The sequence below is a fragment of the Eutrema salsugineum genome, unplaced genomic scaffold (assembly GCF_000478725.1).
Source record: "Eutrema salsugineum unplaced genomic scaffold, Eutsalg1_0 scaffold_6, whole genome shotgun sequence".
NCBI lineage: Eukaryota > Viridiplantae > Streptophyta > Magnoliopsida > Brassicales > Brassicaceae > Eutrema > Eutrema salsugineum.
Window position 1 is genome coordinate 312,087 of NW_006256547.1, and position 58,127 is coordinate 370,213.

Consider the following 58,127-nt stretch of genomic DNA (forward strand, 5'->3'; position numbering starts at 1 on the left):
GAACAATGAAAATGTTCAAGGGTTTAAAGATGATTTCAAGCCTACGACACCAGGTCATAGTCCCGGCGTTGGACATGCTGCCAATAACAATGAGACTAAGGCTTAAAAAAGGTTTCAATAGTTTAGGGCACTTCTTCGTTGCATATACTAAATTAATATGTATTTAAAAGTATCGCATAAGTGTAATTTAAATTTAGTGTATGTAGGTTATGATATGTCATTTGTAACTTGGTCGTTTAAGAGTAAATCTAAATCATTAATAAATCTAGATACGAGATGTGTTTTAATTCATTTAAAACTTTAATTTCTTGCAAGTTTTTTTAGTCGGCACATGATTTTGCATGTAAATATATATAGAGTAGATACTTCAATTCGCAGTGAGCTTCTTACTACTTGCGACCATGTGCAAAAGGTAGAACTGCAAAGCACATGAAGAGAGACTTTGGAGATTTTAATATATCTTTTTTTTTTTTTTAAACTTTCTCTTTATTCACCTTCAACCTCTTCCCCACAGAGGCATGTTTTGAAATTACATTCAAATAAGAACAGGTGAAAAAAAACTAGCTAAACCAGGAAGGAAGGAAAGCAATACTAAATTACTTATAGAGCTAATACGCAAGACAGATAAAAAGCAGCTGCAGCAGAAACATTTTTATATATCTTGGTATATCTTGGTAATACTAAATTACTTAATATATCTTGGTACTGTCTACACTTTTAACATTTTTATATAATTAAGAAGTTTGGTGATATACAAATGGAGGTTTAAAGATTTCCAGATTAGGGAGAAGGAAAATGACTTAAATGAGTTCTGTCAGCTACTACAATTTTAATATAGCGCATCTTATTACATTAGCTTTTCAGTTATAATAAAATATTACTTTTTTGTTTCTTCACACTCCTTTAGTTGAAGTTGAAAAGGTACAATAAAAATATCGTAAATGATTGAATCAAATAATTGATTGATTTTAAAGTAATTCTAATTTTAAATTAGTTAGAAGGATGCATTTTGTTGAATGATATACCTTACATTTAACGTTGTTATATTGTTTATTTAGAAAATACTAAAATTTTAAGATTATTCAAGATATTTGGTTAAAATAGTGAAATTTAGTGAGAGTGAAAAAGGGCAACGAGAGTACAACCAATCACTATCAGTATATAATTTTTAAAACAAAATATTTAAGAGCGATATATGCCCCAAAGGCGGGGAGAACAACTAAAGCTTTGCACCAGCCGGGAATCGAACCCGGGTCTGTACCGTGGCAGGGTACTATTCTACCACTAGACCACTGGTGCTTCACATTATCATGCCTTGTTTAGGTTGGAATTTATATGATAAAGTCGTATGTACGGCGTTCATTTTAGTAAAAATAAACAAGTTCATGGGGCATGAATGAATTCCCGAAGCAATTTTTTACCAGGCATAAATTTCCTTATAGTAAAATATATTATTTGCTAAATCTGTGCATTACTGTGAGATTTTACACCGCATACTCAAGTCTCAGCAAAATGATATAATACTTGAGGTACTAACAGTCCACTACTTTATTTGTACAGAAATTAAACTATAATCTACACATTATGAGCACACTATGTCAAAACTTCATGAAGTTTTACAATATAACTATAAATAAATCCCCCCAAAAAAAAACGTATGCATAGTAGATAGCTTATGCATATATAGCATAGACATAGCCGCATAGCACCGGAACAGGAAGATTTAAAAACGATATGTGCAGTCAAAAACACTAATTTAGTGTGCCAATTGTCAAATGAATCACGAGATGTCGTGAGAATCTCAAAAAATGATGAACGATACAAAAATATATAGTTAAAAAGACGTACCTCCTCCTTGGAATCATGACAGTCGTCTAAACGTGCACCCATTTTTCTTACACTTTTTAACGAATGACCACATTCACCTCAGTTTGGTTTGAGCTAGTATTGAGCCCGAGGAATATGCTTATATTATTCGGTGCAAATATTAACCAAAACATCATATACCTTTTCTTTATCTAAATTGATTTAAAGGGGAAACTTACAAAATTCTACAAGTTTACACATGAATACAATCGGTGGTAAGTTATAACATACCAGGTGATGATTTTTTTCTTTTTCTTTTTGTTAAATGGCTTTTTAATTTTCCTATATATCAATACTTTTGGTCACTTCTCCGACACAGATTAAATAGCTAGACGGATGGTTAATTTGTGGGCATGCATGTATAAGACTAATTTATTGTAGCAACTAGCAACGCAATTTCTTGTTCATGTAAATATGTCTACATATGAGTTCCTTTACGGAATCTGCCCCAGAAGCTCGGAATTTATAATTAAACTAGTGGTTTTTTTTATTTTTTTTCAAATACAGATTTTGACCTCATTTTATTATAATAAATGTTGGCTGTGTTTGTTGGAGGTTCACATGCATGGTCCAGCTAGTCATTTTTCTTCTCAATAAATAGCCATCTAGAGGTGAAGCCATCGATTCATACATTCAACGCTTATTCGAATAATCTTCATACATACATAAATATTTCCTAGACTTTATAATTTGTGTTCGTTTCGTTCAATTTAGAAGATATAACTCTCTGATAACTGCTATGTCTAAATGCACATTGACAAGCTTGGTTTTACTACTAATAGTGCTGATTCTCATCCAGGGATCTCACGTCGCTGAAGGCCGGCCTTTGAATTCTTCGGGGATCTCTAGTATCCCAAAGAAACTCAGTGGTAGCAGTTTGAATATTTCAAGCAAGTTAGAGACAGAAGATCATTCCTTGGATGCATTTAGGCCTACCAAACCCGGAAACAGTCCCGGAATCGGTCACTAGCTATATATATTTTGTTGCGACAAAGTAAGATGCTAGGGTTATTTTCAAAAACATTTACTTGTGACCAAGTAAAATGTTATTGTGAGTGCGTCGTGTATTAGCTGGGGTTTCTACATATTGTTCGTTGTGTTTCCGTGATTGTACTCGATCGATCGCTATTGAACTTTTATTGAATTGGTTTGTCTCATGTTACTTTTATTTCTCTCCTAGTCTCCTTTTATCTATATATATAATGCCATATATTGCAACGTATATGATTGTCTTTATACATGAATTTTAATTCTTTCGGCCTCCAATTTCCATGTAGAAGTGTAACGGAGTATTGTTATGAGTTATTGTTAAAGGGTAATTAGAATTCTAAGGTTCTTTAATTTCCTTCCATTCTCGTTACACATAATGGTTCAACAATTCCGTAGTTCTACAGATTACTGTTAAGAAATATTGTAATTGATAGATTAGGAAAGAAACTTAAATATTAATTACCTAACTGATACGAACTTTAATCACTCACGCACGCACACATCCATCAACACATTCATAGTTATATTTTTTTTTACTAGTACATCTCCCAAATTGAACGAAGTATTTTGGACATGCGAAAATCAGAATCTTTCCACCAACCACGAACTTTATATCGAACAAAATGTATATTAAATCAATCATATATATCACATTTGAAAAAGACGTCCAAGGAAAGGGTAAAGCGGCAACTCTATGTGGGTCCATTAGGGTTTGTCTATAATACATAAACAAGGAGTTATACTTATACCCCTTGTTTTTGCTAGTTCTCTAGTTTATTTGTATTATTGGTTACTGTAGTTATCTATATTTCTTCTTGGTGTTAAGTCTCCGACATAAGAGGAAATTGGAGGATATGAAATTAAGGGAATGTAAAAAGTCTCCTGTTACTCGTAAGAATTGAAGAATTTGTTTTCTATTTTATGTAAGATGAACATCAGCTTGTTGTAGAGGAATCTATTAGAAAACCAATTTTGAACTCGTTAGGTATTATTGTAGTTTTTTAAAATTGGTTTTAAAACCAAATTTTACACACAATTGGTTTATATTTGCTGTTGCCGTGTCACTGTTTAAAAAAAAAATATATCAAAGAAAAATGAAAAATAAAGATCGGGAATAATAATTTGTCCTAATCATGGTGGTGGGACTGACCAAAGATTATGCTGGTCTCTAGATCTTTAAATTGACGGTTGTGGCTGATTTGAAAGCTAAGAGCCAACTAACCCTATTTTCCATATTTGGTTTATTCCTTAATTAATATGATTAGTGGTCACAAGCTATAGTGGTCTTAGGGCATATGGTGTAGTGGCAAAGGACACTCTGTCTATCTTATTAGTAATGAAAGCTTTTTTTTCGTGGTAATATGTTTGTTAATTATAAAAGGTGTAGCTCTTGAGAAGTTTGAAGGGCGGCTTGGAGCTAGATTAAGTAAATAACTTCTTAAAGTAATGTTATGAACTTATGATTTAATAAGCACCCAATGGTCTTGGAGTACATAAAGCCTGCTCTAGCTGTCGATCAGTATGTACTTGGCCTTTTTACATATAGAATAGGTCTCATAGGTACGGTTCATTCTATATGTCAAGTGTGTGATTATATTACTACCGTACTATTACGAGATTTCTTTTATTGGCTTTCTTTAGATTAACAATATAATGGTTTGTTATTTTAATTGATCCAATTTTTGATTTTTTTTTTTGTTAACGATCACAATCAAAATAACTACACCACTTGTTTTACGTTACAGTTTAATATCTTATATAATCCGAATAATATGGAAAACCGGATTCAAAGTTAAAAAAAAAAAAAATTGCGTACAATACTAGTATAGGGTAAATGAGATGAAAGTGATATAATTTAAAGGGAAACAAATTGATCTCTTAAAAGATATTCAATTTTTATTGTTAAAAATTCACATTTTCCTTCATTTCATGACCAGATTGACTTTCGTATTGGTAAATATCACAACTCGCGTAATAGAAAATCAATATAAAATTAATTACAGTTCAGTTTATTTGATACTCGACATGCAACTACATATATTTTTCCAATTTAATTCAACCATTTTGAAATCGTCACGCCACGCTCGCAAAATAACAAGACATCAAACTCAAGTTAAATATCACATCAAAGGAAATGGTAGAAGTTACATTTTAACATATGTTTTACCGGAAGAAAATGTAATTTTTTCTTTCATTAATACGTTTTATTTATCTATTTTCGTGAAATAGTTAACTCATAATAATACTTTTCTATTGTGTCTATGTACACTAATGGTTAGGAAACAAATTAAAGGGAATATAGACAACTAGGCACACATGTGTATGTGAACCTTTTAGCTCAACTGAGAAGTTGGGAGCTAGCTTCATTCCCAATTCACAACAACCATTTATTGATAAAATTATTTATATTAGTTTTTAATCTGGACACTATACTTTGGTTTAAACAATTTGTTTGGAAGGAAAAGAATATTAAAAAATATTGTGCTAAACCCATAAGCCTAACCAGGGTTTGCATGTTACTTTGGGAGCCTATATATATAGACACCCTTAAACTCAAGATTCCTTAAACTCTTTAAGATTTAAGACTCTTCACATGACATCTCTTGACTACTATTTTTTAATTCTTATACAAACTTAAAGACACTTAATTTTCTCCCTTAAAACATACAGAAACAGAGAGCGACCTCTCATTCTTTTTTACTTACTTACATTCTTCATTATCAGAAACTCAACAATCATCAATGGCAAAAGCTGTGTCCTTGAATTTTTGCATATTTCTTCTTATCATTACCATAATTGTATGCCATGAAATCATACCGACCGAGGCAAGACACATGAGGGCTCATAGAAAGTCAGTCAAAAACTGCAGAAAAACTACTCTCATGGTACACGGTGGCTCCGGTGGCTTGAGCACAGCCGCCGGATCAACGAAAGAGAGTGGCATTAGCAAAGAAGAACACGGCGTTAATCAGTTCCGGCCAACAACTCCCGGAAACAGCCCCGGCATTGGCCACTCCATTAAAACCTAATTAATTGAAAGATCTACACACTTGCACAGTGTCCATAAGCTGATAAGCATAATTAATTTGTTTCTATTTCTTTCTTCTATTTTCTTTTCTAATATTTTTCCTGTAATTATTGGTTGAATATTGTAACTCGTACATATAATCAAATTATTATTCATAGCAACATACGTGGATATTTACGTTATTTATATAAGTGAGGGTTATTAGTTATTACGTCTTCATTTTATGTTGTTATCTCGTCCTGCATACGTCGTTATTACATCTTCAATAGAGAAATAAAGATCAAATATATTTCAGTCCTGACAATGGATGGATTTGGAAATCCACCTGGATACGGGGTAAGATAGTAGAAGAATTCAAGTGCAGATCGAGTTGAGAATTTTAGTGTGTATTTCAGTATTTGTATATCATCAAAATCTTTCAAAGGCTCAGCTATTTACAATCCCATATTTATACTAAAGGCCCGTTATGGTTTCGTCCATGTAAGTGTTTAGCTAAGCCCATTTAGTATCAACATCCTCCATTTTATTTCCCATACCGTCACTATTATTTACAGTTCAGTCATCAGTGTATTAAGTGTGTATTTTTTTTTAACAGCCAGTATTATATATCGTCAAAATAATTCTTTTTTTTCGTCAAAATAATTCAAAGTTCCAGCTATTTGTCAATATATATATATATATAGAGTGGTGGAACCAGAATTTTTTTTCATTGAAAACAAATAAAAATATACATAACTTTATAAGTGGGGGCATTAACATTGAGTTTTATTAAATTACACTAATTTTTTAAATTTCGTTGGGGGCAAATGACCCATCTCATTACATGTGGCTCTACCACTGTATATATATATAATATATATACAGGACCGACCCAATAGATTTTGGCGTCTAAAGCCCAAAATTTTTTTTAAACCTATTATTAATAAAAATTTACAAAATAGCAGACATTTGAATTTGAACCAGTTATCAATGCCTCATTATCTCACCTTCTAGCTATTGCACTACACTCAACTTTTGAAAATTTGCTATCCTTAATTTTACATATATTTTTTGTGCCTAAAGCATGGACTTTACCAGCTTCACCTCAGGGTCGGCCCTGTATATACATCTCCATAGTTCACTCTCGTTGTTTTATAAACACATAAAATAATATTTTAAGAACATTGTTTTCTAAAAGATTATGGATTTCGTAGCTTCATATTTTGCTATAATTGATTTAAATAAGAATTGTTTTCTATTTTCTAATTAAAACCAAACTTTTTTTTTCTCTAGCCAAAAAAATAAAAATAAACCTCTTCAACAATGTTTGTATGATATCTATCTAATACTTACAAAAACAAAGCTTAAATTGTGAAGAGTGGCTTAATTGTAGATGACGAGACTTGTAATTGTGGGGTCGAGAATATTGGTCGCTGTCTAATACATGGCTTCATGGTTCGGTAGGTGGTGCTTGCATGTAGTTGATTAATGACATATTGACATGAATATTTGGTTATTTAGTTAGTCAATAATTTCCGTAAGTTAATAAATTATTGATGTGTGATTAAATTCGTTAACAAAAAAAGTGTAATACGTCAATTATATGTGTGTTTAATTGTCTTCATTAATTTAGAAACGTCACTTAATCTCAGCCGTTCGATCATCCCATACGACCTTTCCGTGGGGCCCAGACCCGCGAATCGTAGCAATGTGGGCAACACGTCGAGAGGAATCTCAAAGAGATGATGTTAAACGCCGTTAGGCATCGAGATTCCCCGTTACTAACACCGTAAATGAAAGGAAATCATATTACGAAATGACCAACCTTAAAGAGGTTAACAGTTAGGTCACTAGAAGAGGACATTTTGGTAATTTTAAGAGGATGAGTATGTCATCTTCTTCCTCTCCTTTAATTTCCCAGTCTATTGGTCCTCAGCCTCCCTTTGCTTCAGGTGGCGTTGCTCTATCGTCCCCAAGAAAATCGCTCTTTTTTACTCCTTTTTCGACTAAATTTTACGAGATTAAAAAAAAAAAAATCACCTAAATTTCGGACAATAAGTTCTAGATGATTCGATGTTTTTCAGACATGGAGCGAAAAACCCTAGCGATTACGCCTCCGCTTCTACTTACGTCTTTCTTATTCCATCTTCGGTAAAACCATTTATTCTTTCTTTCTCACTAATTTTCTTTTTGAAAAAGTTTCATGTTTGCCAATCCCTTATTTATTTGTATTTTCTTCTGTTTTCGATGATGGGTCACTGTTGTTTCTTACAGAAGCTCAGCGATTTTAACAGAAGTTTTGATTTTTTTTTTACCTAAAGTTGGAATCTCTTTTCTACTACGCTGCTTCTTCTATCACTAACTCTAATTGTTCTGGATTTTAAGTTCAATATTCATTGAAAAGTCTACTCTCGTCTGCGCTTTAATTCGGGTTTTGTTTCACTATCAATAGGAATGGTCAATCTTCTTTGTCCCTTTTCTGTTTATAGAAGTATTTCTTGCTTCTGATTTCTTCAAATGACGTTCTCTCTTTTTGGGTACTATTTGAAGATTTCACTTTCTTTTTCTCCGCTTCATTTTTGGGTGATTTTGTTTTTTTGGGTGTGTTTATTAGTATGTTTTCAACTTTTAAAGTAGTTGGTGAATCCCCAAATTACATATATTTCGTTGTTGTTTTTTTGATGTCTCAGGTTTTCTTATGTGTTTGTGTTTGCAGAGGAGCAGCATTTGGTTCATCAAAGGCGTTTCATTGTCTTCTGCTTCTCTCATGTCTATTGCTTTCCTCGGTCAATACATTGCATAACTTGGCTGAATATGACTCTCGTGGTTCCAGTGGCTACAACACTGCTGCTTCTAAAGGGTTTCAGAGCTTTAATGGTGGAGATCCCGAGAATGTAGCAATCCAGAATGTTAATCCCAGCTCACACTTGTTCTCTTTCCTTTCAGCTAAAAGATCAGAGAATCAGTTTGATGCCATTGTCCCCTTCTCTTGCCCCAGAAAAGCATGGAGTAACAACAATCTATCTGGTGTTGTGTGGCTATCTCTAAAGCCTGTCCACATTATAGAATTTCAGCCTTTTACTGGATTCTTTCGCATAGGAGACACCACTTGTTACAAACCTTTTTCTAAAGAGCTCTATGCTAAGAGAGAGTCAAGTGTTTCGGTTTCGAGAAATGCTTTTATGGAGCAGAAACAGTGTGAAGGGTTTTGGTTAGAACCTGGGGGTTCCATCAAGTTTCTGTTTTTCTACCAGACCGAACTCTCTTGGGGATCTGGAGTTGCTGTTTTCGCAGTCCCGATGAAGGCGACAGCGCCTGTGTTGATGCTCAATCTTTGCAAAAAACCAGTCTTTTGGGTGCGGACGAAGAAATTCTCGGTTGCGCTTCTTATTGCTGCTGCTTTACTCATTCTGATGTTTTGCTTCAACGATCACTTGGTCTACGAGAACAGTGAGCGAAACAACTGCAGCCACATTGCGGTTAGAAAAGTTGAGAAGCCATCTACGATCACAATCTCCCCAGAAATGGATTCTCTCCTAAGATCCATTAGCAAAGAGACGACCTTGCAAGGGGGCTCCAATGAGCTTTCCGAGAACGATATGAAGCCAACTGCTTCTCTTTCTTCTTCTTCTTCTTCTTCTTCTTCTTGCCAAGCAGAAACGTCAGAAGCTGTGAATCTCACTGTAAAGACAGCGAAGAGACGGCGTAACAAGAAGAAGAAGAAAGGAGCAATCAGCGGATTAACATCCGAGCGCAACGATGTCTCAAGCAGTCACAGCGGAAACTCAACTCCGAGCTCTCCAATGTCACCAGAACCACCGATTACTCGAGCCACAGCGAAGCAAGGAAAGCCTCCTAAACCGGTCCTATCACACTCAGCAACGTTTCCTGTTTCAGGGGTCAAGTCAGTGATCATACAACGAAGCTATCTGGCTCCAAATGTGAGAGCTCCTGGGTCGAAATCAAGAACCGAACTGAAAGAAGAGAAGGCCAAAGAGTACAGGTACGATATCTGGGGAGATCACTTGACAGGGCTTCATTTGATGGATAGGTTTAAGGAAGTGAGAGAAGGTAAATGCAGCTCAGGCTTTGGTGAAAATGAGTCTCAGAGTTTTTTTGTTAAGGGTCCTCAGAAGTTGTTAGCAGATTCTCATGCCATCTTTGCAAGTTTCTGCGACCAATGGGGCTCATAAAAAAATAAAATAATAAAAAAATAAAAATTATATAATAATTGGAACCCCAGTGGGCTTCTAGATCAGGGTTTTGCAATGGTTAGATTTTGTATGGGCCGGACATAAAAGTAAAAACGTAAGGGTAAAAAGGTAAAATAATAGACGAGGAAAGAAAATTACCGTTAGATTATTTTCTCCACAAAAAGTGAAATGAGAAATTTCATGAACAGGGCAAGCAATACATTTGCTTTTCATGGAATTCCGAAGACTAAATCAACAGAGTCAAATCAAAGAAACAAAAACATGAAGGATTCATAATAACTTTAACCGAAATTCAATAACACATGAATTTAAAAGAATTCATGATATACATCTTTGAATAACACTAGAATTTTATGGAAAGTCTAATTTCTTCTAATTCAATTAAAGAATTTAATTGAATACCTCCCCCAAAGTGTCCCTACTCTGCCTGTGTGTGTTTCCTTTTCTTCCGTGGCTTCTCATGTCTAAGTCCCTTGCTCCATGGTTGTAGCCATTATTGGAGTCGGAATAGTCGGTGGTATGATGGTTCTTGAATGGTCTGCGAGCGTCCTCACTCTGCCTGTATCTGTCTCCTTCTCTTCTGCGGCTTATCATCATATCTGAGAAGTGATCCAGGTCCCTGACTCCGTAGTTGTAGCCACTGTTCGAGCTGGTATGGTGGGTATGATTGTTATCGTTTGGCCTCCTCTGATGTGTAACTGGCACAGCGTGTGTATTGGCATGTGGGTTGAAATACGCTTGTCCCCGCAGAGCATTAGAAGTAGGTCTTCCACTGTAGAAAGCTGGTGGTGGCCTTTGGATTGATTGGTTTTGTTGTGTTGAATAAGCATATGAGCGTGAAGGAGGAATGTTTGGCCGAGGAAGATGTGAATGGGGAACATTGAAAGGAGCGTATGGACGAGGCGCATATGTATAATGGGAATTGTAGGAATCAAAAGTGGGATTCTTATTTCTCGACTGGGTTGGATTCTTACGGACCTGTGAAGGATTTTGGTTTGGAAAAGCAACAAGTGAGTGATTAGCCGGGATGTCTTGTCTAAACCTCTGGGTTTGATTCTCATCTTTCTCGTTTTTTCTTGTCTTTACTGCACAAGGCTTCTTCACACGACCAGGCTTTTGAAGTCTTCCATCTGGTTACAAACACAAGATGATCACTAAAAGAAACCTCTAATCTATATAATAACTGGTGTATAAAACAAGGAAGAATAAAGCATCTCACCTATTAGTACATAGCCTGACTTTATTTTCCTTTCTCTCATAACTCTTCTTGCTGCGGCACCACGGCTATGCTTTTCAGAAAGAACTTTTACTCTGTCTTCTTCATCAGCCCATCGCTAGAATAAGCAATGGAGCAACTAACTCATAAGCATATGCAACCAGCAAGACTCAGGACTCAATATTTAAAACTAAAAAAATAGCACATTTTCTAAGACACCTCACCTGCCTCAAGGTCATTAACCTATAAAGATTTCGTCCTTTCACTAGTAAAGGGTATAACGGAGGCAATTTCTGTATCCCCTCACACCAAAGCACTTCAATCTTTGGTAAAGGCACATTCAAGATGGTAAGTTTATCAGACTGAGAACCAGAGTAAAGCAACACTACAGAAAAGATCAAACAAATCACATAATGATGATCAACATGTGAGTTAGGTCTGACTTACAGTGAAAGTGTGTTGCTGTTTAGCAGTACCATAGCTTTCTTTAACAACCTGGCCAGCGACAGTTCTTCTCCCCATAATCTTTCCACTCCCTTTCACCTTTTCATACCTATTCAACCCCCAGGTCGTTGATTTACATCAATATGAGGATATGGAACAAAAGTGAAAAAAAAAAAAAACAAAGTAAACCAGGAACCATGAGTTTTAAAGATGTTATTACTTCTGATGAACCTTCTGTGTAAACAAAACAGTGTCTCCTTTGCAGACATCACCTGTACCAATTGCTGGGACTGTCAAACTCCGCGAAAAATAGAAAAATACTAGCAGAGATCCAGACCAGTATTACCTTTACAATTGATAGCAAAAGATGATATTGGATAAAGTACTTTTCCGCTCCCATCTTTTATCCTGAGAATCAAAAAAGGATCATGAGAATATAAAGCACTATTTGCATTTGCACAAGACATAGAGAGGCAAGCCAAAACTACATACCTCCAATGCTCAACAATTCTCTCAATAAAAACTGCTTTTGTGCCAGATAATCTTAGACCATGCTTTCTCAGGTATGCTTTGCATTCTTTTACATTTAGAGCTTTCAAATCGCCTCCGGCTACAACAACACATAAAAATATTTAAATCATAATGTTTCTTTAGCATCCAAACAGAGATTTCAGGTACATTGGTTGAAAAAAAAAATGCGGAATTTCTAATAATATATTTGGAAGATTATTTTCCAGAGCCATCAAAGATGCAAAAACAATCATATAAAGACTCACTCCAGACACGATGTTATTGATCAAATGTTTGCATCTAACAAAGTTAGGTCAATAAGAAACTGATGCAAAATAGTGTGTTTTTTAGAGAAACGCAGTGCAGACTACACAGGTGGGAAAAGAAAGGATCAATATAAACCGTAAATGAGAAAACCTGTGAGCAGTCGAGTGATTTTGTCATCATCATCGTCATTTTCCTCGGTGGTCCCGTCATCTTCCTCCACATCTGACTCCGCAGCATCATCGTGACTCCAATCCTCACTAACCAGACGACAAGCACAATCGATACATTTAGGAAGAATAGAAAAAAAACCCAAAAAATAGATTAGAGAAGCAACCGTTGGCAAATACCTTGAAGTCGTATCTTCTTCTTCCTCCGTTTCATCAAACTCTTCCTCACAGTTATTCTCATCACCGAACCCGTCTTCTTCCTCCTCCTCGTCCGAGCTACAGAGATCGATGATTACTTTCTCCTTCGACATATGAAATCTTTTCAGAGCAAGGAAGAAATTTGAAAATGCAAACGGCTTCTGGGGAATTTTGTCGGGATTTAGTATTTTACCTTTTATAAATCCCGAAATTGGTATTGGCCTGGGAGAGTGTGATGGAGGTACTTTTTAGATATTTACGTAATTTACCTAATAATTTATATATTTACACGATTTCACCTATGACGAAAAGTTCTTTTTAAGAAAAAAAAAAATGGAATTTAAGGACTCTTTTCAAGGCTTGTTTTCCCATTTTTACCAAAAAATGTCCTGAAACCGTGCGACAAAATTTGAATTTTTTGTTTTTGTTCGTAGTTTTGTGTTTTGTTTCATCATATACAACTACAAACTCGACGTCAAAGGAGTAACCATATCAAGTACATTACTAACCTCAGCTACTATCAAGAGAAATACGAGTGCGACTTTAAACAGAGAGATTAATTTTTTTTTTAAATGGATCTAAATCTAAAAATGATACAGATCCGAAACCAAATGTACACAAGACAAGACGTCGTTTATACACAGCTCTCATAAGCCAAAAAAGGGGGCAGTGGAAAAAAATGGACTCTTCTATCGATTAGACATTGGATTAAATGTTACACATTTCTTCAACCCACAAAATTTCATTCATCCCCACAACTCCAAACTCTAATGTTATCGTTGGGTTGGTGCAAATCAAAGGTGATCTGAAGAGACGCAGATTCTTCTCCGGTCAGTGCTTGGCTTAGGCCGCTGGGAAGGAGACGGGCTAGGAATAGCCTCGAGAGTGGAACGAGGGGAGAGACGGGACACTGTTCCGGTTAGATCGGGAAACCGGTATTGTTGTTGCTGCTGCTGCCAACTTTCACTGGAGAAAAAGAAGTACGCGTGAAGAAGCTGGAGAAAGCCAAACCCCATACAAAAACAAACAACATGGACAACCAAACAAAAAAAAAAAAACAAACACAGGTTTCACACATTGCTTCGGGTTTGAAACGGGAAAGGTTATATCCAAATGAAACTGTGAGGAGAATGGATTACCTCTCTGAGGATGTCACGTTTCTAGCACGCGGAACCTTTTCTAGATTGAAATTTGGTTTCTCCCTTCTAATGTTTTGTTCCTGTCAATCCAGCAGAGAGAGAGAGAGAGAGATCCTATAATTAATGACATTAGGTCCATCCATGAAAGAGATGCACGCTTGGATTGAGGGGTCTTGCTTACCGTTATGTTCATCCCGTTAAATAACTGGGAACAATTCGAGACATCGCTGTTGCGGGGTGAGGTTGGTTGCGGAGAGTTCTTTAGGAACCGATGTTCTAGCAACATAGATGCAGTTGGTCGCTCAGCTGGATTTCTCTGGAAGCATAATCTTAGAAAATCTTTGCCCTCCGGTGACATCGATTCAGGTACCGGCGGGCTATCTCTCATGACTTTGAACATAGCTGCAGCCTATGATAACGGCGAAGTTGATACAAACAGTTTTCATAGATAATCTATCTTTAGACGTATTAAGACTATAAGGCATATGTGTATGCTTACCCCTTCAAACTCACTCCATGGAGGCTTCCCAGTGAACATTTCGATGATTGTACATCCTAAACTCCATATATCAACAGCAAAAGCGTGATCTGGGTTGCTATCTTTTTGCAGCACGGCTTGCATGAGCTGTTTGATTGAAATATCATTGTTAGTATATATATACGAAGTTGAGTGAAATTCAAAGATCATAGAACAAAAAACTACCTCTGGTGCCATCCAATACGGACTTCCCTTTAACGAGAGATCAGCTCTTTGCCCTGTAAGCTGAAGAAGAAAATTGTAACTTTATTAGTATCAAACTGAAACGAAAGGAAGAGTATTGCTCCCTTGGTTAGCAACAGTAAAACACTAGACAGAATATAGAACTCACATGCTTAGCCATGCCGAAGTCAGCAAGCTTGACAACCCCAGAAGCATCAACAAGAAGATTAGCACCTTTGATATCCCTGATGAACATTTTTTTTTTTTAAAAAACCATTATACTTATTAGCTTTAACATCTGGAAAAAATACTCACCAAGATTGATTACACTAATAATGTAAATTTACCTATGTACTGTCTTTTTGTTGTGCAAATAAGCCAACCCAGACAGAATGTGACGAGTGAAATTACGAACAACAGATTCTGTCATGGTACCACAATGGTCACGGATATATTTGTTAATTGAACCCGGGTGAACATATTCCAGGTATATAAAAAAACGATCTTCTACCTGTACATACAATGTTTAAAAGACAATTACTCAAATGAATTTTCCAGCCACACTGCATTAAAATAGGTAGGTAAACAGATATACTCACTGTCTCACTACCAAAATACTGCACAATGTTAGGGTGTTGAAGGTTACTGAGAAGTTTGATCTCCTGAAACAGAAACAAAGTTATATGAGATAGGCGGTTTGAGAGCAAACGAACAACCAAACACAGACGCACATCCTGTAAGCTTACTGAGGGCATTTTCTCTCATTGGGCTTACCTGCTCTAATTGTTTTATACACTCTGCAGATTTCGGGTCATCAGGAAATAACTCGACTTCTTTCATCGCACACAATGCTCCAGTTTCGCTGCACTCAACATAAAAACAACTTAGAATGCACTAAAAGAAAAGAGCATTAAGCACTCAACAACTTTAAGGAAAGAGTGAGAATATAAAGAGAGAAAATAATACCTGTTGCTGGCGACGTAAACGCTTCCAAAAGTGCCACGGCCTATAAGCTTCCCTTTCTTCCACTGAGAATTCATCGGGAAAGAATCCAGTTTGAGAGGAGCCTGCGGGCAAGCAGCTCCAGGAGGGAGGGGCAAAGGATGAACATTGGAGTTTTCACGGCGTCCATTTGAAACATCAGTGGAAAGCCTGAGATGCAAAGGTGAGGAAACACTATCACGAGGTGCAGGAGAGTGCTCATGAGAAAGCATCGAGTGCAATGGTGAAGATGGTCTGCTCGGCTGTGGGCTTCTGATCTGTCTGCGAGGACTTCGAGGTTGTGGACTATGGATTGGAGAGTTGTCTGTACTAAAGGCAGTGATGTCGTAAAATGCAGGAGGAGGAAGTCCAGAGGTATCAAGAGGCATATCAGGTGCAGACCATGCTTGATTGCTCTTGGGAGGCAAATAAAAAAAAGGCAGATCTTGGCCAGTGCTCGTCCTGTGTGGACTAAGCACAGGGCTCATGTACGGACTCGTTGGAGCACTCATGGTTGGAATGTTCAACCAGTAACCATTCCTGCCTCTCGGACTATTTGTACAGCTAAAATCTTGATATGAAGAATTCTCCAAGGCTCTTGTCGAGTCACGGGCAACGCCATTGACGCTGATTACAAGGATAGAGATATACACAAGCTGAGATTTCTCAATAAAAGCGACATTGCAGATTAGGATCAGATCGGATTAAAAAATGAAAGAAAATCACCTGGTGAGAGGAGGACCAGACGAGGTACGATCAGCAATAAACCTATCGGGATCACGATCTCTCTCCTCCAATCCTCTACCGTTTCCGGCATTATTACGATTCCTCGAATCTGAAGCGACCTCTGGTAACGGCAGAGGCAATGGTAACGGAAGAGCTGAAGGGGAGCGAGGAACTGCCGTGTGAGCGCTGGGAGAGCGAGTTAGACCGAAGTCGACGGTGGAAGAAGACGATGATGCACGACAATCTCCCAACACATCGTCATCCGTCAAGTGACGGAGCTTTTTCTGACGCGTGAGCTCACGCCTCCCACGGAAACGAAACAAGCGGCGATGGAATCGATCCCGATCCAGATTCCAATCGGGATCTGGAGAATCAGAGTAAGAAGCCAGCGGTTTGAGAGAAGAAGATGGAGAAGATGACGGAGACGAGAACGAGATTTGCGGTAGCCAACGCATAGCGAGAAATCATGGCATGCTCATAGACAAATCCTTTCTCTCTCTGTCTCTCTCTTGTTACCGTGAATGAGACACGATTAGAAATCGACCAGAAAGACGGAGATGGAGGCGATGGTGATGGAAAGAACCCAACGGATTCAACAGAAACAAAAAAAACAAACCCCAAAAAAAAAAAAAAACACCAGAAAACAATAACAAAGAAGAATGAAGACTATAAGGGACCAATTATTATTTTGGCAACACCTTGGTGGTTACTGGAGGCCTTTGGCTTCGCCGGAGCCGACCTCTGCTTGGAGCTCGTTTGCCGTGGGGCTCGCCAAGTCCGCTCGTTCGACCTCCGCGAGTCCTCTCCTCTCCTGGTTTAGTTTGTGTTTTCGTCAACCAACTTTCTATTTATTTTCATTTCATTTCATTTCTGTTGCATTTTTTTTTTTTTGGAGTAAGTATTTCTGTTATATCTCATCCTATTTTCTTCGGAAAAATAAGACAAGATGCGTCCGTGGAAATGTCTTTTCCAAATCTAAGTCAAGATTTACAAGGCAGTACCATTAAATGCACTAGCATATTACATTTTTTTAATAGTTGGGAAGAATTATTCTTCTTAAAAAAAAAAAAGTCATGTAGCAAGATCAGTCAAAGCTGCAAGAATCAGCTGGAATAATTCTTCAAACTGGCAAAACTTGGGTTGTGGATCTAACCGTGTAAAACCGAATACCCCCGATGATACTTATGAGAAAGAAATCAAGTTTCGAAAGCGACGGGAAGATTCCCAGCTGCTTCTCGGTCAACTGCATTTTTCACAAACAAGTCAACGGTCAAAGCAAACCAAATAATACGTGTCTAGATCTTCTTGTCTTAATAAACGACAAGTGTCACTCCTAGTCCGCACTGTAATGGACCAAGTCGTTGGCTCTTATTTCAGTGTTAACGGCCCATTCAAACACGAGACGGTTTTAATCTTCATTATTATCAACTAATCTAAACTCGTCTAAATTGCAAACAGATCTATTTCAAATTGGTCGGACACTTGCCGCGACGAATACGATATTTGATCATCAATTCCAACTGATTCTGCTTCGTTTAAACACAAAAAAGCAACTAGAGGCTTTAATGCTTTTTCACTTAAGGGTTTAAGGGGAAAAAAAAAAAAAAATAGTTACTCTAAAAATTGCTTCTTTCCTTCTAAAGTTCCATAAATTGGGAAAGAAACAAACTTGAGAGAGACATTGCAAGCTTTTCAAGGACTTATTATTATGCTTGAACATCTTCTGGCTCTTTCACAGGGCTTGTGGCGACAATCTTACACACAGTTTCATTCATGCTCAATCGCTTCAACGATGGATGAAACTCAACTTCTTGCATTAACACTTTGTCCTCGATGTCGAGTTTGCTCACATCAACTTCGATTTTAGATGGAATGTTTTCCGCTGGGCCTACAAGTTTCACACTGCTTCGGATTGACAGTAGATTTCCCCCTGTTCACAGCAACAGACACTCGGATTGAAATATCAATAAGCTTATTTATACTTACATATCAGGCAATGGTAAACGTTTAAACTAAAAAGGAATTACAAAGGAACATTCCTGAAAGTAGTCTATTCCCAATATAAATTAGCTGAAAAGTGCTAGAAAACCACGATTTATATGGAATATCTTGTTTCTTAGTTCCTTTGCCATTGGAACACAAACATTACAGCCAGATAAAAGTGAAAGATCTCTCTTTACATGATTAAGCTAACTGATCGATAATGGTGCAACAGAGGGAATGAGAGCATTATCGAGCAAACCAAAAATGAAAGGTAAAACAAAGTTCTCATCAGTCGGAGAAACAGAATCCAAATTAATTAAAGTTGAAGAAATCTTCAAGCATCAAGACCAATACACAATACTCCTGTATCAGTTTCTTATAATTCCTCAGAGAGTGCAAGATGTGAAATTTGATGGAAAGAAAAAAGCAAGAAATGAGAAGAAAAGACAAGAAGAGATTGTACCTTTCTTGAGACCGGGACAATTCTCTAACCCTTTGAAAACAACAGGAACATCAACCTTCAACTGCTCCCCATCATCAGCCCATACGAAGACTAAATTAAGTATCTTTCCAGTTTCCTCGTCTCTATGAATCTGGTAGAAACAACCAAATACTCAAATATTAATCTCCTCCGCAAATTCACTCATAATATTCGCAATCGAAATCCATCAACAATCACGTTTTCGCATTTTATTTCTTCTTTCCCAATTTGATGATATGATCGCGATTGAAATTGAAATAGGTAAAAGAAAATTCGGATTACCTTGAGTGGAAGTACTCGACCCGATTCAATAAGCGTGGAAGAACCCTGCCCAGCTCGGATCTGGAGCTTGAAAGTGGTCGAACAGAAGAAAGGGAGACCTACAGAGTCGAGAATGGACTTAATCTGCTTCCTATCAGCCGTCAAAAGCTGCTTCCTCGAAACTCCTCGCTTCGAAGCATCGGTGCCAAGAAGGGACTGAGGAAAAACCACGGCGGGAATCCGGCCAATCGTCCGATCCCGAGCCGATACTCTTCGGCCCGTAGCCTCGCGAGGTATCGCCTGTATCGTCTCATACTGATGTAAGCACCGAATCGATCGACCGAATGAAGACGCCGGCAGATCAGCCACCTCCGCCGCGGATCTCAGGCCGCGCCACCATTTCGCCATCTCTGTTGGTTAAGTTGGAGTGACGTTAGGGTTTTTTCCCATCAAATTCAGGCGACGGTTTTGGAGGGGTTTAAGGCTTTTTGGGCTTTTTAATTCTATGGTATAAACGCATTTTACTTTTGGGCTCTTTCTATTGTAAACAACGATAGCTTCGATTTGTATGTTGTTTTCATCCTACCTATTTTCTTATGGATTTAGTTTAGTTGGAGCCCAATCTATTTAATTTATTTACCAAGGTGGTATTATAAATCTATTTACTTGTCAAAACTCGATTGTTATATCAAAATATTCTAAATCAGGTTAAAGCCTAAGCCACTTTAACGAATCGGACTTAGCCTATCTGAAATTCTCAGAAACGGGATGCGAGCTCTCGACGATAAGAAGTAAGATATGACGAGCTGAACAAGACAATGTATATTTTCAATTTATATAAGCAATCTCGAAATCAGATTAATCAAGTTGAATATATGTGCCCGAAATACACGGAACCTTTGAGCTCAAAACATCATAAAAGAAAGACATAGACATCAGTTTAACTTAATCATTTGTACGCTCTTCGAACTCATTATTCGTTTCATAAACACCAAGATACCCAAAACCTTATATAGAAGAATTTCGTCTTTGTTATATATATATATATCTGTTAAAATTAGTTGGACTAAAATCAAGTTTTTTTTTTGTCATTTTGATTCACCATACTATTATTGTGATGTTTGTTATGTAGATAGAATACTAAAACACACAAGTCACATTTAAATGTTTTATTAACATATCACGAACAATGTGGTCGTGCTTTTTGACTTTTTCGTAATTACAACATTCCTTTGTCTTGTTCTGAATTTTCCAAACTGTATCAGTATGCAGTTGCTCACACGCTAAGCCTATTCACCCCCTAAAGGCCAAAACACAAATGCCTTTTCCTCTTATAATTATTTAATTTTAGTTATTTTCTTACCAACCAATATTGTTTTTATACGTATCTCCACATTACTCTGATTCTATTTCTTGTCCTCGATTTACTCGTGATAATTGTGTTTTTTATCAAACAATATAAAAAAATGATATGGTTGTAGAGAAAATTGGTGTTGTTCATACATTGAAAAGTATGTGCCTTTATTTTATCTCACGATCTATTAAACGTGCAAAGGTATATAGATATATGTCCTTAACTGTTTTTTTTTTTGTCTTTTAACTAGCTCAAATTTGTCACTGATATTATTTGAAATCTACGTTAGACTAGTTAATATCTTCGATTGCAAAATAATTTGTTTCACACGAGAGTTATATGATAAATAATTTTTGGTGATTGAACCATGTTTTGCACATCTTATTATATTTTACGAAAAGAATGATTTTTTAGAGAAAATTGCGTAAAGCATGAATATATATATGCAAAGTGAGCATTATGTATAATGCTATCAGAATGCATATTATATCATTCTTTTTATGAACTGACTCGGATCGCATGTCAACCATCCAAAATAATAGAGTTCAATTGTGATTCGGAGCTAGCACACCAAATTTAGAATGAACTAAATTTTACATGGATAAATTTTGCCAATTCAGTTCTATTAGGATACCCGGAGTCTGAAAAAAAAATATTTAAATTTGAAAAAAAATATATTTAAATTTGTTTATTAACATATATGCAAATGCAATGTTTTAATTTATTTATGATCATCATCATACTTTTGTTATGCCTGTATTGTACCATATCGTCAATTCCGTATTAACTATATTTTGATATAATTGCTGTGTCTGATCAGACTAATCTAATTGTTTTGTATCGCCTAATCTTGTATCACCATTCTGACCTTTAAAAAATGTTGTTTTTTGTATAATGCAACGAGCGGGGAGGGGAGACAATCAGAATATACAATAAGATGATATATATATATATAATATCTGGCAAATGAGAGACGGTCCGGTGCACGTGATAGTGTCTAATCAGAGTAAATGTCAAAGTCAATAGGCTGACAATAATATAACAAACCCGACGAGCATTGACTTAGGATTATACAAGCTTTACAATCGTTGCATCAATTTTATAATGTTTTCTTTGTCTAAATTTTTACGATGGCACGTTGCATGAATCAACTCTTAAAAAAAATTTTAAAAGTCATTCGGCTAAATGAAATCTGAAATTAAAATCAATGTATAATTCTCCAGCAGTATAATTAAGGTGCAGAAAACTGGTATACAAAAGCTTTGAAGTTAACCGTTCTAAAAAAAAAAAAGAAAAAAAAGCTCTGAAGTTTGAATGATAATATATATATAAAAAAAAAGATAATATATCTAATCAGCAAATCTAAAAGGCGAGATAATAGATGTCTGTTAGACAACACACACCAGCAAAAAGAGAAAGAAAAAAAGGATTTCATTTTTTCTTCTTAGTTTTGTTTGTCTGCTCTTATATGGGCCCTACCGCCAAGCTTTCTACTACGGCTGACGTCTCCAGTGGGACCCTTTTTCTTCTCTAGTTATTACATTAATGCCATTGGATTTGCACGAACGAAACCAAGTTTTGTAGTACAGAGAGGTCTACATCTTAAAAGATCGGATCTCAACTCCTAGATTTTCTTTGTTTCATATATTACTTGTTTTATGGTGAAGGAGGGGAAGAGAATTGCGAATATTCATTAAATTTTGTTGTTTTTCGATTTTACTTTTGACGAATAATTCTAGCTGTTACAAACGTATAATTTTACAAAATTTGAAATTCAACAGATAATTTTTGAAACTCAGTATATTTTGAAAATATAATATTAGATATATAACTCTTGAAAGTCAATAAAAATTTATAAAATGTGCGTCATGCAGAAAAGTGAGTTGTACTTGTACACTAAATTCTATTGCTACTTTCATTCTTCATTATATTTTGGTATGCAACTTTTCTACATTTCTACGTTTCCGCCTAAATTTTGCAAAACTCTACGAAACATCGGGTATATTTTAACAATTCTCTGACCTAACTCCTAGGCGTTTTCTAACCATATCTAGTTTACCATTTATTCTTTTTTCTTTTGTTCGTTTCAAACGTAATTCTTTTTTTTTCTGCTGTCGCAATTACTTTTTTTTTTTCTTTTCATCAATCTTTTTTCATTTGTTCTTTTAACTAGTAGTTTCTTATCTGTAACTCTAATATAAAATACCAATAATATTCTTTTTGTAAACCAAATCTCAATAATTGAGCTTTTTGGTGTATCGTATTTGTCGCTAGCTAAATCTAAAATACTTAAAAAAAAATTATTCGTTTTCATGAAGGAAACATTTAGTGAGAACGATATGTTTGTTTGAACGTGTTTAGTGTGGAATCATACACAATAGTGAGATGAAAACAATTGTTAAAAAAAGAGAGATGAAAACAATTATTCAATAAAAAACAGAGATGAAAACAAATTGGTTAATTATTACTAGCATTTGATTTTGAGCACAAATGAGAAAGTCCATGCGGTAAAGTTTTGACCTAACGTAAGCTGTTTTGATTATCTTGGTTCTGGCGCACGTGCGCCAACTCGTAGTGGGCTTGCAATGTAATTTATAACACCTCTGCTAATGGTCAAAATTTATTAGTAGTATTATATTTGGGCTACTTTTAGGAGCAACGAGAACATTAGTCTGTTTCTACTTTAAATTATGTTCAACTTTTAATCGCTTTGTTTTTTTTTTTTTTTTTTTTTTCGCTTTGTTTGTTTTCTAGGAGTATTTATGATTCAATAATCCAATGCAAAATTGGTTTTCAATAAAAAAAGTACTCCGATGAAGTTCAAATTTCTCAGCAATGAATGCTTAACTTAAATTTATTTTACGATTTTTTTCCTAGAAAAGTGCATTCAATGAAATAAGATTCAACACTGGCTAACATAAAGAAGAAAATTTTAAATTATCAGTGATGAAACACACAACCATGTGCAACATTAGACTTGTGTTGAACATAACGGAGCACTTTAATTCCATCTCCAGTTGGCATGTGACCTTAATCAACTACCAAAAATATTTGTAATTATAATCTCGATGCTTAAATACATATTTGATTATAGTTAAATGATTCAATAATTGGACGTTGGACTGAATTGTAATACCGATTTTGTAATGGGAAAAAATTAAGAAATTGTTGTATTCGTGGGGATGACTAATTTCAGTAACTGTTTAAGATTTCGTATCAGCTTGAGATTAGAGAGGGAAATGACTTATCTGGAGACGATGACAGCAGTTAGAGGGTAATTTAATCAAAATCAAATGAAATAATACAGGGACAACACTGTAATTTATCATGCGGTTGCTTTGAATTAAAACCCCAAATAATAATTAAATGGAGATCGGACGGCTGTAAAGCTCCTCTCAATCAATCTCAACGGCGATTGGTTATGGCGTTTATGGCTAGTATAAAACATGGTCTCCGTCATTAGAAAAACCTCCTTTTTTTTCTCCATTTTCTTGTTCTTTGTTTGCTTTCTCTTCGCTTGATAAATCTTCGTTCGTAGGGCAGAATAAATCGGAGATCGGATCAATAATCGGGATTTTCTGGGTTTTTCCTCCGAAACCCTAGAACCCGATTAGTAACTTCTTACTCACTCAACCTATCTCTCGATTGATCATGGAATCAGGCGATGAAGAGAGTGAGATACGACGCTAGCTGAAAAAGATCAGAGAGAAAAGATTTTGGGAAAGAATAAAGATTCGTATTTTACTATTTTAATTGAGGTACGACTGATTTTTCCTTTTTCCTGATCGATGATTTGATTCAGTTGGTTTGATTGACATGGATTGATACTGATAGATTTCTTTTTTTTCTTCTTTTTAATCATTTATAATGATTTTTTTTTATTTTTTTGTTTTAATTTGGAATCTGTTGATCTTCTTCTTTCTTATACTACCCATAAACCCTTTTCTTTTTCTAAACAGGAACATGAAAATTTATCTCCTCCCAAACAGATCTGTGATCGAAAAAAACTTTTGAAAGTCGTACGGTTGCCATCATCTGGATTCTGGTTTGTAACCCATTCCTTGGTTTCTCTTCAAACTAATCAAAGAGATTTTATTCATAATTTACCATTCTTAGTTTTTTCTTGTTTAAAACTTCTGATCTTATTTTTGTTTCACTATTCTATTACTTGTACGGAACATTTTTGTATGCACGAATCACGGTAGTTTTTTTTTCTCAATGTTATCCTCTATAATGACTGTGACACGAAGCTTCCTCGATGCATTTACTTTCACGATCCCTATTTTCTTATTTTCAGGAAAACATTTTATTTAATCCAAGAAATTGAATCTTTATCTTTTCTTCGTCCAGGCGTTTCCAAAGACAGAGAGACAGAAAAAATGGCGTCTTCAAGCTCTCCCTGCGCAGCTTGCAAATTCCTAAGAAGAAAATGCACACAAGAATGTGTATTTGCTCCATATTTCCCGCCAGACCAGCCTCAGAAATTCGCATACGTTCACAAAGTCTTCGGAGCAAGTAACGTCGCTAAGCTTCTCAACGAACTCGCCGCTAACCACCGAGAAGACGCGGTTAACTCTCTTTTCTACGAAGCCGAAGCTCGACTTCGCGATCCGGTTTACGGTTGCGTCGGTTTAATCTCAATCCTTCAACATCGCCTTAAACAGCTTCAACACGATATCGAAAACGCCAAGAAAGAACTCGCTGCTTACGTTGGTCCTCAAGCTATGCTTCCTATTCTCCAACCGCACCAAGCTCAACCGCATTTCATGTCGCTACCGCCTCAACCGCAGCGACCGTCTTCTTCTTCTTCCGCGTCTGTGCTGACTCAGCAACATCATCATAATATGTTGCCGATGATGGCTATTCCAACTGGACAACTCTACCACCACCAGCAACAACAACAACAACAACAGATTTTTGAGGCTCAGCAATTAGCAGCGGTTGCGAGAGAGCAACATAATGAGATGTTTAGAGCCTATGGAGGAGGAGGAGCAAGTAGTACTAGTCCACATCATCATCAAAACCAACCACAAGTTGAGATTCTGAGGTTTGATAATAATGGTTTTGACTCTGTACCGACCGGCTCGGTTACGGTTACCGGGTTTAATCAATTAAGCTCTGGCGGTACAACCGTAACCGGAATGTCACCGTCTTTGGCTCTTGGTGGTAACTTTGTTGATAGTCCTCCCACGAATGATAATTACCATGCGGATCAGCAATTACATCAACATCATCATCATCATCATCAACAGCAACAGCATCAGCATCATGAGGCTCAGTTATTCATACCTACACAATCTTCTCAACCGCTACCGCCTCAAACGCAGGAGACGCACACGCAGCCGAATTCAGAGACCGAGGAGGGTAGAAGGAATATCATTCGTTCATCTCGGTGATTAATTTCGAAAAATAAAACAAAAAAAGAGAGAGAGAGAGATTACAAAAAGAAAAAGATACGGCCTTTAACCTTCTCGCTTGCTCAATAACCTCAAATTTTCCTCTATTCAAGGTACGTTGAAAAAAGAAAATCGAATTTTAATTTCCCCACTAATAATAATTAGGGTTTCAATTTGTTTCGTTTTCTCTGTATTTTGATTGTTCTTTATGGTATAGTACATTTACAGTGGTACAGACATTGAATGATAAAGCCTTGTCATTTCTTCAATAACTCTTCTAGTTCCTCTAGCCATGTAGCCCATATTTTAAAACTTCCTTTTTGTTGGATTCTCTGAACAATAATGCATTAACTAACATACTGTAGTTGTTTAATTTTTTAAAAAATTCATGGTGGGTCACATCACTTCACCGATTCTCTAGACTAGTGTGATGATATGGTACTTTAATTTACGATAATTTTTGTAGCTTAAAGAATCTTAAGATTTGCTTACACCTTTCCGTCTGGAAATCTTTGAAGTGTTGTCTCAATAGAATCGATACACTTTATTTGTTATAAAATAAAAAGATACACTTATCGATCATGTTCTTTATATTAATGATATTATTGCCTTTATAATTTGTCTTGGATGCATTGCTTTTGTTTTTACCTTTTTTCCTCGACCTTTCTTGCAGTTGAAAATGACTTTGCTCAAGGCATGACGGACACAACCCGAGTTTCTCTTTCGTTCTAGTTTTGTTGCACTTCCACTGTGAAAAGGCACTCAATACGTAAAAGTCAAACGACACCCTAAAAAGTCAGCGTTATTTGGTTGATTTAGAGTTTTGGCGAAGAATATAACTCAAAGGCTCGTATCAAATAGAACAAGAGATCTCCGCTGCATTTACCCCAACGGAAAAATATGTTATTTTTACATTTTTATTACATTTCCTATTATTGATTTTTGACATTTCTTTTGGTTTAATAAGTAAAGAAGAAAGATATTAGTGTTTTTGGATACAATTCTCTTTGGAGATTAGATGCTAAGAGTAGGTCAGTTTCCCTAGTGTATGACGATGTCTAACCGAACTTTTTTTTTTTTAAAGTACTACGCCGTATGAAATATATAAGCCATCTTTGTTTTTTTCCCGTGTTACATATTTTTATTTCTGAAAATCTTTTTTTTAGCTTAGTTAGATAGGGTAATTAATTTAATTTTTTTTTGTTCCTTTTCACAAGTGGTATATTGGAGACTTGGAGTTCTTACACTTACACGATTATTTTAAAATGTTATACATGCTGGCATATTATTTTATGAGCACTGTGTTGTACCAACTTTAAGATAAAAACAAATGAAATGAAGTAAAAGTAATAAAATCTGATAAACATTTTGATAATGACTACGAAAGAAAAGTCTACAGCATTTAATTAAAAGAGTGTTATACTTATACTTATACACTTATTATGCTTATAAAAAACGCGTAAAATAATCATCAAGTAGATGAATCTAAAACAGTAGTAGTTAAGTGTGAATGCTTGGCAATTAAGATTGTGTTGGGTCATTTATTAACAGTCTTTGACCACCCTCCAATTTAATTTTGGCTCTCTCTTCCATATCCTTTTCCTCTTCAATACTACCATGTATATATATCCTCCCCCAAGACCTCAAGATAAGATGATATAGTTCTCGCTTCTTCGCTTAAAAAAGATAACACATACATAATTGAATAAACAGCGGCTGAAAATTACTTACAACATCATCTAAAGATATAGTTATGCATGGCAAACTAAAGTATTATCTTCTTACTCACTTACACGTTCGAACATAGCATGATGGTCATATAAATCAGTAGATGTATGTGGGTGAGGTTATATAGTTTTTCTGATGGTTTAATGAGAAAGATGGATACTAAATGTTCATGTGCATGTGCATGTGCATGTGCATATAATAGTATACTAATCTCACCAGTAGGATGCTTAGTATAGCAATAAAGAGAAGGTGGTGAAATTGATGAGCATCGGTCATTAAATTAAGCACTGACCCATTAATTGCGCACTTACCCATAAACCCATCGACTTCTTTTTATTAAGTTGAATAAATTTATGTACGTATACATCTATCTCTTTTTCTATCAGGGTAGTCACTAGTGTACCCTTTTGGCACTCTTTCAAATTAAATGGTGTCGCAAATAATTGCATATGAAGATTTCTAACTAGGTCAATCCAACAGCCAATTTAATACGACCGTCCTTAGTGATTTCTAATTTAAGAGTGTCTATATATATGGACCGACAACATCAATAAGCTAACGTTTGACTATATGCCATGCATAATATTGCTGCTATTCATCCAATTAATCATCCATAATGTAATGGGCTGGCCTTTCTGATATATCTCAAGGCCCATACAGAGGCAGGCCAATCATGTAAAAAATAATTTAATAAATTAATTCGTTGAAGATGCCACGTACTGTCAGTATCATCTTCAATTCTTCACCACTCTGCTCCTCTTGTCCAACACCATCTCCTTTTTTTTTTCTTTTTTTTTTTTTCTGAAACCTTGTCTCAACACCGTCTTTCGAGCTCCGTTCCGTTTGGCAGTCAGTGTCTACGTTTTAACGCCATCTACTGACGGCATAATGCTAGGGAATATTCGTTCATCACATGGCCGCTTGTTCAACACGTGACTTTCAAGTTTCAAGCTTTTGTTTCCTTCTGAACTAAGGTTTTATTATTTTCCCCAACACTTTTATACTCAAAAGGAAAAAATGTCTACCTTTTTAGTTTTTATTACTGATTCAACTAGTACTTCTTTGTTTGGTTGAGTACTTTTTTATGGGTATGAAGAGTACCCTTTTTTTACTTTGTTTGATATTCTTTTTTCCTCGAGTCAGAACACAATTTTTTTATTTAAGGAAGAAAGAAAGAAGAAAAAAGAAGAAAAAAGAAAGAAATCGAAACGGATAATATACAGAGAATTTAGGGAGAGAGAGAGAGAGAGGGAGAGGAAAAAGGTTGTTTTTTTTGCCGACAAGGACGAGTGAAGTCGCGCATTTTTCCTTTCCTTTTTATTTATTTTATATTGGTGATAGTTTCTTCAGAAGCAACATCAATCATCAAAACGCGGCGGCTCTTGTCGTATCAACGCATAGAACGTTGTCGTTTTGGGTTTATCCTTATCTCTTGGGGCGACCAATAATTGCCTTTATTGATCATTTCCTCTCCCCTCCCTTTCTCGAGCTTTGTCTCTCAATTTTCTTCCTCTTTGGAGATATTTTTCCTTTGGCGAATCTTCCTCTTCCTAGATTCCAGCGGCAACAGATTCTATTCGTGGGAGATTCGAATTTGAGGGCCTCTGATGTGATCGGCGAGCTAGAGGAAAGGCGAGATAAATCGGAGATGGATCGAGCACCGGTGAGCTCAGGACCGATGGATATGCCGATTATGCACGACAGCGATCGATATGACTTCGTCAAGGATATTGGGTCCGGTAATTTCGGAGTGGCTCGCCTCATGAGGGATAAAGTCACCAAGGAGCTTGTTGCTGTCAAGTACATCGAGCGAGGAGACAAGGTTTTATTTTTCATATATTAAAAAAATCTCATTTTTCGTTTTTCTATATTTGGAAGCTGATGATTTTATTTAGTTCATTGATCGTTACAGTGTTGCTTTTGTTTCCACTTTTCAGATTTATCTAACGGTTTTTTAAAATTTTGTCACGGGATTTTCGATTTCACGTTTTACCGCTGTTTTTTTTGGGGGTTGGTATGCTAATTATTCGTCTTTTATGGTTACTATCCTTTGATGATGATGATGATGATTATGCTTTGTGAATTCAATTTGAAGATATGACTTCACTAATTTTCAACACTTCAATGATGATGATATGAGAATTGGCTGATAGGATTTTGTTGTTGTTGTTTTTATGCGTTTTTCAATGTTCTGGTTTTGCTGAGTTCTAACTATATGGTGATCAATCACGAGTTTCAGATTGATGAAAATGTTCAAAGGGAAATCATAAACCACAGGTCACTTAGGCATCCTAATATTGTCAGATTTAAAGAGGTAAATTAAACATGTTTCAGTTCTGCCTATAAGCCAGTGTGGTTTTAGCTTTGACAAACGGACGGTCTCTTTGTACTGAGGATAGGTCATTTTGACGCCGACTCATCTGGCTATCATAATGGAATATGCTTCTGGTGGTGAGCTTTATGAGCGGATTTGCAATGCAGGACGGTTTAGTGAGGATGAGGTTTGCATTTCTCTTAAGCTTCATTCTCTAATTTTTGTTTTAGGCGTCTCTGTTTTTTTTTTTTTTTAATTAAAAAGATATTTTTTTTACTTCTTCTTGTACAGGCTCGATTCTTCTTTCAGCAGCTTATATCTGGAGTCAGCTATTGTCATGCGATGGTATGTAGAGAAAATGTTGCTTAAGGACTTAGAATTTATATGTGTTGCTGTTGAGTGATTTATTCGTCTGTTACTTTATGAAGCAAATTTGCCATCGCGACCTGAAGCTGGAGAATACATTGTTGGACGGAAGTCCTGCACCTCGCTTAAAGATATGTGATTTTGGATACTCTAAGGTATTGTTTCTTATAAAATGTTGTCTTCTTCAATCCTCTGTTTAAGGTTATTGTGTCTTATCGTATGCATTTTTCGTTGACAGTCTTCAGTTCTTCATTCGCAACCAAAGTCAACTGTTGGTACTCCTGCTTACATTGCACCAGAGGTGCTGCTTCGTCAGCAATATGATGGCAAGGTAACAGCTTTTGAAAGAAATTCCTCTGTTATTTGCTTTTTTGTTTTCATGAATGAATAATCAGTTATAGAGTGTTGTTACAATACCAGATTGCAGATGTATGGTCGTGCGGTGTAACTTTATACGTCATGTTGGTTGGAGCTTATCCGTTCGAAGATCCAGAAGAGCCAAGAGACTATCGAAAGACGATCCAGGTAACAGCTTTAAAATTTGTTTCTTTGCTTATCTCTTGGTTATCCTCTGATCCTTATTATGATTCTAAAACCCAGAGGATCCTTAGTGTTAAATACTCAATCCCTGAAGACATACGGATTTCGCCTGAATGCTGTCATCTAATTTCAAGAATATTCGTGGCTGACCCCGCTACGGTTAGTCATTTCCTACTTTCTCATCTCTAATCTTTAACCATCGGTGAAAGTGACATTTTTTTGATGTTTGTTGTTGTGACAGAGGATTAGCATTCCAGAGATCAAAAACCATGATTGGTTCTTGAAGAACCTCCCAGCTGATCTTATGGACGAGAGCAACACAGGAAGCCAATTTCAAGAGCCTGAACAACCAATGCAAAGCCTTGACACAATCATGCAAATCATCTCTGAAGCCACAATTCCCGCTGTTCGAAACCGTTGCCTAGACGATTTCATGACCGACAATCTTGATCTTGACGATGACATGGATGACTTTGATTCTGAGTCTGAGATCGACATTGACAGTAGCGGAGAGATAGTTTATGCTCTGTAGTTTAAAAAAGCTTTTTATGACCAAAAACGCTGATCTTCAAGACCACTAGTGTCTGATCCTCTGCTTTTCTCTATCTGCCATTTTTGTTATGGGCTCATTGTCTGTTTGTTTGTTGTCTTTTTTCTTTTCTTTTCTTACATATACACATGTGCAATGTAAAATATCATATCTATATACATATATTTTCCAATGTTACAAACTTGCAAGACCTCACACACAAATCAAATATACTTCAGAACAGTTGAAGCAAGTTCAGGTTATGTTCTGTTTCCTCCTCTGTGATCGTCAGATTCTTCATTTTTGGTTTGAATCTTTCCCATAAGAACACAGTCCCTTCGTCGCATTTCACCTCTAGATTCTCTAGATTATTCACTGAATCTGGCAACTCGCATCGATAACAATCTCTCATCGAAATCTTCCTCAGTTTCTGCAACTTTCCAATCTCTAGAGGCAACTTTTTCAGTTGGAAGCATCCAGAAACATCTAGAAACCACAAGTTGCTGAGTCTCCCGATCGTTTCAGGAAGCTCAAAGAGATTACTGCAAGAACTCAGTCTCAGCATTTCAAGGTTCCTCAACTTGCCTATAGCTTCTAAGAGTCTGCCAAGCTTGTTACAATTTGTGATGCTAAGCTTCCTCAATGAAACAACTTGAGAAATCCAGTTAGGTAATTCAACAAGATTATAACAGTAATCAATATCTATTTCCTGTAAACTTTGTAGCGTTTCAGGAATATCAATTTCTAACTCTTTGAGAACCTCATCGACATGACACAACCATAAAGATAGCTTTTCAAGACTATTGAGCTGAAGTTTGGGAATGTCAAACAACGTGATTGAAGCTTTCTCTAATCTGATCCTTCTCAGGTTCGGTAATGAGCTCAGGCACGATAAATTGGTCAACTTTGTAGGTTCAAGACCGTGATTTATGATCACCACAACCTTCAGTTTCTTCATAGTAGCAATGAAGTTTGGTAATGCGTAGTTTGATGAAGAGAGATTAAGAACTAAAGCTTCAACATTTGGACAATCCATTTCAACCCAAACTGATGAAAATGAATCATCTGTAAATAGAAAAAGAAGAAGCTTAATCATGTAAAAGTTATGGAATATGGTTAAAGAGAGTATGAAAACAGAGTAAAGGAATAATTGTATTACCAGTAGAGATAGACAAGAGAGAGGCATTAATAATAACAGGCCGTTTTAGATTTAAACACCAGTTTGGGAATTTGTTCTCTTGTATATCCAAGTTTAATCTTTTCCTTTGGAGGATTGAAAACGACTCTTTGTCGCATTGATTTATAGCAAATTCTCTAAAGATATTGTCTTGTTTGACCAAGAGCTCATTGAAGAAACCATCTTCATACTCATTTTTCCTTATAATAAAGCAAGTATAAAACGGATAATTGAGAAACTATTAAAATGAAAAGAAAAAAAAATCAATTAAAAATGAGTATCTGTTTGAGCATAATATCAATTAAAAATAGGCCGAAACTATTAAAATGAAAAAAATATATATATATTGAGATAAAGAATTGGTAGATGAATAGAAAGTAACATACCCCAGAGGAAGAAGCTTAAGGAGATTGTGGGAGGCAAGGTCTTGGAGGTAATTCATGCAGATGATGTTCTCTTTGCTGTATAATCCAGACCATAAGTCTATTAATGTGGAGGCAATTATCTTCTGGTCTTTACGAAACGAGCCCATGTCCAAGAAACACTCTCTAATATTGTGGGTCAATGCATTGAAGCTTTGGATCCGATCCATAATGGTTCCTATGGATGGAGAGGAGTTTTCTGAAGTTAATATTAAACGCAGATAGCAGGAAGGAAATTTATAGAGAAATTTTCTCTTTTGACAGACATTGATTTTGTTGATTAACGTGGCTTTCCATGATTTATGAATATTTCTAACGAAAAAGTCACGCGATCCCAAAATACAAGTTTAAAAAGAAAAGGTAAAATGGTGACTTTGACAAACACACAAAAAAGCCAGAAACGTCGTAAGGTTTAAACAACTCTGTTTACGTACTAATTGAGTTAAAATATTGCAAAAAAATAATTATCAAACAAAAATCTCTTCATAAGAGTTTATTGATTGAATAACTGATGATTTTGCAGGAAAGTGTAAAAACAAATACCAAATTTTGTTTATAACAAAACCCTTAGTAACATGAGAGATTTTCTTGTATTTAATTGCTGTTTTGACTTCAGGATTTTTAAAGAGTTTACGAAGAGTATATTTTAGATCCAAAGTTTAAATCCAGTGTAAGTTATCATCTAACATCTGTTTCAAAATAATCAACGATTGTTATAAACAAATGGACTTCTAGTAACCGGCCCATTAACCATCAGGTTAATGTCTCATGACCCATTAGAATTTCTGATACATTAGTTATGTAATGTATATATACACTGCTTGTGGAAATAATAAGATTAGAGTTTTTCCCTTAATACGTTATCAGCACGAAGCTCAACTTCAAACGATCATATCTCTCAAAATACAAGGAGTTAGAAGGCGATCTACATATCATTTTGAAGCCCTGGAAGAGAAGAATCTAGTGGTGAAAACCGCTCCTCAATCCGACACCAGATGCGCCCTCAATACTCAAAACAATCGGCGCTGTCCCACCTTAGCGGGTGATTCTTTCCAAGCGGTGGTTCCTCCATTGTAGCAGCTGTTCGTCCTCCCTTCTGGCCATCATTCTCAGGAGTTTCCAGTAGATATCTGTGGTCTTTAGCTCCCAGATCATAAGCCGGTCAGAAATCCATTTGGCGAAAAGATGTCAAACATTCAGAAGGTCGAATATGAGGCACTCACTGTCTCCGGAGATAACTACCTCAAATGGGCCCTTGACACCAAGATCTACCTCAACTCAAAAAGTCTGGGTGAATGCATCAAAGATCCCAACACCGCGACTCAAACATAACGGTACTCGGCGATATTTATTATCCGCCATCACCTCGCTGAGTCTCTCAAGCAACAATACCTCACTCTTGAGGATCCACTCGAACTTTGGGTGGCACTGAAAAAGCGATATGACCATCAGAAAACGGTCATACTGCCCCAAGCCAAGTTCGACTGGAAGAACCTACGGTTCGAAGATTTCAAATCCGTTAAAGAATTCAATTCTGAACTCTTTTAGATAGTTGCACTCATAAAACTATGTGGTGAGGAGGTCACTGATAAGGATATGCTAGAGAAAACATTCTCTACTTTTGGCACTCCCAATGTTGTTCTCCAACAACAATACCGTGCCATGAATCATAGCACCTATGAAGATTAGATATCTTGCTTACTGCTTGCTGAGAAAAACAATCAGCTTCTGTTGAGGAACAGCCCCATTGCCAGAAGGAACCAGAAAAGAGTCCAACTTCGTCCAACGTAACAGATCCTCAGATCGTGGACGTGGACGTGGAAATGGACATGGACTGCGCGGCAGAGGACGCGGTAGACCGAACCAAGATAACCGACCTAACCTCAGTTTTGGTCGGGGTAAGGGTCGTGGTATCAACAAACCGACCCAAAGAGGCAGTTCATCTAGACCAACTCCTTGCTCAAGATGCGGAATGACTAATCATTGGGTCAAGATCTGCCGTACTCCCAAATATCTTGCTGAGCTCTACCAGAAGTATGGGAAAGATAATCATGAGGCTAACCTGGTTCATCAATTCAATGAAGATGACTCAAAGGATGATAAGATTGATGGCATGGATTATGAGCTCTCCGACCTCCTTGATTGATCTCAAAAATCTGAATTTATTTTTCATTACTCCTTAAACTTTTATCTTTTGTTTTTTTGGGATTTATTGTCTTTACTTTGGATTTTTAAGACCTTTTGCTTTTACATTTTAATTTATGGAGTAATGTTTTATTTACATCTCATTTTTGCATGTTATTGAATTATAATTCTTGTTTAATAAAGATATGCAAGACAATATGGATATCATTGTGGATAGTGGATCGAGGCACACCATTCTAAAAGACAAGAATTACTTCATAAATTTAGTAATCAAAACCGCAAACATTAGCACTATAGCGGGTAGTTCGAGCCTAATAGAGGGCCATGACCAAGCTAATGTGCTGTTATCTAATGGCACATATCTAGACATCTCTGATGCCTTATACTCACCCAGTTCTAAGAGAAACCTATTGAGTTTCAAAGACATAAGATTGAATGGTTTCCATATCGAAACTCAGGATGAAGGGAACAAAGAGTTTTTAATTATCACTAAAATGATAAATGGCCATAAACAAGTTTTTGAAATTATACCCGCCGTATCTACTGGCATTTACCATGCTAAAGTCAGTATGATTGAGGCTAATGCTGCTATCAAAGCACGGTTTTTAGATTACACTATTTGGCATGATCGCCTGGGTCATCTCGGTGCGAACATGATGCGTAAATTAGTCCAGAATTCTAAAGGGCACAGCCTTAAACCAAATGGTATTTTCCCTCAGCACCTCAAGTGCACAGCTTGCTCACAAGGGAAACTGATTACCCGACCTTCACCAGTCAAAGTGTCTAAAGAGACCTTGAACTTTCTGGAAAGAATCCAAGGAGACATATGTGGACCAATTCACCCACCTTGTGGGACATTCAGATATTTCATGGTCCTCATTGACGCATCGACCCGCTGGTCGCATATTTGTCTGCTCTCTTCTAGGAACCAGGCTTTTGCTAGGTTATTGGCCAAATCATCAGATTACGAGCCCATTTTCCAGACTTCCCATTAAAGACTATACGTCTTGATAATGCTGGTGAATTCACTTCTCAAGCGTTTAATGAATATTGTATGTCCATGGGGGTAAGTGTTGAACATCCCGTTCCACATGTCCATACACAAAATGGATTAGCTGAATCCTTCATTAAACGAATTCAATGGGTTGCTAGACCATTACTCATGAGGTCACAACTCCCGGTCTCAGCTTGGGGACACACAGTCTTACATGCCGCTGAACTAATACGCATACGACCATCTAGTGAGCACAAATATTCACCATCCCAATTGCTAACGGGTCATGAGCCAGACGTCTCCCATATTAAAACATTTGGGTGTTCAGTCTATGTACCCATTGCACCACGACAGAGGACTAAAATGGGACCTCAAAGGAGGATGGGAATATATGTTGGTTTTGATTCTCCCACCATCATAAAATATCTCGAGCCAACTACAGGAGATCTGTTTAAAGCCAGATATGCAGATTGCCGATTTGATGAATCGGTATATCCTAGATTAGGTGGTGAGACAGACAAGCTGGTAAAAGAACTTTCATGGAATCAAACATCCACACAATGGCAAGATCCTCGGACTCTAGAATGTGATTCAGAGGTCCAAAGAATTATACATTTACAAAAGCTAGCTAATCAATTGCCAGATTCCCTTGCTGACCCGAACAAAGTTACCAAATCGTACATACCAGCTTGTAATGCACCAGTACGAATAGATGTTCCCTCAGGGAAAAGTCAAGTTGCTACAGAGTCTGACGCACGTAAGAAACGTGGCAGACCACCAGGTTCCAAAGATAAGAATCCCCGGAAATCAAAGAAAGGTGCAATGATTGAAACCAGGATTCAAGAGAACACGGATACAGCCTCAGCTGATACTTACCCTATCGAACCATCTCAAGAGGTTTGGGACGCCAAAACTCAAGGTTCTGAAGGGATTGATAATAATGAGATCTCAATTAATTATATCATATTCGGTTCTCTATGGAACAGAAAAGATGTCGACATCAATGAAACTTTTGCATACAAGGTAGCACTTGAGATTGCGCACACGCAAGAGGATCTAGAACCCACGTCTATAATTGAGTGCACTCGTAGATCAGATTGGCTGAAATGGAAAGAAGCCATAAACGTGGAGTTGAATAGTTTAAACAAACGGAATGTGTTTGGTCCGATCTTAAGGACATCATTCGATGTTAAACCAGTGGGAAACAAATGGGTCTTTGTGCGTAAAAGAAACGAACTCGGCGAAGTCGTTAGATACAAGGCACGCCTTGTAGCACAAGGATTCTCACAGAGACCCGGAATCGATTATGAGGAGACTTATTCTCCAGTGGTGGATGCAACTACATTTCGATTCCTCATAAGTCTAGCCATAAGAGAAAACTTAGATTTGCGGTTAATGGATGTTGTAACCGCATATCTTTATGGACCACTGGACAGTGAAATCTATATGAGATTACCAGATGGTATTGAGCTCAAAGATAAGCATGCATCTCGTGATAAACACTGCATTAGGCTGAACAAATCCTTATATGGACTGAAACAAAGCGGACGTATGTGGTATAACCGGTTAAGCGAATATCTCATCAGAGAAGGCTACGAAAACGATCCGATCAGTCCATGCATCTTCATCAGAAAATATCAAAACAAAGGATTTGTAATCATAGCAGTATATGTGGATGACTTGAACATCCTCGGAACATCTGGTGAAATCGCCCAAACAGTTGAATGCTTAAAAGCAGAGTTTGAAATGAAAGACCTAGGCAAAACTAAATTCTGTTTGGGATTACAACTTGAGTACGTCAATGACGGAATCCTTGTGCATCAATTGGCATACACTGAAATGGTACTCAAGAGATTCAATATGGACCAGGCCCACCCATTGACCAGCCCAATGGTTGTGAGGAGCCTTGGATTGGATAGTGATCCATTCGGTCCAAAGAAGGACGATGAAGAAATCCTCGGTCCTGAAATGCCATACCTCAGTGCCATAGGTGCATTAATGTACTTGGCTAGTCACACTAGACCAGACATCTGCTTTGCCATGAGCCTCTTAGCTCGCTTTAGTTCGTGTCCAACTCAAAGGCACTGGAACGGTATTAAGCACATCCTTAGATACCTTCAAGGTACTAAGGACTTGGGATTATTTTATTCTAACCATAACAAGGATGGTCTAGTTGGTTTTGCTGATGCAGGATATTTGTCAGATCCGCACTGTGCCCGGTCTCAAACCGGTTATGTTTTCACGCATGGAGGAACAGCCATATCTTGGAGATCCATGAAGCAGACTATTGCCGCTACCTCATCCAACCATGCGGAAATCTTGGCCATTCACGAAGCTAGTAGAGAGTGTGTTTGGTTGCGGTCCATGACTCAGCATATCCGATCAGGTTGTGGTATGGACGAAGATAAGGAGCCTACGGTGATGTATGAAGACAATGCAGCTTGTATCGCTCAACTCAAGGACGGCTACATCAAAGGTGACCGGACGAAGCATATTCTGCCCAAATTCTTCTTCACTCATGAGCTACAGAAGGATGGTCAGGTCAAGGTTCAGCAAGTCCGATCAAGCGAAAATTCAGCCGATCTATTCACTAAATCATTACCGACTTCTACACTCCGGAAGCTCATTCATCAGATAGGAATGCGTAGACTTAGAGATCTACAGTGATGCCTAAACCAGGGGGAGTAATGCGTGTTGTACTCTTTTTCCTTCATCATGGTTTTTCCCACTGGGTTTTCCTGGTAAGGTTTTAATGAGGCAACGTTCCCCAGCGCATTATAGAGATCCCGGTTTTGTGACAGGCACGGTTACCTTATCTAAGGGGGAGTGTTATAAACAAATGGACTTTTAGTAACCGGCCCATTAACCATCAGGTTAATGTCTCATGGCCTATTAGGATTTCTGATACATTAGTTATGTAATGTATATATACACTGTTTGTGGAAATAATAAGATTAAAGTTTTTCCCTTAATAACGATTTATTTATTAATTTATTGTTTGAGAAAGAGTTATCAACAATTTATTTACATTAGATGTAAGCTTTAGAAGAAGGTTTTGAAAATATAACAAAAGAAATTAAAAAGTTCGAAACTATATTGCAGTGTGAAAGAAGCATACAACATTTTATTGTATTTACTACAATGGATGATGAGAATAACAACATTACAAGACCCACACATGCTATGAAAACGTTCTTTTTACTCGCAACTTAACAAAAGCAAGTTCAAGTTGTGCTCTGTTTCCTCCTCTGTGATTGTCAGATTCTTCATTTTTGGTTTGAATCTTTCCCATAAGAACACAGTCCCTTCGTCGCATTTCACCGTCAGATTCTCTAGATTATTCACTGAATCTGGCAACTCGCATCGATAACAATCTCTCATCGACATCTTCTTCAGCTTCTGCAGCTTCCCAATCTCTAGGGGCAACTTTCTCAGTCCTAAGCAATGAGAAATATCCAGAAACTGCAAGTTGCTGAGTCTCTCAGTGGTTTCAGGAAGCTCGGAGAGATTGATACAAGAACTCAGCCTCAACACTTCCAACTTACTCAAGTTGCCTATAGCTTCTGGAAGTTTGGAAAGCTTATTACAGTTTGTGATGCTGAGTGTCTTCAATGAAACAACTTCAGAGATCCAATACGGTAACTCATCGAGATCATAGCAATAGTCTATGTCAATCTCCTGCAAACTCAGAAGAGTTTTAGAGACATCTATTTCTTTTGAGTCGTGGGAAACCTCACCGAATCTACACATGACCAGAGACAGCTTCTTGAGACTGCCGCGTTGCAACTGTAGAATGTCCAGCAAAGTGATTGAAACTTTCTCCAACCTGATCCGTTTCAGGTTTGGTAACGAGCTGAGACAAGACAAGTTGGTCAATTTTGCAAGATCATGGCCGTGATTTATGATAACCAAAACCTTCAGTTTCTTCATTGTAGCAATGAAGTCTGGTAATGCATAGTTTGATGAAGAGAGATTAAGAAGTAAAGCCTCAACATTGGGGCAATCCATTTTCACCCAACTCGATGTAAATGAATCACCTGTAACCAATAAAAGAAAAGGCCAAGCATAGTTATAGGACCAAACAGTGGATATAATTAACTATCTATGTTACAACAGCTTTTCTTGGAAAAAGGACCTGAAAGAAGTTACCTGTAGAGATAGACAAGAGGCGTGCTTTAACAGGGTGGTCCATTAGTGGATAGTCATCTTCATGTATCTCCAAATTTAGTCTTTTTCTTTCCAGGATTGTTTCCAATTCACTTTTATGGATAGACAGCTCCCTCAGGAGATCATGTTGAGTGACTAATAGCTCATTGTAGTAACCATCTTCGTGCTCATTTCTGCTGAAAAAGCAAAGAAACATGTTGATCAAATAGTAGATTTGAAGGAGGCAAAGACATAGTACGTTGATACATACCCGAGAGGAATAAGTTTAAGCAGATGCTGGGAAGCAAGGTCATCGAGGTACTTCATGTACACGACGTGACTACTAGTGTTACCTTTACCGTATAGTTCCATCCATATGTCAATTATTACCGAAGCACGTATCTTTTGGTCCTCAAGAAATAAGCCCATGTCCAAGAAACACTCTTTAAGATTAGATTTCAGGGCATTGAAGCTAGGCTGCAGACGATCCAGCACAGTAGAATCAGGATTATCAAGAATGGTACTACTCTCTTGAGACCAGCTTTCCACCTGGCCTTTCCATATATGTAAAGGTTGTCCTTTAAGTGAAGAGCCGACTACTTCAATTACGATTGGGAATCCACTGCAACGTTTCAATATCTGCAAATCCTCACCATGGGAAAAACAGAAAGATGATGAACCTATTGTTTCTTCCCTCAAAAAAAAGCTTAAAACTAGAAGGTAAATCATTTTTTTTTTGGTTCTCCAGAGAGATGAATGTATAGTAATACGTTTTGGAGAAGATCTTCGTACTAAGCTGGAGACGCGTTATAAGGCCGCGATGCCCATTGAATGAGAAGGGACTTAGCATGTTCACCTTCCAAAGGTTCCAAACGATGACTGGAACCAAAACGCGGTAAGTCGAACCGAGAAGTCACCAAAATCTTATAACCTGGTAACTTAATCCGAAATTTCTTAAGAAGCGAGAACTCCGCTCCACTCCACACATCATCCAAGACCAACAATACAGGACCGTCTTCTATGAGTTCCTGAAGCAGTTTTTCTAAGGCAAAAGTTGCTTGAGAATCGTTGTCAAATGTATGTGGAGGGTAACCGTTGTGCTGGAGTAGATTCTGTACTATGACCCTAAAGTTAGGAGTACTTGACACAACATTAAAGAAGACATGCGTGAACTTTCCTGTAAAATGGAAATACGAAATTTGTAAACTACTAAGATGAAAACATTAAAGAAGACTCAATGCGAATATATATACCTTTGATCTCTTGGTCGTGGCAAAGCTGAGTAACGAGCGTGGTCTTTCCGCATCCCGGAGGAGCGGACACCAGAAGACTGTCCACAGAATCATAAAGGAGCTTCTTTCTTAGCTTCATCAATGGCCAATCCAATCCAACAGGAACTAAATCAAGCTTGCGAACCGAACAAAGATCCCTCCTAAAAACAGGTGGTGCTTGAGCAATCAAAAGTTCAAGGGCTTGGACAGAATTTGTAAGGTCTTCCACGGTATGCTCAATCAGCCCTTGGTTCCTAAGCAGAAATAGCTGTACTTGAATCTGACAAAAGCTTAGAAACTTCCTATTGATTTTCTCAATTTTTCTTGTATAAATAGATTTTGAGATTACATCCCATCGCTTGACGCGGGAACACTCCAGTACAACCGCACCAGCTTTATCGATCGTATCAATCAGAGTCTTTAGTTCCTCAGGATCTTGCCGCGACTCGATCTGTTCGATTATCGGATGCACTTCCTTCATCGTCGATGCGAGCGTCGTTAACACAGATGTGAACGACAACACCTTCTTCGCTTCCTTGATCACGGCTTTCAGGAGCTCAGATGCTACAGCTCCTCCAGCAGCACCTATGACTATTTCAGCCGTCTTGCTCATCCTTGTTTCTCTTCTTTCAGCTCACAGAAATCAGCAAAAAAGTAGACAAAACACACTCAAATTCTGAACAAGATAGACAAGTCAAAAGCTTTAAAGGAAAGCAATCCCATAGCCGTTGACTCCTGCCTCCTGCCTCCTGCATTGCATCGCATTTGGCGCGTAATTACCTGGAAATTGCGTTTGCGTCAAAAGAATTCATCAAATTAAGCCTTGATAATATGGGCCCACAAAACAAAACGCGTTTCTGAGAAAAGCTTTTACAATTATCTGACATCACTACAATACAACGCTTGACATCACTACAATTCTTTCGCATTGCTACGCAATTACCTGGAAATTGCGTTTGGGTCTTCCCGTCCATATCGTCAAGAGAAATCGTCACTCAAATAAGCCTTGACATACGATATCATAAGGGCCCTCAAAACAAAACGCGTTTCTGAAACGTTACAGACTTTATGAAAATGTTCTTTCACTCACAGTCACACCTTAAAACATTTGAAGCAAGTTCAGATTATGCTCTGTTTCCTCCTCGTGAACTCTCAAATTTTTCATTTTTGGCTTCAACTTTTCCCACAAGATCAACACAGTTTCTTCGTCGCATTTCACCTCCAGATTCTCTAGATTCCTCACTGAATCTGGCAACTCGCATCTCCAACACTTGCTCATCGACATCTTCTTCAGCTTCTGCAGCTTCCCAATTTCTAGAGGCAACTTTCTCAGTCCTAAGCAATGAGATATATCCAGAAACTGCAAGTTGCTGAGTCTCTCGGTCGTTTCAGGCAGCTCCGAGAGATTGATACAAGAACTCAGCCTCAACACTTCCAACTTACTCAAGTTGCCTATAGCTTCAGGAAGTTTAAAGAGCTTGCTACAATTTGTGATGCTAAGTGTTTTCAATGAAACCACTTCTGAGATCCAATACGGTAATTCATCAAGATCATAGCAATAGTCTATGTCAATCTCCTGTAAACTCGGCAGAGCTTTAGAGACATTTATTTCTTCTATGTCGTAGAAAACTTCACCGAAACTACACATGACCAAAGACAGCTTCTTGAGACTGCCGAGTTGCAATTGGAGAATGTTTAGCAAAGTGATTGAAACTTTCTCTAATCTGATACGATTCAGGTGTGGTAATGAGCTGAGACACGAGAAATTTCTCAATCTTGCTGGATAAAAACCGTGATTTATGATTATCAGAACCTTTAGCTTCATCATCCCAGCAATGAAGCTTGGTAATGCATAGTCTGGTGAAGAGAGATTAAGAACTAAAGCTTCGACATTGGGGCAGTCCATTTCAACCCACTTCGATGAGAAAAAATCATCTGTAAAAAAAAAAAAAAAAAAAAAAAGAAGAAAGACAAAGCATAGTTATAGGAAAGTCATATTTCTCGAAACTGCAGAAAATTGTACAATCACTATGTTTCAATTGTCTGAAAAGAGGAGCAGAAAAGAATTACCCGTAGTGATAGACAATAAAGAGCCATTAATTATAGGCTGCTTTAGGTTCAAAAACCAGTCTGAAAATTTGTCCTCTCTTATCTCCAAATTTAGTCTTTTCCTTTCCAAGATTGCTTCCAATTCGCTTTGATAAATAGACAGCTCCCTCAGGAGATCATGTTGAGTGACTAATAGATCATTGTAGAAACCGTCTTCGTGCTCATTTCTGCTTATAAAGCAAAGAAACAAGTTGATCATATAGTAGATGGCAAGACGGAGACAAAGACACAGTACGTTGACAAATAAACAACATACCCGAGAGGAATATGTTTAAGCAGATGCTGGGAAGCAAGGTCACTGAGGTATTTCATGTACACGTAACTACTATTAGTGCTACCTTTACCGTATAGTTCCATCCACATGTCAATTATGACAGAAGCACGTATCTTTTGGTCCTCGAGAAACAAGCCCATGTCCAAGAAGCACTCTTTGAGATGGGGTTCCAGGGCACTGAAGCTAGGCTGCAGACGATCTAGCACAGTAGAATGAGGATTATCAAGAATTGTTTTCCCTTGAGACCAGCTTTCCACCTGGCCTTTCCATATATGTAAAGGTTGTCCTTTAAGTGAAACGCCGACTACTTCAATTACGATTGGGAATCCACTGCAACGTTTCAATATCTGCAATTCCCACCATGTGAAAAAACAAGATAAAAAAACAAAAAGATGATGAATCTATTGTTTCATCAGAAAGAGAGAATCAAAGCTTAAAACGTGAAGGTAGAATCAGAATCAGAAAAATTATCGTTATCTCAGATTTGTAAGATCACAAATGTATAGTATCTTAGAGATAAAAGCTAATACCTTTTGGAGAAGATCTTCGTACTCAGCTGGAGACGCATTATAAGGCCGCGATGCCCATTGAATGAGAAGGGCTCTGGCATCTTCATCTTCTAAAGGTTTCAAATGATAACTGGAACCAAAGCTCGGAAATTCAAACCGAGAAGTCACCAAAATCTTATAACCTGGTAACGTAATCCGAAATTCCTTAAGAAGCGAGAACTCCGCTCCACTCCACACATCATCCAAAACCAACAATACAGGACCACCTTTTATGAGTTCCTCAAGAAGTTTTCTTAAGCCAACAGCTGCTTGAGAATCGTTCTCAAATGTATGTGGAGGGTAACCGTTGTGCTGGAGTAGATTCTGTACTATGACCTTAAAGTTAGGAGTACTTGACACAACATTAAAGAAGATATGCTTGAACTTTCCTGCCAATGGAAATTAGATATATGAGAAACAAGAACAACACTTCAAGTGTAAAGATGGAAACTTTTTAAGATCTATACCTTTAATCTCTTGGTCGTGGCAAAGCTGAGTAACGAGCGTGGTCTTCCCGCAGCCGGGAGGAGCAGACACCACAAGATTAACCACGGCACTGTCAAGGAGTCTCTTCTTTAGCTCCATCAATGGCCAATCCAAACCGACGAGTACCTTGTCAAGCTTGGGAACAGAACAAAGATCCCTAAAAACGGGCACAGGAACACTCAAGCCATCCATTCTCCTACTTAGACCGTCCACCTTTTCCAGCAGTGACAACTGGTTCCTATACTGAAGAAGCTGTAGATCAATGTCACAAAACTTGACCATCTCCTCATTGATTCCCTCAATTTTTCTGGCATATATAGTTTTCTGGTACCATCGGACCCCTGGAAACTTGAGAACCAGTACGCGAGCTCTTTCGATCGTATCCCTCAGTTCCTTTAGCTCACCCACGCGAAGGTCTAGCTCGTTTTGCATCGAATCGATCTTTTCGGTCAACGGAACCAATCTCTCCATCGTCGATACGAGATCCTTGGACAAGGGTTTGAAAGATTTGAACTTCTTTGCCTCTTCGATCACTAATTTTAGAGCCTCAGAGACCAAAGCTCCCCCAACAGAACCTACTCCCAAATCAACCCAATCGGTCATTTCTTGGTTTTTCTTCCTTCACTTCCTCACAAAATTTAGCCAAACAGAGAGAAAACCCCAAAGGAGAAAACCAAATTTGGAAAACGATAGTAGAATTCGAAAAGCTTAGCTTAATTGCAACGCTTTAGAGAAAAAACGATTAACAAGGTAGGCGAAGTCAAAAGCTTTAGCTTAATTGCAAAGCCGTCCCCTTGCCATTGACTCAAGTATATCTGAAAATTTTCCCTTCCTGCTTCCCCACTTGCCGCGCATTTACCTGGAATTTGCGTCTGCGTCTGCGTCTGCGTCTGCATCTGCGTCATCAATTGGTAGACGGAGCGCGTGCGCACGTATGCCTTTCTTGATTATAGGCCATCATTTATTGGGGCCCAACCACTCAAATAAGGCCCATAAAACAAAGAGAAATGCATATGTTTTTTTTTTGTCAACAAAAATTCGTAACTAAAGAGACTTCATAATTTTAATATGAAATCACTTCAATACAATGGCTCGTAGACATGGCATGTGACTGTCCATTATTGTGAGAGCTTCCACATGTCCGAATAGGGTCAGCCCATGTTGACTCTTGTATGTCACTTGGTTAATCTTTCATTATTGATTAGTAGACAAGAAGAGAAAAATAATCAAAATTAGTGGTTGATACTTCTTTTTAATCAAAACAATGATCCTTAATCAACTACTCCCCACATGCTTCCTAGTTTGTCCTGAAAATCCTCCCACACATCATTGATCTTCTTAATGTCTCTATGTATAAGATTTTTTTTTTATAACTGTCTTCTTCGGTAGATTCGTATATTATGTACTAACGATCAAAATTCATAACAGTTTGAATACACAAGTGACTAATTAATATGTCTTAATCATTTAGCTATACTTTTATAAACAATGGAGTTGCGTTTTGATATGATCCGTCAATGTATATAATTGGAGTATGTTTCTTTTTTGGGTAAATAAACATTCTAGATTTCTGTATCATTTCAAGAATTATATAGTCCGTCAAGTCAGTCGGTGGAACCGCGAGTTTCAAAATCTTAAATTGTATCCAAACAAATAAAATGATCTTTAATCAGACTTGCTGTAATAATCAGCAAAAGCGGCACAGTTTTCAACAAGGCAGATGACCATAACAATTATAAAAGAAATACTACTAGTATTTTGAATCTTAAAATTCTCATTTTCAAACTCTTATTGTAAAAACTAGAAAGTTCGTTTATAATTGGTGCCAAGAAATAGGAAAAAAGCTTCATTGGTCGTCAGCGCGAAGGAAACTGCAAAAGGGCGAATCTAATTAGCGGCGATAAATTAGGACATAAATATTTCCGCAAAGCCTCTCTTGTCTTTTAGTCATTTTCTTTCCCTTTCTTTTTTTTTTTGTTTTCTAATTTAAAATTAATAACATTTACCTTTTTGTGGTATCGTTATCGGAATAGTCGAATAATGATAGCTAAGCTTTGGCTGGAAGCAATAATCATAACCAAAACGCGTGAAAACCATTCAATTCCGTTGTCACCGCCTTATCCACTATCACATTAACAACTCTATCGTAATTTTATTTTCCTCAATACTGTTAACTGTAGTAAACGAAAACAAAGTCTATATTTTTACAACAGACCAAACCAACCAGCAATTCATATATGAATGAAACTGAGATATACCCTTAAATTCTAATTTGCCGACAAAGATGTATATTTTGTAGACAGGAAATATGTGCTTAAAATAAATTCAAGGGGGGTGTAAAAACTAAAAAGTTGTTGAAGTTGATTTATGAAGAGTTGAATTATAGTATTTCTTTGACCAAACGAAACATCAATTAAAAGCGAAAAACTCACTCGAAATCTAACACTGTCATTGATTGGAACCACCTTTGTTACTTTTCCTCTCCCTTACTTATGTCACCTTCAACTTTCGCTATCTAATTGCATTTTTATAGATCAAAGTCCCTACATTTCTCAAACCCATTTAGAAAAAAAAAAAAAATTGAGCTGTCTTCAGTCTTCTTGTCTGTACACTTCTTTTAGGAAGCCATGAAAATGGCAAGAGTACGAACAACATCATCCTTGTTCCATCTTCTTGGAGCTTTGGCTTTGTTGAGCAGTTTGGTGATAGTGAAAGGAGAAAGCCCTTACAAGTTTTACACTTGGACTGTGACTTATGGCATTATCTCTCCTCTTGGTGTTCCTCAACAGGTACAAAGTACACAACAGCCGTTTTTACTTATGGACAGTTTGAGATCCATTTTTTGGTTTGATGCTCAGACCTTTTTTAACTCTTTATTGATGTTTTGTTTGTCTGCTTGGTTGTTTAGGTTATTCTCATCAATGGACAGTTTCCTGGTCCCAAGCTTGATGTTGTGACTAATGACAACATCATCCTCAACCTCATCAACAAACTTGACCAGCCTTTCCTCTTGACCTGGTACTTTTATATTTCTGATTCATAAACCCAAAAGATTTAAACTTTTCCTTTTTCACATGTTTCCCAATAGAATGAAGCCTCTGTTTTGTGTAATCCAGTTGATCAATGTATTTTGTATTACTACTAAAGTACTAATTTAACACCTAGTTTGGGGATTAGGGTTACCCTCAATCCAATGAAAGGTCTGATCTTTTTAGGGTTTATACTCGAAAAGCTGAAAACTTTGTCGATCAATTTATTAAGGTTCTACGGTACTAGGGTCATATTCTTAAATGTGTATCTGATTAATTTATTTTCCAATGTTTTGTGGGTCAGGAATGGAATCAAGCAAAGGAAGAACTCATGGCAAGATGGTGTAATGGGGACAAACTGTCCAATCCCACCAAACTCAAACTTCACTTACAAATTCCAAACGAAAGATCAGATCGGAACTTACAATTACTTTCCTTCCACCGCTTTTCACAAAGCCGCCGGTGGGTTCGGAGCCATCAATGTCTATGCAAGACCTGGAATCCCGATCCCTTACCCTCTCCCAGTTGCTGATTTCACTTTACTCATTGGTGATTGGTTTAAAACCAACCACAAAACACTTCAACAGCGTTTGGATTCTGGTGGGGTTCTTCCATTTCCAGATGGAATGCTCATTAATGGACAAACCCAATCAACATTTACTGGCGATCAAGGTGAATTGTGAATCCCTCATCTTTCCACAAAACTTTTTCTTTGAATCGACTTCTGGTGTTTTACTTTCTTTGTCACTGTATGGTTTTTAATCTTCTAGGGAAGGCTTACATGTTCAGAATCTCCAATGTTGGGTCATCAAGCTCTTTCAATTTCAGAATCCAAGGACATACAATGAAAGTAGTTGAAGTTGAAGGCTCTCATGTTATTCAAAACGATTACGATTCTCTTGATGTTCATGTTGGACAGTCTTTGTCAGTTCTTGTGACCTTAAACCAATCTCCTAAAGATTATTACATCGTGGCAAGCACCCGGTTCGTAAGATCCAAACTTTCTGTTACGGGTCTGCTGCGATATTCCAACTCCCGCGTCCCAGCTTCTGGTGATCTGCCCGCTCTTCCGCCTGGAGAGTTGGTTTGGTCCATGAGACAAGCCAGAACGTTCAAGTAAAAAGAGACATTACTTACTTCTGAAGAACGTTGAAACGTTTAGTCATTTATTAACGGTGTTCTTCTTTTTGGGATTTTAGGTGGAACTTAACAGCAAATGCAGCGAGGCCAAACCCTCAAGGATCATTCCACTACGGAAAAATCATTACAACCAAGTCGTTTGTTTTCTCAAATTCAGCTCCTTTGATCAACGGAAAGCAACGCTATGCAGTAAACGGCGTGTCTTATGTGAACTCAGAGACGCCTCTTAAACTCGCTGATCACTTCAAGATCGAGGGAGTTTTCAGCACCAATTCTATTCAGAGTGTCCCTTCCAACTCCCCTGCAACTGTTGCAACGTCAGTTGTTCAAGCATCTCTCCATGATTTCCTTGAAATCGTGTTTCAGAACAATGAGAAATCAATGCAGTCTTGGCATCTTGACGGTTATGACTTCTGGGTCGTTGGGTGAGCCTTCCTTCTTCTTGCATCGTGCTTATGCTTTTTAACTACAAGTCAGGTTTTGGCTAACCGTTTCTTTGTTCTGGATCTAGATTTGGTTCTGGACAGTGGACACCTTCAAAAAGACCACTTTACAATCTTGCTGACGCTCTGACCAGACACACAACTCAGGTGAGAAAAGAAAATGGATAAATTGAAAAGGAAAAAAGAAAAGTCAGAAACTTTGAGGTGTTTATTGTGTTCTTGATGTGTTCTTGGGCATAAATGCAGGTCTACCCAAATTCTTGGACAGCAATCTTGGTGTCTTTAGACAATCAAGGAATGTGGAATATGAGATCGGCGATATGGGAAAGACAATATTCAGGACAACAGTTTTATCTCAAAGTATGGGATCCAGTGCAGAGTCTTGCCAATGAATACAATCCTCCTGATAATCTTCTTCTCTGTGGCAAAGCTATCGGAAGACACCAGTAGAGAGATCCTCTTATAGTTTTCTCTGGTCTTTGTTTTGAAAGGTTTATCGATTCAATTTGGTTGGGATTTTGGGTTTGTTCTTTCCGGTCATGAGAGTATGGCTGGTGGGCTTATTTGCATTTTTAGTAAACACAGAGAAGAGAAAAGTTAATGTCTTTGGTAAGGTTTCTTCAGATTGGAGTTTTCAAAATAATGTTTTGTACAATTATATCAAAAGTGTTCTTTCTAATCCAAATATATTTATTTTACTATGATCGGAGAGGTTATTCGACTGTAACTTGTTACAGATTTTAGAATATGGCAAACTCTAATCTGCTCTAAAGGGAGTGCTATATGCGGATTTGACCACTGTAAAAGATACATTTTTATTAACAAAAAAGGGATGGTGGTTTTTCGAACATATAATCATTATACTAGACCTCGTCATAATTGTGAAGCTTAGAAAGAGAAATTATAAAATTTCATAACATCTTGTCTTTTTAGACAAGTTGACAACATCTTGTCTAATGAACTTCATATACATCTTTTATCTTTTTTTAGTGAAATCAGCAATCGATCCAGTGAGAACTTCATAAACACAAAAATAATTTTTCACGTTTTAGATCGTGGGCCTATTTATCTAATCAAGAAGGCCCAATTAAGCCCAATACATACGGTAGCAAAAGAAAGCCTGGAAAGTTGACAACTCCTGCAAATTTGGGTGAAGACGGTTTTGCCTAAATCAAACGGAGAGAAGAAGAAAAAGGTTGCAAGTTTCGACGATCATACATCAATCTCAGGAACCACTCCTTCTTCTCGAAGATTCAGAAACTCTCCTTCTCGATTTTTTCTTCTGTGAAAATGAATTGCGAAGTTTGCCAGCTCAAGGAACTGGTAAAATTTTCGTCTAGATCAGTCCAATTTTTAGTCATTGGGTCGTGTTTCTATTTCGGGTTCTGTTCGATAGCGTAAGGTCTTGTATCGTTGTTTGATACTTGAAATTTTTTGGCAGGAAGTAGAATTTTTCGAGCTACGCGAGGTTCTACACTGTAAGTTTCTGATAGTTACAGACTTTTGTGTTTAATATAGTAAGGAGGTTTGATCCATTTGCATCCCGAATCTAGTAGCTGGAAATAACGTCGACTCCTACTGATCGGATCATGTTTCAATTCTCGACATTTTGTTTTGAGATTTCGGATCCCAGATTAGGTCTTTCTCAGGTTTAGGCATTGATTAGATTTGGAGTTTTGAAGATCATTTCTGTGTCAGATATATAAGTCTTCAATGTCTTTCTTGTGTTGTTGATTTAATTTCAAAGGTTCAATTTTGATGCAGGCATTCTACATACTATTGTCTTTCACCGAGCACTTGGTCTTATCCGTCCTAAAGATATTGATTTGGAGCTTTTTGAGATCACATACGTAATATCGAATATCTTTTTAGATTGCAACATGTTTTGCTTCCTTGATATAAATTCTTATAGGATTGGTGGGTTTTTCCTTTTCCCCATATGCCACAGGTACAATGCGGTGAAATAGAAGTGGAAAAGAAAATTGATGAAAAGATTGAGCAGTTCATAAGCTGGATTGAGAAACATCCCAACAAGAAAAGTCAGGTATTTGCTATATTATAATTTCCACTTTAACATGAAAGTGTAGCGGGACACTTCCATTCTAGTACTCGTATCATACGTGCTCAAACAAGTATTGCAAGTTTTTGCTGCATATAGATATAGGCTACTTTAGCTTATCATATATGTTTTTTAATGTGTTTGTCACTGCCTCTATCCTTTGTGGCTGTTAATGATCTTTCTTTCTTCTTTTTATTTTTTGGGGCGTGTGTTATTGCCAAGATATGTCTATCATTTTATGAAGTCAAAAGCAAACAGCCGTCTTGGTTCACCAACAAAATCGAACGATTGTACTGGGAACAATGGTACATCAATCTGAATGTGCTTCAGCCCACTAAATCCCCAATTGGCAAGTCCCACCATTCTAAACTAGTTATGGACCCTGGAGGTAAGATTGATAGATTCCTCCCCTCACCTCCAAAACCTACACCATTTTTGTTCTTATAAGAGTGGGAAGTGATTGTCATGTTCTAATCCAATGACTGTAGAGGCATCTGAGGAGAGAAGTTCCCGTAGGACACTCCTTGAGCAATCTCTTCAAGAAGTCTTATTCCAAATCATAAAATTCGTGAATGATAAAAAGGATCACGTTCCTCCCATCAACGATGGTGTAATCTACTGCCCTTTTGAGATCACTATCCCAAGGTACATCAGTCTCCATTTATTCACATGCCAAACTGTTTTCTAGGGATCTTACTTACAGATCATGGTGGAATGGACCTATAAGTGAAGACATAGATGAGTGAAGAACTTTCTTTTAATTTTTGTGGTCATGCTGTTGAATTGAATTAATTTTGTTTTTTCAGCTCATCAGACTCGGCATTTGGGATGGATATGATCAAGAGGATGCTCCACAGTGGCCATCCATCGATGCTCAGTTGATTCCATTATCCACTCAACTTAGGTACACTGTACATATACAACTTGATGTTGCTTGGTGCATGCCTAACTCTAATCAACACTTCCTATTTGCATTTTCTGTGTAAATATATATTACACGTGCCTCTTCCTTTGAATGGGGTCGTTGACTCGTTGATGGATAATGTTTGTTTTCTCTCTATTACGGATGGATACTGTAGTTAAGTGATCCTTTTTTATCCAAGCGAACAAATTTAAGTCTCCATCAGAAGCAAAAACAAGACATGTTTCTCTCTATTGTAGTTTTTTGTTCACAAGTAGCAATTGAAGTAAACCCAATTGACCCCAGAATAGAGATCACTAAACCAAAGGAAAGAAAAAGAGATAAAATGCATCGATATAGGCAGAAGCTCTTTTGATAGTCTAACTTGAGTAAACTCTCCAGTTATGGACCCTAAACCCAAAAAAAAAAAAAAACCTGAACCAAAATTGTTAGCTATCCGATGGGATTAAACCGGCGCAATCAGACGGCATTATCGGAAGAGAATGAGTTCTCATTTCGAAACCGAGAGACTTGTAGGCTTTGGTGGTTTGAAAGGTTGCAGCTTTCGGGGAGAGTAAGCCATTGAGTTTGTTTACTTTTACGGCGAAAAATGGTGAAGTCAATTCTCCTACGAATCTAATCCCACTCATTTAATTCGTGAACAAACCCATTATATCAGTGAAGAATTGTCATTATCTGTTTACGCAGGCTTGCATTTCCTTAAAAGTGGACTGTTGTTTTCGAAGGTTGAGTGATTGACATTAAACCAAAAACAAACAAACAAACGATTCTCTGATTTGTAGTTTCGTTCACAAGTAACCTAACTAAATAACCAGACACAACTAAATGAGATCACTAAACTGAAAGTTAAAGAGAAGAAACTGAAAGAAGAAAAATTTGAAACCCTCCGATTGAGGCAGAGAGGCTGGTATGATAGTGGTCTCACGCTAAGTAGTCTCCAGACACGAACCCGGCTTTGCTCTCTGGACCTTCAAACTGCCACGTGGCTTGTATTGGTGTCACGTGGCTCGCTGCAACTGTTGTCGCATCCGTAGCGCCGGTTGAAAACGGCCAGACCGTTATTCCCTGCCCAAATCTGACGTCATCGAAGTACGACCCGTGACAAAGCCCAAGTCCAAACCCGTCTGGCCCATTAAAACAACCACCAGGCCCATTTCTGCTCGCGGCGGCGCTGTAGTTGAGCAAAGAGGTGAAACCGCCGTAGAGCGACGACGCACTTCCCTTCGCCGCCGTGATAGCACCACCGCTGGACGATTGAGGGAAAAGAATAGGCGTCGCTTGTAACGGAAAATTCCGGCTTCCGGCGGCGGTGGAAGCAGCGACGGGAGAGCAAGTTCGGGAGCGTTTGGAGCTTTTGCGGGAAACACCACCGACGGGAATGTCACGGAGAGTACCTCCGTGAGTCCAGTAACGGCGACAAGACTTGCAGAAATGGCGTGGCTGTGAGAAATTGTAGTTGTTGTAGTAACAGAACTTGGTGTTGGTTGAATCGCAGCGAGGACAAGGAAGCTGCTCTTGCTGATCCGCCGGAATCGCCACCGCTCCACCGTGAGGAATCTTAGTTAGTCGACGCGATTCGTTGAAATCAGAAGGCATTTTGAAGATAGGGGAGCGAAAGTAGATATATATATATATATATATAATAAAGCTTTGTGTGTTTTATTTTAAAGGTTTGAGCTTTCTGAGAGAGTAATAAGGTTCCTTTTATGGAGAAGAGTGAGAGCAATAGATGGGGAAGGAGAAAGAAAGTAAAGCTTTTTGACAGAGTGTGTTGGGTTTATTGTGAACATAGAGAGAGAAAGAGAGAAAGAGAGAAAGAGAGAAAGAGAGAAAGAGATAGAGAGAGATGCTCTGTTTTCTTTCTCCTTGATACATTCTCTCTCTTTACTTCATGATACGTAGGTGGCTCTTGTTTCAAGATTTTCTGTTTTAAAAAATACAAATTATACTACTATGAAAAACTACACAATTCTTTAATCTATAACCATAAATTGTCACAGTTTGGCACGTAAGGAGCAATTTAAAATAAGATAAAATATCAGACATAAGTGATGATTGATTGATTGTAAGAACAAACAAATCCAAAGACGCATTCTGATAACCACATGAATCATTTGCTGTTGGAAGCTTAATTAATTATGTTGTTAGCTTGCATGCAGTTATTAACTTTTTGAGTAAGGCGTTGGATAACAAAAATATTTTTAAAACTTGTTGATGAAAATTGGGGAATAAATATAGTCATATAGATGTGATTGGAAAAATACGTGTCCATGGGAAGTGAAGTCTAACGAGAGTAGGCAGCAACAGGCAAAAGGTAGGAGGAGATTATTGAGCTTAACAAGGTAATGCAGTTCCCAATGATTCAACCATTATATTGTTAATTTAGTTACTTGTGATTATTACTGTCTTATTGAAAATATTGTTTGATAAAAAAAAAGAGATGATTATTGTTTTACTGAGACAACGTACTTGTGTCATCTTTTGCCGAAATGAAAAAATAGCATCTGGACCTTAGACATTGATGGTGGTGTGTTGCAGATGTGCTACCAATTACTACAGTAACTTAAATAGAATGCATGTAGGAGAATGAATGCGTCCAGCACTTCAAAATATTAATTTAAAATATCTTATTCAAAACAAAACAAAAAAATTAGATTACAATATTAAACCAACTTGACTATCAATTTTACGTTTTATGGTCTCATGCAGATTGAAGACTATGTTTGCTTTAAGAAGTCTTAAGACATCTTATCCTTCATAAATTGTATTTTTGCCTTGTTTAGGACGCCAGCCATAAAAAGAACGAAAAAACGGAAAACCCTAGAAAATACCATGAAGACACAATAATCGAATGAACTATGCCTAAACATGCTCTTGCGCAACAAGACAAATGGATCTTTAAGGTAGAGGGTTGAGAGGGAGGAGAATGACAAACGTGATTTGTCCCAAACGGAAGAATAAGGTCAAAATTGTAAATTGGGGGCTAAAACGGTCAAAAGAGACAGAAGAGATTCGTTTTGTGAAGAGACAGAAACAAGCGAAGCCTGTCGGATAAAGAGTGGATATGGAGAGGAGGAATTAAGAAGCATGCAAATCTTCACACCAAAAGCAATGAACATATTAGAGAGAGAGAGAGAGACATGTGAGAAGTGTGTGAAGACGTGTCTACTGGTTCAGAGCCGTCCTTTCTCTGTGTACCGACCGGTCTAATCTGGTCAAGCTCTGACACACTCACTCTCTCTTCCTCTCTCTCTTTATCCCATTCTTTTTGTCATTTTCCTCTCTTAGTCTGAGTCCTCATCTGTTTCCTTTGAAGGGGGTGTTTTCGTCACACTATATAATGGGCCTGCGCTTATAGGAAACAGATGGCATAATGGGCTTGACATATTAGAATTGGGTTTGGATGTGAATTATGCATCCATTGCTTACTTGCTTTCTTAGTTTCCTTCACAAAATAATATATATTTTCTTCTTTTTTTGTGGTTTTTGGGCTATCACAAAAGAATATCTAAGATCTTATTTCCACCATCCAAAACACAGATAAATCATACATCATACATATATATGCATACTCATATGTATAACATAGTTTCTTTCTACATATCATTCTTAAAGCTCTTCCACATACACGTGAAAGTGAATTGATTTCTCGCAATTTAATAACCCAGTCTTATATAGTATATGATATAAGACGTAGAGTGGCCCGTACAGTTTTAAAAAAATTTCGTTGTATTGCAACGGAGAAGATAACCGAATTTAAGGATGACATCCCAACACTGGGCAGAAGACAAAACCATTTTGAGGATTGAAGACAAACAAATAGTTAATGGAAAGGAGTGATTTTCTTGTTACATTTCGAGCTTTTAAATAATTCGAACGAGACTTTTTCTACCAACAAAACTATATAAATATGAAAGATTTGATACTTGTAACTTGTAAGTTATCACATGCAAGTATAAAAATTAAAATCCTCAAGTTAAGTCTTATAGGATGACCTAATACGTGTACTGCCGGACTTGGTAATGGTCCATCCATTAGTTACAATCCATTAGTTACAAGTTACAACTTACAATTTACAAGAAAAAATAACGCATTGTTGAGCTAATATTCTCCCTCTCCTTTCTTGGTGCTATTTAATCTTTAATAAATATGTTTATATCCGTTCCAACCTTACGCCTTTTTAATATATCAATAGGTGCGATTTAATTGTAATAAAAATGATATGAAATCTGACATGACAGTATAAGAAAACATGCAATAATCGTACTTTATTATAAGGGCCTAAATGTAAGGCTTTTATGTTGTGTTTGTGCATGCTTCACCAAACATCCCATTATGAAAGATATTCAAAGCTGAAAATAACTTTACTGATGCATGGTCATATAAACCACGATCTGTGTCCCATTTCGAAAGTGAAAACTTGGTCATCATTATAATAGTAAAAGTTGCCAATTAGGAAAATAAAGATCAGGTAAATAAATGTGAAACAATAATTATCAGCAGAAAAAGGAGAGACAGCAATTACAATAAAACATATTAATAAGATAAATAAACTCTCTGCTTTTATCTATGAGATTTCGTAGGTATTGGATCAACGATAAGTGGAGTACATTATAGACTCGATGGGGACCAAGAACAAGGGAACTACGTTCAAACGAAGTCCAAATGGGAATATCAACGAATTGTTTCGGAACAAAAGATCTTGAGCCAAAACATATTTACATCCCTACTCATGAAATTGGGTGCGACGTGACGCGTGCGTCTCCACTTGCGTTGTTTTATTTCCACGGTCGGAGAAGTGAGCGTTAGATTTCCATCTGTGTAATTTTTTGTTGTCTCTATATGTATGTGTTTATTATTATAACTATGCACACAGTCAATAGAAGAATTTTTAAAAATGATTAATGAGAAAATCATATAAGAAAAATAATTAGTAAAAAGAATATGGAACCGATGAGTTGCCCATGAAAAGTCACTTTTGGAAAAAGTTTGAGTAGTCAAAATGAAATGATTTGAGCAAGGGTGAATTTATAATTATATATACATAGTTGACTAATCATTACTTAAGCATTTTGGATTTGGTACCATTAAGCTATGCTTCTCTACACGTTTGTCTCTGCCTCCAATTCTACCATTCATTTACTTAATTTTTGTTTAGATTTGCATAAATTTCTAAGTATCCCTACAATACAAGTTACAGTATTATAGATTAAGTAAAACTTTGCGTGACCCGTTGGTAAAATAATAATTACGAAGTGTTAATTGTGGAAAAATAACATGTACTGCATGATATAATCGTATGATTTTTATCAGTAGAAAATGACAGGATTTTCGGTAACAGACTAGTATTCTTATAGGATAAAATCAAATATTGAATTTACAGTAACATGACTATTTTTAACTCTCTTTTTTGTGTGCGTGGATCCACATGTTACAGTTAGTGATATTAAATTACTCTATTGTTGAGCCCCCACATCACCTACTAATATTTAATTTTATATATACATACTCCTGTTTTTTTTTTAAAACATATTTTTGTTCACTTTTATGAGCTAATGTACTGTTATAACTACAACCAATAAATG

The 58,127-nt window shown here is 37.2% G+C and overlaps 14 protein-coding genes and 1 non-coding gene across 20 annotated transcripts in view; 6 read left to right on the forward strand and 9 right to left on the reverse strand.

The window, feature by feature from the left end:
• Positions 1 to 106, forward strand: part of LOC18011817 (precursor of CEP6) — a 303-nt gene extending 197 nt beyond the window's left edge. Inside the window, exon 1 of the mRNA XM_006393816.1 lies at positions 1 to 106. This exon is cut by the window's left edge and continues 197 nt beyond it. Within this exon, the coding sequence (XP_006393878.1) occupies positions 1 to 106 (106 nt within the window).
• Positions 107 to 1,228: 1,122 nt separating this feature from the next.
• On the reverse strand, positions 1,229 to 1,299 carry TRNAG-GCC. Its single transcript has one exon. It is a non-coding gene; the product is annotated as a tRNA-Gly (tRNA).
• A 6,505-nt stretch (positions 1,300 to 7,804) lies between these two features.
• On the forward strand, positions 7,805 to 10,095 carry LOC18012034. The gene is made up of 2 exons (XM_006393818.2): positions 7,805 to 8,014; positions 8,580 to 10,095. Exons 1-2 carry the CDS (start codon positions 7,929 to 7,931, stop codon positions 10,054 to 10,056), a joined length of 1,563 nt encoding a protein of 520 aa, XP_006393880.1. The 5' UTR covers positions 7,805 to 7,928; the 3' UTR covers positions 10,057 to 10,095.
• A 62-nt stretch (positions 10,096 to 10,157) lies between these two features.
• On the reverse strand, positions 10,158 to 13,038 carry LOC18012035 (zinc finger CCCH domain-containing protein 62). Its single transcript, XM_024151316.1, has 9 exons — positions 12,862 to 13,038; positions 12,665 to 12,771; positions 12,230 to 12,347; positions 12,084 to 12,145; positions 11,958 to 12,009; positions 11,741 to 11,846; positions 11,518 to 11,616; positions 11,297 to 11,411; positions 10,158 to 11,207 (listed from the first exon to the last, which is right to left on the reverse strand). The coding sequence occupies exons 1-9, from the start codon at positions 12,990 to 12,992 to the stop codon at positions 10,468 to 10,470; spliced, it is 1,530 nt and encodes a 509-aa protein (XP_024007084.1). The 5' UTR covers positions 12,993 to 13,038; the 3' UTR covers positions 10,158 to 10,467.
• A 392-nt stretch (positions 13,039 to 13,430) lies between these two features.
• LOC18011744 (mitogen-activated protein kinase kinase kinase 5) lies at positions 13,431 to 17,301 on the reverse strand. 3 transcript variants are annotated; one of them, XM_024151293.1, is made up of 12 exons: positions 17,124 to 17,301; positions 16,426 to 16,933; positions 15,685 to 16,326; positions 15,493 to 15,580; positions 15,318 to 15,380; positions 15,066 to 15,229; positions 14,888 to 14,963; positions 14,722 to 14,781; positions 14,518 to 14,643; positions 14,200 to 14,427; positions 14,019 to 14,098; positions 13,431 to 13,845 (listed from the first exon to the last, which is right to left on the reverse strand). In XM_024151293.1, the coding sequence occupies exons 2-12, from the start codon at positions 16,878 to 16,880 to the stop codon at positions 13,674 to 13,676; spliced, it is 2,154 nt and encodes a 717-aa protein (XP_024007061.1). In that variant the 5' UTR covers positions 16,881 to 16,933; positions 17,124 to 17,301; the 3' UTR covers positions 13,431 to 13,673. The 3 variants fall into 3 exon arrangements, with proteins under 3 accessions (XP_024007061.1, XP_006393882.1, XP_024007062.1); XM_006393820.2 differs by having other exon boundaries at positions 16,426 to 17,301; XM_024151294.1 differs by having other exon boundaries at positions 13,431 to 13,874; positions 16,426 to 17,301.
• A 739-nt stretch (positions 17,302 to 18,040) lies between these two features.
• On the reverse strand, positions 18,041 to 19,604 carry LOC18011745 (50S ribosomal protein L25). The gene is made up of 3 exons (XM_006393821.2): positions 19,172 to 19,604; positions 18,872 to 19,001; positions 18,041 to 18,355 (listed from the first exon to the last, which is right to left on the reverse strand). The coding sequence occupies exons 1-3, from the start codon at positions 19,556 to 19,558 to the stop codon at positions 18,132 to 18,134; spliced, it is 741 nt and encodes a 246-aa protein (XP_006393883.1). The 5' UTR covers positions 19,559 to 19,604; the 3' UTR covers positions 18,041 to 18,131.
• Positions 19,605 to 23,989: 4,385 nt separating this feature from the next.
• Positions 23,990 to 27,003, forward strand: LOC18012010 (LOB domain-containing protein 36). Of its 2 annotated transcripts, XM_024151320.1 has the most exons (4): positions 23,990 to 24,262; positions 24,464 to 24,549; positions 24,855 to 26,013; positions 26,574 to 27,003. In XM_024151320.1, exon 3 carries the CDS (start codon positions 24,884 to 24,886, stop codon positions 25,898 to 25,900), a length of 1,017 nt encoding a protein of 338 aa, XP_024007088.1. In that variant the 5' UTR covers positions 23,990 to 24,262; positions 24,464 to 24,549; positions 24,855 to 24,883; the 3' UTR covers positions 25,901 to 26,013; positions 26,574 to 27,003. The 2 variants fall into 2 exon arrangements, with proteins under 2 accessions (XP_024007088.1, XP_006393884.1); XM_006393822.2 differs by lacking the exon at positions 24,464 to 24,549 and having other exon boundaries at positions 24,018 to 24,262.
• A 1,951-nt stretch (positions 27,004 to 28,954) lies between these two features.
• Positions 28,955 to 31,570, forward strand: LOC18012107 (serine/threonine-protein kinase SRK2I). Of its 2 annotated transcripts, XM_006393823.2 has the most exons (9): positions 28,956 to 29,450; positions 29,868 to 29,942; positions 30,028 to 30,129; positions 30,234 to 30,287; positions 30,371 to 30,463; positions 30,547 to 30,639; positions 30,729 to 30,833; positions 30,909 to 31,007; positions 31,090 to 31,570. In XM_006393823.2, exons 1-9 carry the CDS (start codon positions 29,277 to 29,279, stop codon positions 31,378 to 31,380), a joined length of 1,086 nt encoding a protein of 361 aa, XP_006393885.1. In that variant the 5' UTR covers positions 28,956 to 29,276; the 3' UTR covers positions 31,381 to 31,570. The 2 variants fall into 2 exon arrangements, with proteins under 2 accessions (XP_024007633.1, XP_006393885.1); XM_024151865.1 differs by having other exon boundaries at positions 28,955 to 29,450; positions 30,729 to 31,007.
• Positions 31,571 to 31,590: 20 nt separating this feature from the next.
• Positions 31,591 to 33,753, reverse strand: LOC18012108 (probable disease resistance protein At5g66890). Its single transcript, XM_024151013.1, has 4 exons — positions 33,750 to 33,753; positions 32,941 to 33,175; positions 32,537 to 32,754; positions 31,591 to 32,442 (listed from the first exon to the last, which is right to left on the reverse strand). Exons 1-4 carry the CDS (start codon positions 33,751 to 33,753, stop codon positions 31,613 to 31,615), a joined length of 1,287 nt encoding a protein of 428 aa, XP_024006781.1. The 3' UTR covers positions 31,591 to 31,612.
• A 5,472-nt stretch (positions 33,754 to 39,225) lies between these two features.
• LOC18012009 (probable disease resistance protein At5g66910) lies at positions 39,226 to 41,085 on the reverse strand. The gene is made up of 3 exons (XM_024151864.1): positions 40,533 to 41,085; positions 40,265 to 40,458; positions 39,226 to 40,152 (listed from the first exon to the last, which is right to left on the reverse strand). The coding sequence occupies exons 1-3, from the start codon at positions 40,988 to 40,990 to the stop codon at positions 39,314 to 39,316; spliced, it is 1,491 nt and encodes a 496-aa protein (XP_024007632.1). The 5' UTR covers positions 40,991 to 41,085; the 3' UTR covers positions 39,226 to 39,313.
• Positions 41,053 to 42,145, reverse strand: LOC112083357 (probable disease resistance protein At5g66900). The gene is made up of 2 exons (XM_024151014.1): positions 41,515 to 42,145; positions 41,053 to 41,438 (listed from the first exon to the last, which is right to left on the reverse strand). The coding sequence occupies exons 1-2, from the start codon at positions 42,143 to 42,145 to the stop codon at positions 41,053 to 41,055; spliced, it is 1,017 nt and encodes a 338-aa protein (XP_024006782.1).
• Positions 41,314 to 45,743, reverse strand: LOC18012713 (probable disease resistance protein At5g66900). 2 transcript variants are annotated; one of them, XM_024151863.1, is made up of 7 exons: positions 44,931 to 45,743; positions 44,446 to 44,852; positions 43,898 to 44,262; positions 43,603 to 43,808; positions 42,476 to 43,467; positions 41,515 to 42,312; positions 41,314 to 41,438 (listed from the first exon to the last, which is right to left on the reverse strand). In XM_024151863.1, exons 1-5 carry the CDS (start codon positions 45,550 to 45,552, stop codon positions 42,632 to 42,634), a joined length of 2,436 nt encoding a protein of 811 aa, XP_024007631.1. In that variant the 5' UTR covers positions 45,553 to 45,743; the 3' UTR covers positions 41,314 to 41,438; positions 41,515 to 42,312; positions 42,476 to 42,631. The 2 variants fall into 2 exon arrangements, with proteins under 2 accessions (XP_024007631.1, XP_024007630.1); XM_024151862.1 differs by having other exon boundaries at positions 41,515 to 43,467.
• Positions 45,744 to 47,508: 1,765 nt separating this feature from the next.
• Positions 47,509 to 50,263, forward strand: LOC18012880 (L-ascorbate oxidase homolog). The gene is made up of 7 exons (XM_006393829.2): positions 47,509 to 47,738; positions 47,858 to 47,967; positions 48,283 to 48,650; positions 48,749 to 49,094; positions 49,178 to 49,543; positions 49,630 to 49,708; positions 49,808 to 50,263. Exons 1-7 carry the CDS (start codon positions 47,577 to 47,579, stop codon positions 50,009 to 50,011), a joined length of 1,635 nt encoding a protein of 544 aa, XP_006393891.1. The 5' UTR covers positions 47,509 to 47,576; the 3' UTR covers positions 50,012 to 50,263.
• Positions 50,264 to 50,698: 435 nt separating this feature from the next.
• Positions 50,699 to 52,812, forward strand: LOC18012881 (autophagy-related protein 101). The gene is made up of 7 exons (XM_024151395.1): positions 50,699 to 50,884; positions 51,003 to 51,039; positions 51,326 to 51,411; positions 51,510 to 51,605; positions 51,843 to 52,008; positions 52,109 to 52,265; positions 52,427 to 52,812. Exons 1-7 carry the CDS (start codon positions 50,852 to 50,854, stop codon positions 52,500 to 52,502), a joined length of 651 nt encoding a protein of 216 aa, XP_024007163.1. The 5' UTR covers positions 50,699 to 50,851; the 3' UTR covers positions 52,503 to 52,812.
• Positions 52,813 to 53,282: 470 nt separating this feature from the next.
• On the reverse strand, positions 53,283 to 54,197 carry LOC18012982 (dof zinc finger protein DOF5.8). Its single transcript, XM_006393831.2, has one exon. The coding sequence runs from the start codon at positions 54,136 to 54,138 to the stop codon at positions 53,464 to 53,466; it is 675 nt and encodes a 224-aa protein (XP_006393893.1). The 5' UTR covers positions 54,139 to 54,197; the 3' UTR covers positions 53,283 to 53,463.
• Positions 54,198 to 58,127: the final 3,930 nt, after the last annotated feature.

Bases quoted from the DNA above. Each gene is read 5' to 3' on its own strand.
- LOC18012108 (XM_024151013.1), bottom strand. The intron at 32,755-32,940 runs GTATGTTACTTT...CTTTATTATAAG, and splicing joins CTTAAGCTTCTTCCTCTGGG to GAAAAATGAGTATGAAGATG. The intron at 32,443-32,536 runs GTAATACAATTA...TTCTATTTACAG, and splicing joins TCTCTTGTCTATCTCTACTG to ATGATTCATTTTCATCAGTT.
- LOC18012035 (XM_024151316.1), bottom strand. From the start codon at position 12,992: ATGTCGAAGGAGAAAGTAATCATCGATCTCTGTAGCTCGGACGAGGAG. The intron at 12,348-12,664 runs GTTTTCTCATTT...GTGTTGTTGTAG, and splicing joins AATCACTCGACTGCTCACAG to CCGGAGGCGATTTGAAAGCT. The intron at 11,208-11,296 runs GTGAGATGCTTT...GTTTGTAACCAG, and splicing joins GTCAGGCTATGTACTAATAG to ATGGAAGACTTCAAAAGCCT.
- LOC18012009 (XM_024151864.1), bottom strand. From the start codon at position 40,990: ATGATTTACCTTCTAGTTTTAAGCTTTTTTTTGAGGGAAGAAACAATA. The intron at 40,459-40,532 runs GTATGTATCAAC...TTGCTTTTTCAG, and splicing joins CTTAAACTTATTCCTCTCGG to CAGAAATGAGCACGAAGATG. The intron at 40,153-40,264 runs GTAACTTCTTTC...TATTGGTTACAG, and splicing joins CCTCTTGTCTATCTCTACAG to GTGATTCATTTACATCGAGT.
- LOC18012107 (XM_024151865.1), top strand. From the start codon at position 29,277: ATGGATCGAGCACCGGTGAGCTCAGGACCGATGGATATGCCGATTATG. The intron at 29,943-30,027 runs GTAAATTAAACA...TACTGAGGATAG, and splicing joins ATATTGTCAGATTTAAAGAG to GTCATTTTGACGCCGACTCA. The intron at 30,640-30,728 runs GTAACAGCTTTT...TTACAATACCAG, and splicing joins GTCAGCAATATGATGGCAAG to ATTGCAGATGTATGGTCGTG.
- LOC18012881 (XM_024151395.1), top strand. From the start codon at position 50,852: ATGAATTGCGAAGTTTGCCAGCTCAAGGAACTG. The intron at 51,040-51,325 runs GTAAGTTTCTGA...ATTTTGATGCAG, and splicing joins GCTACGCGAGGTTCTACACT to GCATTCTACATACTATTGTC. The intron at 52,266-52,426 runs GTACATCAGTCT...TTGTTTTTTCAG, and splicing joins TTTGAGATCACTATCCCAAG to CTCATCAGACTCGGCATTTG.
- LOC18012982 (XM_006393831.2), bottom strand. From the start codon at position 54,138: ATGCCTTCTGATTTCAACGAATCGCGTCGACTAACTAAGATTCCTCAC.
- LOC18011745 (XM_006393821.2), bottom strand. From the start codon at position 19,558: ATGGCGAAATGGTGGCGCGGCCTGAGATCCGCGGCGGAGGTGGCTGAT. The intron at 19,002-19,171 runs GTAATCCGAATT...TGTTTCTACCAG, and splicing joins GTCGAGTACTTCCACTCAAG to ATTCATAGAGACGAGGAAAC. The intron at 18,356-18,871 runs GTACAATCTCTT...TGCTGTGAACAG, and splicing joins TTGTCCCGGTCTCAAGAAAG to GGGGAAATCTACTGTCAATC.
- LOC18011744 (XM_024151293.1), bottom strand. From the start codon at position 16,880: ATGCGTTGGCTACCGCAAATCTCGTTCTCGTCTCCGTCATCTTCTCCA. The intron at 16,327-16,425 runs GTGATTTTCTTT...CCTTGTAATCAG, and splicing joins TCTGGTCCTCCTCTCACCAG to CGTCAATGGCGTTGCCCGTG. The intron at 14,964-15,065 runs GTAAATTTACAT...AATGTTCATCAG, and splicing joins AACAAAAAGACAGTACATAG to GGATATCAAAGGTGCTAATC.
- LOC18012880 (XM_006393829.2), top strand. From the start codon at position 47,577: ATGAAAATGGCAAGAGTACGAACAACATCATCCTTGTTCCATCTTCTT. The intron at 49,095-49,177 runs GTAAAAAGAGAC...TTGGGATTTTAG, and splicing joins AGACAAGCCAGAACGTTCAA to GTGGAACTTAACAGCAAATG. The intron at 49,544-49,629 runs GTGAGCCTTCCT...TTCTGGATCTAG, and splicing joins TATGACTTCTGGGTCGTTGG to ATTTGGTTCTGGACAGTGGA.
- LOC18012713 (XM_024151863.1), bottom strand. From the start codon at position 45,552: ATGACCGATTGGGTTGATTTGGGAGTAGGTTCTGTTGGGGGAGCTTTG. The intron at 43,809-43,897 runs GTATGTTGTTTA...CTTTATAAGCAG, and splicing joins CTTAAACATATTCCTCTCGG to AAATGAGCACGAAGACGGTT. The intron at 43,468-43,602 runs GTAATTCTTTTC...TTTTTTTTACAG, and splicing joins TTTATTGTCTATCACTACGG to ATGATTTTTTCTCATCGAAG.
- LOC18012034 (XM_006393818.2), top strand. From the start codon at position 7,929: ATGATTCGATGTTTTTCAGACATGGAGCGAAAAACCCTAGCGATTACG. The intron at 8,015-8,579 runs GTAAAACCATTT...TTGTGTTTGCAG, and splicing joins TCTTTCTTATTCCATCTTCG to AGGAGCAGCATTTGGTTCAT.
- LOC112083357 (XM_024151014.1), bottom strand. From the start codon at position 42,145: ATGAGCAAGACGGCTGAAATAGTCATAGGTGCTGCTGGAGGAGCTGTA. The intron at 41,439-41,514 runs GTATATATATTC...TCCATTTTACAG, and splicing joins CCACGACCAAGAGATCAAAG to GAAAGTTCACGCATGTCTTC.
- LOC18012010 (XM_024151320.1), top strand. From the start codon at position 24,884: ATGGCGTCTTCAAGCTCTCCCTGCGCAGCTTGCAAATTCCTAAGAAGA.